The following is a 72,089-nucleotide window of genomic DNA, read 5'->3' as shown; positions in this document are numbered from 1 at the left end:
GGAAAATAGAATTCTTTTTAATTTAAATCGAATGGCTTTTTAGGGAAAATATACCGAAAATTCTGAAACTTGTATTGCTTATGAATCTTTTATTGGAATCCTTATCAAGTTGTATTTTTCAAGATTTTCCTAAATAATCTTCAATGAATTGAAAATATTTTGGGGATTTTATTGAAGGCTATTAACACACAATTTCACTTTGTTAAATATAGTGCTAAAGTTTCAACCAAAACGTTGTGTCTTTTTTTTTTTCCACTACCACATCCTCCATCTACTGACTGGATTCTCTCCCCAACTAGCACATATATACCATTGTCTATATTTAGGATAAGTAAGGGTCATCTTTTATCTTTATTCTACTCGTCGTATGCTTCTGAACTTGTTGAATTTTAATATAGTCACACCATAAGCATCACATATTTGATTCCCCTTTAAGTAGTAAACAGTGCCCAACCAGAGCATACCTTCAAAGCTATCAATATACTTACTCTGATATATTATTTTTGTAATATAGATGTCCATCAACAAATGAATGGTATATATATATATTGTATATATATATATATATATATATATATATATATATATATATATACACACAATGGAATACTATGCAGCCATCAAAAGAAATGAAATCTAGAGGGTATTATGCTTAGCAACATAAGTCAATCAGAGAAAGACACTATCATATGATCTCTCTGATATGAGGAAATGGAGGTGCAATGTGGGGGGTTTGGGGGACAGGAAAAGAGTAAATGAAACAAGATGGGATCGGGAGGGAGACAAACCATAAGAGACTCTTATTCTCATAAAACAAATTGAGAGTTGCCGGGGTGGTGAGGAGGGTAGGGAGAGGGTGGTGGGGTTATGAACATTGAGGAGGGTATGTGCTGTGGTGAGTGCTGTGAAGTGTGTAAACCTGACGATTCACAGACCTGTACCCTTGGGGCTAATAACACATTATATGTTAATTTAAAAAGAAGAAGAAGAAGAAGAAGAAGAAGAAGAAGAAGAAGAAGAAGAAGAAGAAGAAAAGACTACTATAAATCCAATGCTATCGTTTTCAGCGAAGACTGTGTAATCAGGCATATTTTATTAAAGGAACCAAGTAAAATGATGGTCGAAAATTGGAATAACAGAAAACATAAAAATCAGAGATTTAAAAAGAGATATGGGACAGTGTAGAAAATATAGTCAATGATATTATAATAGTGTTATATGGTGACAGATGGTGGCTATATTTGTAGTGATCATAGAATAATATATGGAGATATTGAAAACCTGAAACCAATGTAACACTGAATATAAACTATACTCAAATAAAAAAATAGTAAAAATAAAACATTTTAATTTAAAAAGATAAAAAGAGGGACAAGAATTTGAAAAGTGAATTTCAAAAAGAGTAAAGATGAGTCTAAGACATACTCTGAACCTTGAGGAAAACACCATTTTGAAAATTCTTCCCATTTTGAGAAAACTCAAATGAATCAATACCATAAAAGAACCCATTATAACTGAGAGACGTAATGAATTCTCAAGAAATAATTTTATGACAGGATAATTCTTCCCTATGAAACAGCATACAGAAAACAGGGGAAACACCTGGAAGCAAAATAAACTATACTGAAAATAAGAATTAGGAAAAAGATAAATGATGAAAGATAAGAAAATTAGACCTGTGACAGAGACCAAGTGAAGAGAATTTTTAGCTTGTGGTTTAATGATTTTGAGGATAATCTAGAGTTCATAACTGCCTTTAGACAGGCTGGTTGTAGGCAGTTTAGGCAGACCCCTAAGACAGGCCTACTTTGGGCAGGTGGTGTTGGAGGAGGCCATTGGGCTGGACAAAGACAAATCCAACCATTTGACTAAAGTGTCTGTGAAGATGTTGAAGTCAGATGCAACAGAGAAAGACCTGTCAAACCTAATCTCAGAAATGGAGATGATGAAGATGATTGGGAAGCACAAGGACACCATCAACCTGCTGAGTCCTGCACACAGGATGGTCCTTTGTACATTATCATGGAGTATGCCTCCAAAGACAACATACAGGAGTACCTGGAGGCCCAGAGGCCTCCTGACCTGGAGTACTGTTACAATATCAGCCACAATGCAGCAGAGCAACTCTCCTCCAAGGACCTGGTATCCTGTGCCTATCAGGTAGCCTGAGGCACGGAGTACCTTGCCTCCAAGAAGTGCATACACCAAGACCTGGCCACCAGGGAAGTGCTGGTGACAAAGGACAACATGATGAAGATCTCAGACTTCAGCCTTGCCAGAGATATCACTACATCAATTACTATAAAAAGACAACCAAAAGTGGACTGCCTGTGAAGTGGATGGTCCCTAAGGCCATGTTTGACCAGATCTACATCCACCAGAGTGACTTCTGGTCTTTTGGTGTGATCCTGTGCGAAATATTCACTCTGGAAGCCTCCCATATCCTGGAGTACCTGTGGAGGTGGTTTTCAAGCTGCTGAAGGAGTCATTTGATGGATAAGCCAATAACTGCACCAGAGAGTTATACACAATAATGAGGGGTGGCTGGCATGTGGTACCTTCAAGCTGCTGGTAGAAGACCTGGATCATCCTGTGGCCTTGACCTCCAACCAGGAGTACTCGGACCTGTCCTTGGCCCTGGAACAATACTGTCTATGCTTTCCCAACACCCAAAGCTCCACCTGATCCTCAGGGGAGAATTCCACCTTCTCTCATGAGCCGTTGTCCAGGGAGGCCTATCTGCCCTGACACCCAGCCCAGCTTGCCAATGGTCGACTCAAATGACTAGTATCCCTATTACTCCTGTCCAGATTCCGTCATAAGCCATAACCCTTACCCCCCACCCTCCATGCAAGACTCACTGCCTTCTCATTTGTCCCTTTCCTACTGGCAGGAGCCAGCTGCCTACCTGACGCCTTAACCCCTTGAATTTCACCTCTCTTCCCTTTCCTCTTCCTCCTCCTTACAACCTGCTCATGAAAGAAAGGAACAGAGAGGCAGGTACTTGCTCGTGGCTACTTCCTTCCCTCCCATATGTTGGACCAAGGCCCCTCCCTGTCATCTGGTACTGCCTGGACGTCGAGGGAGTGGGGGTGAGTCATGCCAGTGAACGCTGTTGGAGCTCTCCTGTTTTGGTTTTGTCTGCTTAGCATAACATGTAAGACTGAGTTCTGGTGGCAGGGTCCTAGTCCTTGGGGCTATAGCACTAACGAGGGGAGGTCAACTGCTCTGGGCCTGAGATGGTTGGTAGGCTGAGATGTATTTGTAACCTTTGAGGGAAACATCCTTTGGAATGATCAAAGAGAGCTTCTATGTAATACCATACATCCACAATTAAACCCCAAGGCTTTCTAATTTGGAATTTGGCTGTTTTGTGCTTGGTGGCAACCAAAACCAGCCTAGGGCTTTTCTTTTGTTTTGGCAGAAAAGTAGGAGGCAGAGGACTTGAGCATTTAGACATCTTGCTGCTCTTTGGTTTAATCATACTCTACTGAGTTGCCCGAAACTAATTAAGCTCTTGGCTCTGTAGAGGAGAGATGATGTTCATTACATGTCATTGGCCACAATGTTCCTTTTTAAAATTGTTGTTAACATTTGTGTTATTTTTCAGCATAAGAGACAAGCTTTATCTTAGTTTGGGCTGATGTAACAAGAGCACCATAAACTAGGTGCTTTAAAGACATACTTATTTCTCTCAGTTCTGGAAGCTGGGAAGTCTACGGTCAAGACCCTGGAAGATTCCGTGTCTGTTCAAGTGCCCACTTCCTGGGTCACAGATGACCATCTTCTCCCTATAACCTCCAAGGTGGAGGGGGCGAGGGATCTCTGTGGGGTCTCTCTCATGGAGACACTAATCTCGCCCATGAGGACTCCACCCTCATGACCTAAACATCTCCCAAGGACCCCATCTCCTAGTTATGTCCCTTTGGACATTGAGTTTTCAACTTATGAATCCGGGAGGGATACACTGTCTACAGTGAGCTTCATCAAACATCTTTTATGTTCAAGGCACTGTTTTTTGGCAAAATTAATCATTTCCTACACATCCTTTGAAGCAAGAGTATTTCTGCACTTTGCCTTCCTTTAGAACCTTTCTTTAGAGAGGATCCTAAAATGTTCAGAAAAGACGCAGAAGAAACCTGCTGGTTAGCTCGTTTCTCACAGTAGAGCAGAATTCATTTTGAAGCAGGTTAATCTTAGAAATCCAGGCGAAGACAATTCGCTTGAAAATCATCTCAAATGATCAGTTTTGTTAGTATGAGTAATAGTAACTATAAGATCAATAAAACAACTTTTTGTTCTACTGTGGGCCTACTGTACCTCAGAGCACCTGAGTCGAACCATCTCATGATCCTTTCAACATCCCACTGAGGGTCACAGTGTCTTCTCCTCCACGTTATGGATGAGCATGAAGTCTAGGCCAGAAATGACACAACTTTCCCAAAGCCATATTGCTACTGAGGGGCCAGCTGGGATCTACGCCCACTCTGGTGCCAGAGCCTGTGATTGCAAACGTGGGCTGCACTAGCTGTTCAGAACAAAGGACTATTCATGGGGGTGACACAGCAAACCCGTGAGACCCACCACCCTTTTCCCTAAGGTCATCCCAGTACAGCCTGCAGTGATGGCCCGAGTTAAGCATTCGAACTTGGTACTGCAGAAGGCATGTTTTAGGGACAAGATTGGTGTTAAGGGGGTCTAATGAAGCCCAGAGGGAATGGAAGGAAACAGGACTTGGGGAAATATCTGGGTCCCTGGAGCAGTGATCTCCTTTTATTACTGTGCACCTCTCTTTCACATAAATAAATACATACATACATACATACATACATACAAAAATATTTGCAGACATACCACCAATTTAAGCAAATTTTTGATAAATTATAGACTCTACTACTCTACTAAATTATTATGCACATTATAAATGACATGCAAAAGCTAAACAGTTAAATGGATGACAGGAAATATGAATAAAACTTATAATATTTTCTTCCAGCCCCTTACTGGACTATTTCTCAAACTCCCTTTGGAGAAGACTTTTTAAATTTGTTTATTTATTTATTGAGAGAGGGAGAGAGACAACACGTGTGTGCACATGTGAGTAGGGGGGTGGGGCAAAGGGAAAAGGAGAGAGGCAGACTCCCCATTGAGCGCAGAGGCCTCAGTAGGGCTCAATCCCATGACCCTGAGATCATAACTTGAGGCAAAATCTTGACTCAGACATTTAATCCACTGAGACACCCAGGTTGCCTGGAGAAGACTTTTTAAGAAAGAGATAGGACACTTGGATTTAAAGCAATAATTCCTAGAATTAATCTTTAAAAGTGGGAAGATAGAAATGTTTTTTTTTTTAATTTTTAAAGATTTTCTTTATTTATTCATAAGAGATGGGAGGCAGAGCAGAACCAGGTTTCCCGCAGAGCAGGAAGTCCAGAGTGGGACTTGATACCAGGACCTGGGATCGTGACCCGAGCTGGAGATAGATGCTGGAGATACTGATAAACCAAAATTTAGGGGAAAATACTGAACTTTACTAGGAAGATGAAGCAGAAAAACAGCATATTGCAGCAACATGAGTTTTAGATAGCTGTTGGTAACCCAGAAGGCTTAAGATGGAGAGAAAAACTAAAGGCTGTAGTGACCCAAAATTGTCCGAGTTGTGTAATTTGACCCAGGAACTTCCGGGTGACATAAAGATTTGTTTATTTATTACACGGACAGCGCCATGTGGGGACAGAGCAAGGGGGAATGAGAATTCCATACAAACGTGTGAGTGGCTCTTCTCCCGTCTCCAGGGGGGAAGGAAGAGATTGGGTTTACTCCAGTAAGCATGGTGATGAGTTGGTGAGGTAGGTTGACTAGATGTCTGGACACCTGAAAAAGCCAGCTAAGGGGGCTTCCTGGCCATCTTGTCAGTGTCTTATTGAAAGCTTGTCATGTGCAAGACTTTCTTTTAACAGGTTGCCAGGGGAATTGATGTACAAATCAGACTACCGGCCGCCATGTGTCATTGCTTAGGTAGTCTATGACACAATGTCCTGCAACTAGGGGGATGCACTTAGCATTGCAGAAATCGTTCTGTCTTTGTTATTTTTAAATTTAGAAAATATCTTATTAATTTGTTCACTCCAAAGAGGCAATTTATTGCTTACTATGACCGTCTTTTGGTAGAGGACACAAAATTGCTTTCTTTGTTAGGAGAATCAATGTGTTACACCAATTTTCTGAAAGATGGAAATGAAGTGCCTCCTTCCAGCTGGGTCAGGACATAAGTGTACCCTATGTATTGGTTTTTCAATAGAGTCCATTTACAGAATGTACACGTCTCTCAATACAGAAGACATTTGCTCACATTTATGTGTAGAACATTCCCAAACCTGGTCCAGGTTGCAGATGAAACCGTCACTCTGACTGGCAAGGCATAACGAAGAAGAGTTTTCCTGTAAACAATATGTGGTCATGGAAGGAATCAGCACTGCAATTCGTGGCTGATTCCAAAGGCTCTAAGAGGTGGTAGATGCACAGGCAAAGTGGTGACTTTTGCAGAGGAAGCAGGCTGGGGAGAGATAGCAAAACAGAAGTTTGAGAGGGCCCTAAAATCTCCTCCTGTGGGATTATTGGCCATTGAGCTTGAGAAAGGCTATGGTGAAAACTTGAAAGAGCATCAGATCAAACCCTTGGCCACTGGAGGTTGAAACTGACATGAGCAGCAATATCTCTATTCTTGACCCAAGGCCATAGGATGACAATCTTTGCTTTTTCAATGTGGCCTCATGTCTCTATACTGCCCTATAAAGAAATTAATACACATAAATGCTGAGAGTGTAAAGTGTAAGCAGAGCTCCCCTTGGCCATTTCCTAAGTTTTGTCCACTCCGAAGTGAGTATCACTTTGGTGAGTGCATTGCAGGAAATGGCCTTAATGATCAATGGCAGACCTCCACTCCAGAGTGACATAAAAAGCAATCTGCACCTCCTTCCTGATTTGTCTGTAATGAAACTAACTTTCCTCAGGTCCCAGCATTCGAGGCAGATAAATATGTTCCCTTTCGTTGGCTCTTACTCATACTTCAGCAAGATTTCCCATGTGCTTTCCTGGGCTGGCTGGGAAACTGGACCACAATTTATGGCATCTTAGGGGACAGGCGTGTAGAATTCCAGTGGGATCCTGGAACAGAACCTAATTGGAGATTAGAGACCATTGCGGTGCAAAGCTTTTCTTTGAGATCGAAAGAGGTGCATGTTATGCAAATATTAGCAAGTGTAAGTTCACACTGTCTATTGAAAATATATAGACTCATTATGGTCAAGAAGGCTGGAAGATAAGTAGATTTTGGGAAAGATGCAGGTAAATTCAGGGAGGTGGCAAATTACCCCAGGGAAAGTAGAATTGTGAAAGAATATGGCCCAAACTTTTAAAAAAGATTTTATTCATTTATTTGACACACAGAGAGCCAGAAAGCACAAGTGGGGGGAATGGCAGAGGGAGAAGGAGAAGCAGGCTCCCCGCTGAGCAGGGAGGCAAGTGTGTGGGACTCGATCCCGGGACCCTGGGATCATAACCTGAGCTGAAGGCAGACACTTAACCGACTGAGCCACCCAGGCGCCCCCTGGCTCCAACTTCCAAAGATGGTGTATGAGATACCTTTGGTGGGAAGGAATGAAGATCAGCAACTGTCCTTGATTCTGCTTCTCAGGAAGGCATTGTGATGTGGTGCCCAGGACTTTGGAGACAGACACATGCTTGGTGCCCTCCGGCTCTGCCGCTACAGCAACACCTTCCAGAGGGCAGCTGCAGGCACCGGGTGGCGTCACACAGGGTCAGACCAGGGAGGCACTCAGCCACATACCCCTTCCACCATCCTGCTGGGTTTGAAAGAGCACTATCAAAGTCCCTGCTGCCAAAGGACCATCCAGAGTGACATGTCCCATGGGGCACGCCGGCATTCCTTTACCCCTTCAGGTTATTGGCAGCAACGCTGGAAATTTTTTTAAATTGCCTGGGAAAATGATAGCAAAGGGCTCCAAAAAGGAGTTTCAAAACGCAGACTTCATACTATGTTTTGAGTACATTTCATTCATTTGGCAGGTACTGACAGGGTGCTTAAGTGCCAGGTGCTGCTGCATTAGAAATTGACTTTAGAAGTTAACAGGAGGGGGCTCCAGCCCTCAACCAGCACAAAGTGGATCAATGGACGCATGTGACAGACAGAGCACTGTGACGGGGAGTACTAGGTGCTCTCATAAGAAGGGTGTGCTAGGAGCTAAGGGAACACTCGGGGGGAGCCAGCACCAACACTCGGGGAGAGCTGTGGGAAACATGATGGATGCAGATGGCTCCAGGGGGAACCAGAGAACTGCTCAGATCCCTGCTTCTTAACAGCTCCAAGTGCCCGCCGCTTCAGAGTGGGGGCTGGGCGAGCAGGGAGCTGGGGTGGGCACAGCGATGCCTGAGTTCCGACCTGCAGCTCCTGTGCTGTTTCACCTGTCCCTTTAGGAGTACAATGACATAGGATGTACCAACGGAGGATCTACTCCTGCATCCTGGTACTGGGAAAACACGCGAGGGCTGCGGAGCTGAAAGCAAGAGTTGGTAGTTCCAGGAATGTGTGCAGGGTTTTAAAAAACTATACACGGGAAAATATCCGGTCTTATTTGCATGTGTTTGTATCATGCACAATTTTTAACTGCAGTCCTCCTTTTACCTTCTTCCATGTTGTTAAGACTCTCCTCGCCTCACCGCTGCCTTTGTCCCTATAATACCTGTTGACAGCCTGGTGCTCATCCATGAGCTCATTCGCCTCTATCCACGCATGCATGGGGCTCTGTCACTGTTTAACAAATATGGGCTCATTTTATCTACCTCTTGATCTAGTGCTTCCCGGTTAATAATCCCTCCTGCATATCGTCCTTGTTTTTATCTTCATTTTTTATAAAGAATGGCTGCTCACCTTTTATCAGGTTCCTTTATTTTTTATCAAATGCATTTATTGCTATGGTCTTAAGAGTTTTTTCACAGTTAATTTAGTGATGAGGTAAATCTTATTGATTTTCTGGTCTTGAGCTCCCTTTATTTTCCTGGAATGAATCCAAGTTTGTCTCAGGATATAGTCTTTTGATAGATGCTTGACTTCTGATATTTGCTAACATTAGTTCAGTTTCTGTTAACTAATCTGTCCTAAGCCAGATATGTTAATAGCTTCCCCGTTCCTCCCTCTCAGGTTTGGGTATTAAAATTGTGCTCAGCTTCATCAAGTGAATTGACTTATTATTGCTTAATTGCCTGCTGCCATTTAACAGTAGAATGACAGTTATCCAGCTGCAAACCTGTCTGATCTTGGAACTCCTCTTCTGAATTTTCCATTCTTGAATCATTTGGATGATTTGGTTTTCCTAGGAAATCATCGTTTCTTCTAGGTTATCAAATTGATTAGTATAAAGTGCCTTGCAGTTTAGTGCTTCTTTTATATTATGCATTTGCTTTTATATCTCTGTTCCCAATCCTTATCTGTTTTGCAACTCTCTCTCTCCCTCTCTCTGTCCCCTCCTCCCTGAAACCCCCCTTTCCCCATCCCCCTTCCCTCCCTCCCCACCACCTCCCACACCCCATCTTTCCCCTCTCTTATCCGTAATAGGACATGTGAAGTTTTTTTTATTATTATTTCATTAGTCTTTCATAGAAACAACTTTGAGTTTATTTGCCCCTCATATTTTTTATTACTTTAAAAATTTATCTTTATTATAATTACTTCCTTTCTTTTGATTGAGCTGCCCTTTTCTGATGGGTTTAAATGAGTAGTTTCTTTTATTCAAAAAATGTTTGAAATTGAAGACATTTGACACTGAAGTCTCCTTAGAGTATAACTTCTGGTGTCTTCTGTAAGTTTTGGTATGAAATAGTCTCCTTTCCATTGCTTTCAAGATTTTCTTCAGTCGTCTTATGATTTCTTCTTTGACTGAAGACTGTATTTCTTAACTTGTATGTAGTTTCAATTATATGTTACCAGGTTATCTAATTCTGATTCTACTGGATTGTGATCAAAGAACTGTTCTTTAAATCTTTAATTTGGAAGGCTTGTAAAGGTTTCCTTTGTTGCCTAGTATGCAATTAATCTTTACAAATATGGCTTTTCTTAGGTGTAAGAAAGAAATGTTTTCCGAGAGAAATAAGGATGTCTATTTTCTTTTTTTTTTTTTTTTAAAGATTTTACTTATTGGACGCCTGGGTGGCTCAGTATGTTAAGCCGCTGCCTTCGGCTCAGGTCATGATACCAGGGTCCTGGGATTGAGTGCCACATCAGGCTCTCTGCTCAGCGGGGAGCCTGCTTCCCTCTCTCTCTGCCTGCCTCTCCATCTACTTGTGATTTCTCTCTGTCAAATAAATAAATAAAATCTTTTTTTTTAAAGATTTTATTTATTTATTTGACAGACAGAGATCACAAGTAGGCAGAGAGGCAGGCAGAGAGTGAGAGAGAGGAGGAAGCAGGCTCCCCGCGGAGCAGAGAGCCCTATGTGGGGCTTGATCCTAGGACCCTGGGATCGTGACCTGAGCCGAAGGTAGAGGCTTTAAACCACTGAGCCACCCAGGCGCCCCAGGATGTCTATTTTCTGTGTGTCCTTGTTTTTCCCTCCTTCTAGTAGATACTCCCATTTGAAAAGCTAAAACTTTACCTTGTTATTGCATTTTTAGAGTCTTTAGGTATTATGTTGTTAGATGTATACCTGCTTATACCTTTTACATCTTCTTTCCAAACTCTGCCTTTAAAATGTCCCTCTTCATCTTAGTACCTATAACTTTAGACCCAACTTGTCTGCGATAAATTTTGCCATTCCGGCTTTCTCTTTTGCATGGTATCTCCTCACCTGATACATTCTCAATCCCTTTTGCATTTTAAGTATGTTTCTTGAACAGCGTGGATCTGTAATTCCCTGATAGGCGCTTTAATAGAAAAAGTCAGTCTGTACACATTTAAATTAATGATAAACAGTCATGATCTTATTCCTCCCATCTTATTTTGTTTTTATTTTCCCCATTTTTGATGTTTTTAATCAAGTTCATTCTTTTTCTACTTGATAAATATAGAAGTTCTTTGCAATTTTCGATGACAGCTTAATTGAGATATAATTCACAGGACATACCACTCACCATCTAATGTGGACATTTTAATGGCTTTCACTATAGTTAACTACACTATACTGAACTACCTACACATTTTCATCATCCTCAAAAGAAAACTTTAGCCATCACCACCAGTCTTAGGCAACTGCTAATCTACTTTCGGTCTCTGTAGATTTAGCTATTCTGGAAATTCCATATAAATCAAATTATGCAATATGTGGTCTTCTGTGACTGACTTCTCTCAATCAGCAGAATGTTCTCAAGGCTCCTCTGAGTTGTGGCAAATAGCAAAATTCTATTCCTTTTCAAGGCTGGGTAATATTCCACTGGCTGGATGGATCATATTTTATTTATCTGTTCATCAGTTGATGAACATCTGGGTTGTTCTCACCTTTTTGCTATTACAAATAAACCCTAAACCTTCATGCACAAGTTTTTGTGTGGGCATAGTTTTTTTCTTGGCTCTATACACAGGAGTGATATTGGTGTGTCATATGGCAACTCTGTGTTCAGCATTTTGAGGAGCTACTAAACCGTTTCTAATGTGGCTGCACCATTTTCCAAGCCCACCAGCAATTTACAGGTTCCAGCTCTTCACATCCTTCCAACACCTGCTTTTGGGTTTTTTGATAGTAGCCATCCACGTGGGTGGGAGGTGGTATCTCACCATGGTTGTGATTTGCATTTCCTGAATGATTAGTGATGTTGAGCATATTTTCACGTGCTTATTGTCCCATATATTTTATATATACCTTGTATGTATCTTTAAATATATATTATATATTTCATATTTTATTTATATTTAAATACATATTTAAGAATGTAAATATATTTACATAAATATGTTTATATAAATATATGATAATGTAAAATATATTTATATATACATTTATATATTAATGTATACATTTGAATATTGGAGAAATGTGTATTCAAGTTCTTTGCTCATTTTTTTAAAGATTTTATTTATTTATTTGAGAGAGATTTATTGAGAGAGATCACAAGCAGGCAGAGAGAGAGGAAGCAGGCTCCCTGCTGAGCAGAGAGCCCGATGCGGGACTCGATCCCAGGACTCCGAGTTCATGACCTGAGCCGAAGACAGCAGCTTAACCCGCTGAGCCACCCAGACACCCCTCTTTGCTCATTTCTTAACTGGGTTGTCTTTTTATTTGAGTTGTAAGAATTCTTCACACAGCCTGAATGCATGTTCCTTATATATGACCTGCAAATATTTAATCCCATTTAGTGGCTTGTCTTTTGACTTTGTCAATGGGGTCCTTGGAAACACAAAACTGGGACATTTTGGTTGAGTCCCATTTATTTGTTTACTATTTTTTTTAAGTTGCTTGTACTTTGGTGTTATGGCTGAGGAGCCATTGTTAGATTCAAGACCACTAACATTTACCTTTGTGTTTTCTTCTGAAAACATTATCATTTTATTTTATTTTTATTTTTTAAAAGATTTTATTTATTTATTTGAGAAAGAGACAATGAGAGAGAGCATGAGCGAGGAGAAGGTCAGAGGGAGAAGCAGACTCCCGGTGGAGCTGGGAGCCTGATGCAGGACTCGATCCGGGAACTCCGGGATCATGACCTGAGCAGAAGGCAGCCGTCCAACCAACTGAGCTACCCAGGCATCCCGAACTTTATCATTTTAATGCTTACATTTATGTCTTTGATGCATTTTGGGTTATTTTCTCTGTATGGTGTGAGGCAGGACTCCCGTTTCATTATTTGCATGTGGCTGCTTGGGAGTAAAATACTGTTCTTACCCCCATTGAATTGTTTGGCACCCTTGTCAAACATTAGTTGACTGTAATTTATTTTCCTTTTTTTTTTTCCCCATTCAGGCATTTCATGTGCCATGTATATTATATTTCTACGAAAAAGGAATCCCAGGATTTTCCCTCCTGCCTGGTCTTCCTTCTTCATGGTGCATGATGCCAGAAAAATTTTTCCATGCAGTGAAACCAAACTGAGGGGATGGAAATATTCTGGCACTTTTCTAGATCTTTCAGTTATACAAGTCTAGGGCTGATCATGCCACACTTGTTTAACTTGCCCGTGAGGCTCACAGCAGTTTTCCCAGCTCTGTGGTCAATAATTTCAAATTTGCCAATGTACTCATGCTTCGTCATCACAGTGAGGAAATGGGACGATGACTTTGGTGCAGGGCCTCCTAAGAACCTGGCCTTCGCCTCCCCTTTCAGCAGTGTTAATGTTCTTGAGGGCATCTGTGGGACATTTGTTCACACTGTTACTGCAGCACGAAAAGATGGCAGAAAAGCTTTTTTCCCTTTTATTAATATTTGGTCTTGTTCTCCTTCCCTTTCTCATAACCGAATGCGTATTTCCCCTCCGTCATTTGAAAACTGCATACTGTTCACCAGCTGTTTTCCCCAGAACGAGACCTTGTGTATCAAGAATCCTTATTTCACAGTTATTATACACAATCTTAAAGATTTATGACTGTCCTCTTATTTTACACATGCATACACACGAAGCACTAAATACGGACTTTATCTGAATGGCTAAATGTTGGCCAAGACAGAAGCCAGTTGTAGTGGGAACTTCTAGGATAAAGATATAGTCTGAAGTTTTTGTTCTTTAAATAAAGCCTTCATGGGGCGCCTGGGAGGCTCAGTGGGCTAAAGCCTCTTGCCTTCAGCCCAGGTCATGATCCCAAGGTCCTGGGATCAAGCCCCGCATTGGGTTATCTGTTCAGTGGGGAGCCTGCTTCCCCCTCTCTCTGCCTGCCTCTCTGCCTATTTGTGATCTCTGTCTTTCAAATAAATAAAATCTTAAAAAAAAAAAGGTCTTCATATTTTATTAAAAATTTTAGGTGTCCAAATTCAAAAGGTTAACAATATAGTACAATAATAATAATAATAATAATATCATCTAATAATAATATAATAATTTCTCCTGCATAGTCACTGCTGCACACTAGTAAAATGAGATGTTTCTTTTCTTTTCTTTTTTAAAGATTTAATTTATTTTATATATTTGACAGACAGAGATCACAAGTAGGCAGAGAGGCAGACAGAGAGAGAAGGAGGAAAGTGGGCTCCCCGCTGAGCAAAGAGCCCGACGTGGGGCTTGATCCGAAGAGCCTGAGATGACCCGAGCCAAAGGCAGAAGCTTAACCCACCCAGGCGCCCCGAGATGTTTATTTTCATTTGGGATTATGGAGGGGCAATGTGTTTTTGGCTCTCCTGCTGAAGTAGGGACTCCTATCAGTATTGTCTCCACATTTTTCCCTAATAGTAGCTCTGGAAGATGAAGACGTCCCTCCATCTCCCAGACATGAGGGTTTGACCAGAACATGGGATGGTATAAGCTCATTGACATAGTCTCATGAACTAAGCCCTGGTTTATCAGCCACAGTCATTCTCCAAGTATTTTCAGGAGTAAACTTCAGGTGTTGCCCTTACTCTAATTTTTCTTTCTGAGATTTCTGACTGCAATCGCTACTTCCTGCAGTCACTCGAGGAGAAACGAGGCATGTGGCAGCGCAACAGTGTGTTTTTCTTTCAAGATGAGAGAATCACTCTTGATTTCTATATGCATCTCAGATTTTCATATACGAACATGGATTTTGGTGTCTACCCTGAGGAGATGATACGTACGGTGTGAGGCACACCTGTATTCTCATGACACGTCACCTGGGTTACCCAGAACTTTCTGGGCCCGGCAGAAAGGCAGAAACCCGGGTGAATTCCTCATTGTTCCAGCAGGCTGTCAGCCCTCAAAGGCCTTCTGGATGTGTTTGTGCATCGCAGTGTCTGCTGTGTAAGATACAGAAAGAGCACAGTAGTTCAGGGGGAAAATATTTAGGAACACATTTTCCAGGAGGAACCAGGATTCAGTTTGGGTGACTCTTGATCATTTTTCATCTTCTGACGACTGAAAGTGGTAGTTAGTCTACAGTCATGGTTTTAACATGCATTTCGAATGTAATGTTAGTTTCCATCAACATAAAACTATAAGAACTGTCTTCCTAAAGGGCATTCGTGTAAGGCCCGTTATTTTCCAGCTTGATTAATGAAAACAAAATTTTTCTGTAATGCTTTCTTCCTACTCTGTATTAGTTTTCAGGACTGGATTGAAAGTGATTTATTGTGGATAGGGTTATACCTGCTCGTGGAATTTTTTTCTGTTCCTGGGTTTTTAAAGGCGGCAGAGTTGACTTTCTGATTTTAATTCATCTTCACTAGATGAAGAATTCACAAATAGGACTTTTTCTTGAAATAATCATAGCCTGGGGGCGCTTGGGTGGGTCAGGTCATGATCTCAGGGTCCTGGGATCGAGTCCCACATCGGGCTTCCTGCTCAGTGGGGAGCCTGCTTCACTCTTTGCCTCCCCCTCTGCTTATGCTTTCTCTAATAAGTAAATAAATTAATAACCTAAAAAAAAAGAAGTTGTATTTGACTGGAGCTTCATGTGGAGTGACAGATCAACAGAAAGACAAAGGGATATGAGACAGGAAGCAATGAAGGAAAACACAGAGGCGCACAGTACAGACAGATGTTCCTCAGCTTATGACGGCCTCGGCTTCTAATAAACCCATTGTTCAGCTGGAAATCTCTTTAGTTGAAAATGCATGGAAAACACCTAAGCGACTGAACATCAGAGCTTAGCCCCGCCAACCTTAAATGTGTTGAGAACACTTACAGTATTGCACAGTTGGGCAAAATCCTCTAACACAAAGCCTATTCCACAATAAAGTGTCTGGTATCTCATGTAACTTACTGAACACTGCACTGAAAGCCAGAATAGGACGGTTGACCCTTGTGATCACGTGGTTTGCCTGGGGGCTGTGCTCACTGCCCCTGCCCAGCATTACAAAAGAGGACCCTACTGTAGATCGCCAGCCTGGGAAAAGATCCAAACTAAATGCATATCACTTCTGCACTATTATAAAAAGTCAAAAAACCATAAACTGAACCAAGGTGAAGTCAGGGATCTTCTGTACCAGGTGTGTTAGGGAAGGTCAAGCGCTCCTCTCTGGCCAGGAACCATAGTGGTATGGGGGAAAGTTCCACAGTAGAAAGTTCTACAGCAGAGAACCACTAGGACTCAAGCACCAAGGGTCACAGGTTGCGCCAGGAAGACTGGATGCTCCTCTGTGGGCGATGAGAAGCCATGAGCGACTCAGAAAGGCTGCAGAGCTCTGGGCAGGTGGGACAGCTGAGGGCTGCAATGAAGAGGGACAGGTGGAGCTGGGAGACCAGGTGGGGAGAGCCCGCTACCCTCGAACAAAAGGCGACAAAGGTCTGGACTGGGATGACGGAGATGGTGGAAGGTAATGGGATATTCATGAAACAGAACATGGCTTTCCATGGAAATGAAATAAGAGAGGGAGGGAAAACCGAACATGACTTTAATTGCCATCAGTATAAAACGTGTTGAATTAAAATGAATTGGTATTTCTAGACCGATGATGACATCACAATAATGGAAGGAAACCAATTTTGATTTTGAACCTGGTTAAGGAGAAAGTATAGAAAAGAGAAAAGCAGAGGCTCTGGAGTCACACAAATGTCACCGTTGAGATTCGTCCCCACTCTTCATTCCCTTTCCCTGTAAACCCAGGCAAGCGACACCTGCCTCACAGCACTGGTAACAAATAGGGAAGAGCACACGTTCCCGGGTCAGACAGGACAGCCAGGGATCAGCGGCACATGAGGAGGTGACAGGTGGTCACTAAACTTAGCTCGGGTGCATACACAGCAGTTTACGTCACCTTGAGATGGCTCCTTCTGTGACCTCTCAAAGAAGGCGGCAGTGGTGAGGAACGAACTCCAGGAGCTTATTAGCATACATGATCTTCAGGCCGTCCGGATGAGACTCAACGATCTGCTCTACAATCACCTAGCAGAAGGAAGAGCGTTTTATTTTTATTTATTTATTTATTTGTTTCTTTGTGTTTTTGTTTGTTTTTAAAGCACCTACAAGAGAAGTATGAACTATACACTACAGAGAAAAGAATCGAGTAAACCTTAAAAATGCACTTCGTCCTTCCTCCTCCCCACTCAGTATGCTTTCTAAACAGGAGGTAAGTAACAATGGCACAAAAATCTAGGTCCAGGGATTTGGGAATACTGCTCCAACCCTGGGGGACACAGAGGCTGAGGGACAGAGACAGGCCTGAAGCTAAAACATCACACACACTCATCTGCTTCCCTTCTGAGCTTAAAAGCGAAATACTGTATCTGCAGACAACAGCTCTGTACCATCTTCACTCTGGCCTTATCCTCTACCGTCTCCAGAACAGGGAAAGGGCTGAGATGGAAAGTGATGGAAGAAAACACATCTTATTTTGCTTTAGTATTTTATTTTTTTGGTGAGGCTGAGTTGCAGGAGGTGAATGACAAGCATACAAACTTAAAATACAAACGTGGCCACAGTTCATTTAACGACACGGAAGCATAAAGTACTTCCCTAATTTAGCATATTAGATTCAGTTCAATGAAAAGGGCATAAATTAAATACCTAAAATATTTTCATTTAGTGACAAAGAATAATGTGATCTTTTTCACCCCCACAGAGAGAGCTATGAACTATAATAGGATACATACAAAGAACTGACAGATCATTTTCTTTTAGTAGTCCTAATGAAGCTGAGAAGATTACTGAAATTAATCCTTCAATTTCACTTCTATCACTGGGATACTGTCCCGTTTTAAAACTGGAAGCCTTTCATCCTGAAGTCATGGTGGGTAGCTTTATACTTACCGGACAGAAAGAACACTCGCACTGGCAGGTGACTGGAAGAAAGCCCTCAAACACTGAGACTGGCTTCATGACTTCTGTCAGCCTAAACTAGATGAAACCGACGCTGATTGCTGGCGGCCTCACACGGTGCAGCCCATACTCCGGCCGCTCAGAGGCAAGATACACTGACTCCCTGTATTTAACTGTATCCTCATAGGTCAAGAACACTGGGTAACCAAGTTCTGGACTTAAGGTACTACCCTGCTAACTCGCCCTTAAAAGCCCTTTATCTTTGAATATTCCCTCCCTCCCACCTTCCTAGCCTGGCAAACTCCCCCATGGTCTTCAAGACTTAGGCCACATCAATTCTGCGAAGATGCCTCCCCTCACGGACTTTCCCTGAGCACAGAGCTGTCTTCCACCTCCTCCAGTGGGCATGGGCGCCTTGGTGGGGTCACGCTTTTCGGCAACTTCATTGACGTATAACTTAGGGAAATGGAAATTGACCTGAAAATGTTCTGATCCGTACCTTCTTCCTAGGCAAGTCCCTCACCCCTACTAAATTAAGATGATCCCTGAGCTATGGCATCACTGGAAGAGACCAGAGCGCATGCCTGATTCCTGGCATGCTGATGGGCACCAAGCGGGACCAACCTTTTCTTACAACCAGAAGAGCAGGAACTAGGAGCATCTTCAAGGAAGAGCCCTGAGCTCTCTCGCACCCAGTCAAGAAACGAAGCCAGATTAGATGCTCTGTGTTTGCGGAATGAGGTGCATGGGGCACAAACCTCATCCATGTACGGTTTCACCAGTACTTGACCGACTAACGCCTCTGCATCCCGTGTCTTGTCAATTGTAGCGTAAGTCCGGAGGCAGTGCCATATGATGTCCACATTGGAAGTCTGAAGCCCTTCTAGCAGCAGGCCTCCCAGGGACTGCTGCAGCATGGCCGTAATGTGGGCTATACGCTGCAAGAACAGAGAGACCAGGAAAGAAGGTCCAGGCACAACAGTTTCTAAAAGCTCAAATATATGTGTATAATTCATATACATATGTGTTATACATATAAAGCGAGCCTCTAATTCTACCAGAATATATGTAAGATTAAAATCCCAACATTTCCTAGAGAATAAGAATCAATCTCTTCTCCCCATGATCGCTTTCTTTCTTTCTTTCTTTCTCTCTTTCTTTTTTTTGTTTAAGGTTTTTATTTATTTATTTGTCGAGAGAGAGCACAAGCACACAAGGAGGCACAGGCAGAAAGAGAAGCAGGCTTCCTGCCAAGCAAGGAGCCCAAGGTGGGACTCAATCCCAGGACCCTGGGATCATGACCTAAGCCAGAGGCAGTGGCTTAACGGACTGAGCCACTGAGGCGTCCCCTCCCTATGATTTCTTTGAAAGTAAGTCGGCTTCATCAAAGTGAAGTTTAGACAATTACTGAACGACAAAAAGTTATTTGCCTCTTAAGCTACGGAGTAAATCTGACAAACGTGCATTTAAACCCAGTCAAAGGCTTTGGATAAATGAACTCTGACTACATCATATGATGTGTCAAGTTACATGAAATTCAGAATTAATTTTACTTGCACAGTTTGGAGACTACGCTTGTGTCTTTACACAAAATCTATCTAGCGTGACATAATGGAAGCAGGGTCCCAAGCAAGAGACACTGAAAAAAAATTCAAAGCTAGCTTCAAAATCCTGTAGAGTAGCAATTATCAGGGGGCAATGCTAGGTCAAACCAAAATCATCCAGGAAATTCGCAAACAGCAAATTGAAAATCGAAACCAACACTTACTGGTCTTACTTTGTCCAGAAGAGGCAGGCCTTTGCTCTGAACAGCATGAAACTGTAACTGGTTAAATTCTGTGGCAATTCTCTCCAAAATCTCTCTAGTCCAGAGAGGGCTAGTAGAGACAATTAGAGAAGTGTAATTCCCAAAGTTAAAACCTGCCACCCCCACCGCCCCCCATGCCACCTGCACCTGCATGCCATCAATTTTCAGGACAAACTGTCTGTGCAGCAGGCCCCAGGTGCGAGGGGTGAGGAGCGGGGAGGTCGTAGAAGCCACTGACTCAGCCTGGCCCAGGCCACAGGGCCCAGGCAAGGGGATGGAGCTATTTTAGGTCAGTGTGGGTACAACTGCATGTTTCCACCACGTTCCTCGGGCTCTCCCATTCGTGCCCTTCTTCTCCCTTCTTTTCCCATTCTCTAACCCCTCCTCTCTCTTTCCCTGTCCTACCGTTCATACCCGCATCCCCCTCTTCTTCTCCGCCTGCCTCATTCTCCCTCCCAAGTACCTCCCCAGTACTAACTACTGCTGTCTCCTCAATTAGCTAAAACTGACCGCCTAGCAGCAACCTGGGAAATCGCTCAGAGCAGTGGACTCCAAGTTTACATTTACCCAACGGCAGAAAGAGCAAGCTCGGTGCTCCAGGAGCTGGTGAGAAATCACTCGCAGTGCATCTGCCATCAAGTGGACTGGATACACTTCCCTCTTGCCCCCCACATTAGAAAGCGTCAACCCCATTCAAAAAGAAGCTGAACAGTGAAAGAAAAAAAACAAAACAAAACACAACAAAGGCCCCAAAGCCCCTGCTGGGCTCTATGAGGCATCCCACATCTGAGGATGGGCAGTCAGGTAGTGAGGAAACACACTGTAAGGAAACCCAAAATGTCTGGAGACCTGCCACGGTGTGCCCCGTCCCAGAGCATCAGAACTGGTGTGGAGGGAAGGCAAGCGCTCGGCAGGACCAACGCCGAAGCCTAATCCCAACCTCTACTGATTGATCCCATGCGCATTTCCTATTTATCCTTATCTCAGCATTTCTGGGCCTGGCAGAGCATGATGGATTTACCGTGCGCTGACGCTGCTCTGGCTTTCCTGACTCTAGAGCTCAGAGCTGCTCTTCTGGAGAAAAAAGTCCTCCAAGGTAATTCTGAGCAAGAAAGCGCACAATGTCTGTTTATCAAGGACAGTGTTGCAAAGGGACAGGATTGTAGACACAGAGCTCACCGAGGTGTTTCTATCCGAGGAGCACAGCAGCAACAGCAAAGACGGGAAGAACACTGGAGGGCCAGCTCCCCAGGGGCCGAACGTGGACATGGCTGGAGGGGCTGCAGGCGCTGCCAAGGGCCGCAGCGAAGCAGAGCCGCTGGAGACACATGGGCTGCAGAAGGGCCGCGTACAGACTGTCTGCTAAGTGTGGACGAACGGGGGCAGAAGCACGAGTGCTACGGGCCAGAGACACAAGCACAGTGGAGGCTGACCACTTAGTTGAATGCCTTGATGTGAAAGGGGGCAGACACCTAGGACCAGAGAATCGCTTCCTTTGGGATGTGTCCGTTCTTAATGTCCATCATGAGACATGTGGAGCATATGGTCTCTCAAGTTCCTTCCAAATCTAAAACCTTAATTCCTAAAATTTAGAAACCTAACTCCGCCTGCAGGGGGAGGGACTGTTAGCCTCACACAACAGAGCACGCAGGGCACCAGGCGAACTTGACGCAGGCAGCCCAGCTGGCATGTGCAGGACCAGCCCGGGCTACTCCCACTGCAGCACTGTGCGTCTCACGGTGCTGACAGGACCTAACTACTCATTTTCTGAGTCACTCATCTACCCTGGCTGACTGAAAATTCACACCAGGAAGGGAACAAGACAATCACAGTATAACAAAGAGAGCCATCATCTTTTTCCTATTTCATTAGCTTTTTCTTTCCTGTTTGTAAATTTCAACTGGATGTGTCCTATACTGTTTCATAATAATATAATGCTGGTGCAAAATACATCAATGGTAATACTCTGGGCATGTCTAGGAAAAAAAAAAATGAGATGGAGAAAAACCAAGATGAATGGTAGGTATGCCTTAAAGATCAACAGGACTTTGCTAGTCCTCAGGGAAGGTGATTCCAAATATACTTTTCCACTGCAAGCATAAGGACGTGTTGGAACTGTGGTCTATAACCAAAGGGTTTATAGGAACGTGTTATAGATTTCACCATTTCATGCTCTCCACTCTCCTGGAGCTACATTCTAGCCACAAACCTGGATTTTCTTCTTGTTCATAAATGAATTCTAACTAAGCTGTCCCCACCTAATTAGACTGGATGTGAAGTATTAATTTATGTGCTACTTAGTTAAAAAAAATGCTTACCTGCTTGCTTCTAGTGCAGAGGTTTCTTTAGAACTTTGTGAATTTAAGATTTTTTCAATCTTTTCAACTGATCAAATAACTTGTATAAGCCTCAACACACACATCAATAAAAATAAAAATTAAGCAAACAAAAAACGTCACCATCTTTACTCTTAATCATCTTTATTTCCCATGCTAAATGCAGGAAAATATAAGACCAAAAGTTAACTTCAAATATATAGGGCATGCTATATTTTGAATATTTCTATGAAACACAGAATTCTCAAGAATTCAAATATTAGTTCTAGAATAAGCATACTTCCATATTCTATTGCAAGTTTATAGAGAAAAAAAAAAAAACCTGACTTTGCTTTCTCATATTCTATACTCTTATTTCTTCTTTTCCCCATCCTGAATCTTTCTATGGGCATTTCTTTCCTATTTTTTTTTAAAAAGACTTGTTTATTTGAGAGAGAGAGAAACTGCATGTGCACATGCAGGGGAGGGGCAGAGGGAGAGAGAGAATCTCAAGCAGATATCCTGCTGAGCACAGAGCTCAATGCAGGGCTCAATCTCATGACCCTGAGATCATGACCTGAGCCAAAATCAAGAGTCGGACGTTTAACCAACTGAGCCACCAGGCACCCCTCCATTTGTTTTCTTATGGCCCTTTATTCATGTTTTAACTTTGGCTTCCGATCATACTGACCCTCTCAGTTTACATGTGCATATACCTATATACCCAAGCACCAAATAATTAAAGACCTTTTACACTACAAATATTATCAAAGAGGTTGAGGAACATTATGAAAACTCTCATCCTAAAAGAACAAAAAATACAAAGTCATCCATTCAATAAATAGTTACTGAACACCGCTGGGAGCTCGACATTCATTCCGACGGGGGGTGGGGGAGGAGGGGGGAACACGAGAAAATAAAGCAAGAAATACACCCTGCTCTCATAAAGCTTACTGTTTTGTCTGGAAGCGCATGACAAGCATTCTTTGGATAAAAGCTGTGAGGAGATCCAGAGGCGAATTAAATAGAAGGTCCCTCAAACAGGCTTTCTCCCCACTGAGATTTTAACAAATATGCTAATAATACACATAGAAAACATTGTACAGAGCAGCAGGCGAGAGTCAGAAGCCCAGACTCCCAATGCCCGCTGTGCCCCTACATCGTTATGATCATGAATGACATTGGGGACACTTGAAACTGGAGATAGCACAAAGGGGCACACTCCTGGGGTGAGTCCTCAGATGTACAGAGCCGTTGCCTGTCTCACACACCTGAAACTAAGCCAACACCACATGCTAACTACTGGGAATCGAAAAAATTAAAGTGAACACCAGAACATAAAGAACACAGGATCAGAAAATAACAACAAACCTATGGCAGAATCCTGAGTTTGCTTTGGAAAGCCCACTTCTCCCCTAGTCTCTAATATAGGCCTATTTTCTTTACAGGGCCGCTGACAATTTATACAGTCGTTAACTGTCAAGCGCTGCACCGACAACAGTTATCACTGTTTCTTGTTCTGGAAAAAGTGGGTGATCTTGAGATCGTGTGGGTACCTCTAAAATTCTGTCTTATTATTTCAGGTAGATAAGGTGACATAATGCATAAAATGCACATGCGTGAGAGCTTTGAAAAAAAGCTGAATAGTGCTGACAAGTTCGCAGAGACAAGAGGAGAGGGCTTCAACTGGCATGCAGCATAAGAAAACTACTGGAGGGTACGTTTTTCTTCCTTATGTCCTCTTGTTTACACATTCGTTCATCTACTGCCCGAATTCCTTAACTGAGAGATGACCTGAGACTCTTTAAAAGAATAATAAAGAAAACGTATTACAGACATTGTTTTGTCACATTATCAAGTTCCTACATCTCATTCAATTCCACAGAACTTAATACCTGTGCACCAGTACTATGCAGATATTGACAAAAAAAAAAAAAAGATATACCAGACACAGTTACTGTTGAGGGGACTCATGATCTGGGGGCATAATGACACGAAGGCAGGGTCGCATGGCCAGAAGAAGAATGACACATATACAGTGAAAGTTATGGGGATGAGGGGGCTTAGAATGGAGAACAGATAATATGAAGCAAAGTACAGGAGAGTCTGGAAATGCGACGGGGCTCGAATTGGACTCTGAAAGCCATGTGTACACAGATGCCATGTGGGGAGGGGATGGGGAGCAGATATAAGTGCAGACACACTCAGGGGCAGGGGCAGACAGGCACACAGCCATGTGCACTGCAGGCTTCCTTCTGGAGAGAAGCAGAAATAGGAATGGAGGGCCAACTTCACTGAGATGAGGTCTTTAGATTCTGCATATTTTGGAGAACGGGAGAATGTCAAAGCACTGATGCATGATGATGAAATGTGGGTATGGAAATACCAGGAATCAAGAATGAAGAACAGAAGACCAGAAAAAGGCAGAGCGCAGAGGTGGAGAAACATGTCCAGAAGCTAATGAATAAAGAGATAATTAGGAAATAGGGCCAAAACAAAGGTTAACAGAAACAACTAGAATGAAGTAGGCATATCACAAAAATTCCACAGGAAGGTGAATTAATTCACTCCATCAACATTATGAAACACCTCCTGGACGTCAGTATTGTGGCACCTCACAGGGATACAATGAAGACAGATATAGTCGTATCCCTCAGTGGTCTGAGAATCTCACAGAACAGCTTCAGAGTTGGGACCACAAAGGCAGGTCAGGCCTGTGGCTGAGCAGGACCAAAGTGGCCATAAAGACAGGCCATGGAAAAGGGAGGGGATACGGTGATGGCAGGGGGTGAGGCGGGACGGGAGCCTGTGTGAGTAGAGCAAATCTGCCTCCGGGGAGGGGGTTCTAGAGAAGAGTGGGAGGCCAAAGGAAGGCTAGGCTTGGGAAACAACACCACTATGAGGCCCTGGGAGGAAGAGGCACACCAAGGAGGCAGTGGGAGAGCCCCACAGCGGCTGGTGTGGAATCCAACAGCGGACCACGAAAATCCCTTCCATTCCAAGGAAAAGTACCTTTAACAAGATTTTGTAAAATTCAAATGAGACATAAACCATGGAAAGTATTGGCTACCTCAAGGCACAACTCAAGATTTTTACCTCTTTCACGAACTCTTTCCTGCCTGCCCCTCCCCTAGGCTTCTCAGCACTGATATTTCCGTTACTCTGCATTTTTCTTGGTTCTAACCATGTATTGTGTCTTCCCTTAAATTATGGTCTCCTTATATTCTCTCTAGGATGCAGGCACTGTCTTAGGGGAGGGATGCACGAGGCCACTCAAGCTAGAGGAGACACACAAGGAAGGATGGTGTCGTTTATGACAAGTTTACGACAGGGCATCAGAACGGACAGAGGCCGGAAGTCAGGGCACCAGACACAGACGGGGGGGGGGGGGGGGGGAGACAGGGCAGCACAGATTTCTGTTAGAAGTGATGCCACAACTCCTCCTCCACTGTTCACCCAGGTGGAGTTCCTATTCCCAATGGCTTAGAGGTGGGGAGTCCCATTCCCACAACAGAGATTTTTCAGAGAGAACATGCAAATGTAACATTTATTAAGTATTACATTTTATTTATATTATCCTTCAGTTCCATTAGGGATTACACAGTTTTTGTAGATCAGCCCAGGAACCTAACCACATGTAGATTACGTGGGGGGGGGGATATTTACAAGATTACAAACTGTTAAAATACAAGTCATTCGTAAGTTAGAAACCACTTACATATGACCAAAGTGGCATTAATACGTTGAATTTGGAAATATGCTTCCTCTCCCCTGACATTTTAAGGTTGTCTAATCTGAGAATATGTCTTCTTCAAATCGAACATGTTTTTTTAGGTTTTTAGCATATGCAAAAACAAAATCATTTACAACTCTTCTGAAGGTGAATATTATAATCATGAACCGTTAAAATACAACCACCAGTACCACCAAACTAACAGATGAAAAGAATTCTTAGAGAAAAGCCGGCGAGGACAACAGGCGTCACAGCAGACTGTTTTCATTAATTTGGGACTTACCAGAACTTCTCATAACTGTCCCAAAGGCACAGAAAGTTGATTGAGGGCTTTGTCCGTGCCAACCTAAAGGCAAAACCAGGTTGGCACAAACACATCACGATAACGAGTAATAGTGACATATCTATTTAACAAGCAAAGCAGTACCAGATTTTAATTATTTTTTTGCCACAACCGTATTTTGCTACATAACTAGCTAAACAACAGAAGTGTTATTTGGCCATTAATGTTGTTCATAGAATATGAAAAAAATCTGTTGAAATACATGAAACTATAAAAATAAGGGAAGTCATGAGAAACGAAAGTTTCCTTAAGAACAATTTGCCTTTAGATGACATTTTAAATGAATGTGAAAAATTTTCACAGAAGGTGATGATACTCAGCCAGCTGATGTGAAAGTCTGACGGGCTACGTTTCTCTTAAACATTATTATAAGCCTTGAGAAAAATAGAAATTAAACAGAAGTAAAATTTTCTAGGTTTTTAATCCTATTGGGATATTTATCTTAGTGGTATATTTCCCAAAAGCAAATGTGCATCATTAATTTTAATGCTTCTTGAAATTCCCACGGAGCTGCAACTTTCTGTGCTTCTCTGGACAAACAGATTTAAAACAAAATGAAGCATCAACAAGGAGACTTTTCTGCCAAATAACAAAATCCAACATTTCTAAACGGCTTTTACAAACAATTGATAAGCTCACTGCAAATCATTCTTATATTGTTATAAAACCAAACTTTTAAAATATCAATATTGGCCAATGTTCCCTCAACCTAGCTCTGGCTAACATATACCTGGGAGTAAATTAAACATTGCAAGAGTGGTGGACATTTGCTCCTAAAAATTAGTCTAAATCAAGGAAGACTTCAGGGTAATCACTTAGCAACTAATAAAACAACCCCTTGGGTATTATCATCCTTTACTTTTCACTGTTGACTAATGAATTTGAAACATAATCTAACTAGAGCAACCTTAAATGAATAAAAACTAAAACAAACAAAAAAATGTATTCCAAAAAGTTTAGTTCTTTTATTAATGAAATTGGTAATTTCTTCAAGTTTCTGGTGGGGTTGGTGGGGTAATCAACTGAAAGGTTTCTAAAAACTCTGCCCTTTTAATAAATATGAAGGAGAGAGAAAGTGTGTGTGTGTGTGTGTGTAGGACTTGTGAATTTCAGGTTTACCAAGTTTGTGGAAAGGTTGACAAAATCTGCATAATCCTTGTTGATGAGCTCCACCATGGCTATTTTAAGAAGTTTATAGTAGAGTTCCAGATCTCCTCTTAGTTCCTCCAGCTGGACATGCTTCCTATAGTCAGACACAATGTGATCGACGTCAAAATCTTCCTGAAAATCAAACCAGAAAGAAAAAAATGATTGCAATGATACCACATTTTACATAGAAAAATAAGATCAGAGAAAGAATAAGAGGACGTTTACTGCAGGGGAACACACACAGGGACATCAGGGGGTCTGCTCACTTCCTAAGATTATGGGAAAGGGGGCCCCTCACCAAGACCATTCTCTCCTGTTGCCTAACTCTACAGGTATTTTATTTCTTTTAATTATACATTTCAAAGAGGCTCTTCTTAAAATAGAAACAGCTTTTTCTTCTTAATTTTAAAAGTAACAAATGTTCACTGTCAAACTTTCAACCAACCAAGAAATACTTATGTAAGAGAGAAAAAAAAAATCACCCACTCTCTAATGCTCTGCAGTTAAGCACTGTTAATGTTTATTTTTCTTCACTATTTAGCACAGCGATTCACATTCTTCCAGACTTTGTTTTGGTCTTTCCCTTTACTTTTTTTTTTTTTAAGATTTTATTTATTTGAGAGAGAGAGACTGAGAGAACAAGTGGGAGAAGGGGCAGAGGGAGAAGCCGGCTCTCTGCTGAGCTGGGAGCCTGATGCCAGGGTTCATTCCAAGACCCTGAAATCAAGACCTCAACCGAAGGCAGACGCTTAACTGACTGAGCCACCCAGGTGCCCTAGTCTTTCTCTTTAAAACATAAATTACTTTTGGGGTGCCTGTCTGGTTCAGTGGGTTAAGGCCTCTGTCTTTAGCTCAGGTCATGATCCCAGGGTTATGGGTTCAAACCCCGCATTGGGCTTTCTACTCAGCAGGGAGCCTGCTTCCCTGTCTCTCTCTCTGCCTGCCTCTCTGCCTACTTGTGATCTCTGACAAATAAGTAAATAATTTTAAAAAAAATAAATATCAATTACTTTTTAAAGAAACTGACATATAATGGACACATGTTAGTTTCAGGCGTACAACATAAAAATTCCATATTTTTATCTGTTGTGAAATGATCACCCTAAGACTAGTTAACATCCATCACCAAACATACACATTTTTTTCTTGTGCTAAGAACTCTTAAGCTTTAGCAACTTTAAATATATAATAATATAGGGCACCTGGGTAGCTCAGTGAGTTAAGGCCTCTGCCTTTGGCTCAGGTCATGATTCCAGGGTCCTGGGATCGAGCCCCACATCAGGTTCTCTCCTCAGCAGGGAGCCTGTTTCCTCCTCTCTCTCTGCCTGCCTCTCTTCCTACTTGTGATCTCTGTCAAATAAATAAATAAAATCTTAAAATATACATATATATATATATATATATATATATATATATATATATATAATATACTATGCAGCCATCAAAAGAAATGAAATCTTGCCATGTGCAGTGATGTGGATGGAACTAGAGAGTATGCTGAGTGAAATAATCAGAGAAAGATAATTATCATACCATCTCCCTGATATGAGGAATTTGAGAGGCACAGTGGGAGGTGTGGGGGTAGGGAAGGAAAAAAAATGAAACAAGATTGGATTGGGAGGGGGGCACCTGGGTGGCTCAGTGGGTTAAAGCCTCTGCCTTTGGCTCAGGTCATGATCCCAGGGTCCTGGGATGGAGCCCCACATCAGGCTCTCTGCTCAGCGGGGAGCCTGCTTCCTCCTCTCTCTCTGCCTGCCTCTATGCCTACTTGTGATCTCTGTCTGTCCAATAAATAAATAAAATCTTTAAAAAAAAAGATTGGATTTGGAGGGAGACAAACCATAAGAGACTCTTAATCTCACAAAACAAAGTGAGGGTTGCTGGGGGGAGGGGTGTAGGGAGAGCGTGGTGGGGTTGTGGACATTGGGGAAGGTATGTAATATGGTGAGTGCTGGGAAGTGTGTAAGCCTGACAATCCACAGACCTGTAACCCTGGGGCTAATAATACATATTTCTAATAAAAAATAATAAAATAAATATACAATAATACACAGTATTATTTACTACAGTCACTATGATGTACATTACATCCCCAGGGCTTATATTATGAACTGGAAGTTTATACCACTGGACCCTTCATCTATTTCCTCCACAACCTCGCCTCTGGCAACCACCAATCTGTTCTCTATGACTTCATTTTGTTTTGTTTTTTAGATTCCACATGTGAGGGAGATCATACAGTATTTCTCTTTCTCTGTCTGACTTATTTCACTCAGCACAATATCCTCAAGGTCCATCCATGTTGTTGCAAATGGCAAGACTTCCTTCTTTTTATGGTTGAGTAATATTCCATCGTATACACACACATTTTCTTTATCCATTCACCCCGTTGGTGGACACTTTAGTTATTTCCAAGTCTTGGTTGTTGTAAATACTGTGATACTCACTACTGTGAGTGTGAGTCTTGCTGGCCGCTAGAGCCAGGTGATCTAGAGGTATACCCTGGGTAGCAACTGCAAACCTCGGGGCATCATACGAGCATTCAAGCTCCTTTCCAGGAGATACCAGAAAGCAGAAGCGAGGCAGAGGGACAGCGCAAAGATGGTACCCATCAGCTCCATCTTTGGAGAATACCTTACTAGGCTCCTAGATCCATGTTAAATGAGATGCCTGCCCCTCAGGGCTTTAAGATAAGCAAATGGGCCTCTTTCACAGAAATCTGAACGCATTTCAGTCTGCTGCTTCTGTGCTGAGTTCCAGGGTGGGTCAGTCTACTCGCGCGACTGCTTTAAGAACTCTTTCTCAGTTTGCTATAGCCTTGTGGGTCTCATGGGTGCAAGCTCTGATGGCTTTCAAAGCTGGATGTTTTGGAGTCTTGTCTCTTAGATGTACATCTTGAAAGTTGGGGTGCCAGAAGTGGGGCTCAAAGCCTTTACTCCTCAGGGAGAAGCCTGGGGTTGTGAGTACCCTCTCAATTCCAGGTCGCTGTACCAGGGGTGGGGTTTATGGCAAGAGTGATTCTTACTTCAACATAGGTTTTTTTCCTTACTCACCTAATGTGTAGGAGTCACTCAGCTAGTTGTAGGGTTTTTTCCACAGGAAATTTTTCCATATGGAGCTATAGATTCAGTGTGTATTTCATAGAAGAGATGAGTTCAAGATCCTCCTATGCCACCATCTTGAATGGAAACCCCAGACCTTCTCTATGTATGTGTGTAAACATACACACACACACACAAATATTCATGCTCTTCTAAACTATTTCCCATCTACGGGCACCTGGGTGGCTCAGTGGGTTAAGCCTCTGCCTTCGGCTCAGGTCATATCTCAGGGCCCTGAGATTAAGCCTCACATCAGGCTCTCTGCTCCGCCGGGAGCCTACTTTTCCCCTACTTTTCCCCCTCTCTCTGCCTGACCTCTCTCTCTCTCTGTCAAATAAATAAATAAAATCTTAAAAAAAATTAAAAAATAAAAAATAAAAAACCATTCTATTAAAAAAAATTTCCCATCTAAAAATATAACTTGAATGTCTTTACGTAAAACACATACATTTCTATTAATATTTTATGTGCATGCTGAGTGTCCCATTGAACAGATGTTCCAAATCTTTCATAACCTATTTCCAAGTATTGGTCTCACAGGATTAGCTATCCTGTGTTTCCCCTTTACAATACTGTGATACCCCGGTAGGCTTATATGCTTAGAGGCAATAAATTACTATCTACTTCCCCTGTGACTCTGCTACTCCATGACCTGTTTAGTCAGCAAGAATCAAATGTGATGATTCCCAAACTAGTTAAGGACACCTACACTTACTTCGTAATTATATAGCTTCATTAAACACTATGTAAACCAACAAAATATGACTGCAAAAAAAAATCACTATTCTTTTGAAAACTAACAGAGCTATTTTGGAAAGATTTGATACAAAGAAATCAATAAGAAAATTTTTGCTAAGTTAGGTATGGGTGAGATGACCACGTACCAGGCAGGAAGGGAGTGATCACAGGATTCTCACTCAATTCAGTTAAAGAAACTGAAACTGAATGCAAAAAAAGACAACATAGAAAGCTTTTTTAAAAAAGATTCTTTTTATTTATTTGAGACACAGACAGACAGTATGAGCAGGGAAAGGGGCAATGGGAGAAGGAGATTCCCTGCTGAACAGGGAGCCCAATGCGGGACTCTATCCCAGGACCCTGAGGTCATGACCTGAACCGAAGGTAGATGCCTAACCTATTAAGCGACCCAAGTGCTGTGATAACTCAGAAATCTAATCTGCAGGCCAGTTTCCAAAGAAAAGATCTGGCACTGTTTCAATGGAGAATAAATGTACATATATTTTTTCCAAATAAAATGCTAAAAACTGTATATACCATTCCCTAAGAGTACTTGTTTAAACTGACTTTATTAGTTAATCAACCAAAGACTGACCCTGCTAGTGTCAGAGAGAAGGACTTCATACCAAACCGTAATTTCACAGTCATCTACAGAAAGCCACCTGCTTCTTACACTGGTGACCAAATTAGCCTGGACCTTTCTCTCCTGAGACCATCTCAGACCTTACATCATAGTTAGGTAGTACATCACGGAAGGGGGTCTTGGTTCATAATCCTGGCCATCCTACTCACCAACTGTATACCTTTAGGTCGATCACTTTCCCTGCCTCAGTTACACATTGTTGAAGTTCTTGAACTTCATGATGGCATTCTAAATTGTATAACTGGGGTGCCTATGTGGCTCAGTTGGTTAAGCATCTGCCTTTGGCTCAGGTCATGATCCCAGTCTCTTGGGTTTGAGTTCCACATCAGGCGCTCTGCTGAGCAAGGAGCCTGCTTCTCCCTCTGTCCCTTCCTCCTGCTCCCGCACTCTCTCACTCTCAAATAAAATCTTAAATAAATAAATAAATAAATAAATCATATAACTTAGCCTCAGTGAACAAATGCTATTAGGTAATATTAGTACTCAACTCACCATTTATGCATTTGTTCTCAGATAAACAAAAGTTGCATAACACATGACTAAATAACTCAGAACATCTGTGAATACTGGGTTAGGCAGCGTTTGCTGTGAAAAGCAAACCCAAACTCACAGTGCCATAATAGAGACCCATTTCACTTAACCAAGAATGGTTTTACTACTTTAGGAATGGTTTTACTTTATAGTGTAGATTTCCCAAGTATTCAAAAAGAAAGTATTTACAACCCATACATTTATGGTCAACTGATTTTTCACAAGGATGCCAAGACCATTTAATGGGGGGAAAAACAGTCTTTTTGAGTGCCTACTACTGGGACAAATGAATATCTACATGCAAAAGGATGAACTTGGAACAGCAACGTCACACATACACAAAAATATAACTCAAAATGGATCAAAGATTTAAATGTAAGAGTAAAAACTGTAACACTCAGAGAAAACAGGTGAAAATCTGTATGACTTGGGATCGGGCAAAGCTTTTTTAGACATGATACACAAAGCAATAAGAAATATTAGATAAGCTGAACTTGATCAAAATAAAAACTTTCGTGTGTCAAAGGACACTACGGAGAACGTGAAAAGACAACCCACAGAATGGGAGAGAGTATCTGCAAATCATTTGTCTGACAAGGACCTAATAACCAGAATATGCAAATATACTCTTAGAACTCAACAACAAAAAGACAAATAACCTAATTTAAAAACAAGCCAAAGACTTTTGAATAGACATTTCTCCAAAGATGATACACAGACGGTCAAGAGCACATGTCGGGATGTTCGACATCCTTAGTCATTGGGGAAATGCGAACCAAAAGCACATGCAGATGCCACGTCACACCCACTAGGACAACTATGGTAAAATAAGAAAAAGAAAAAGAAAAAAAAAGAAGAAGAAAAGTGCTGGCAAGAAGGCGGAGAAGCTGGAACCCTCCTGTATTGTCGGTGAGAATGTAAAATAGTGTGGCTAAGGCAGCAAACAGCTCGGTAGCTCCTCAAGAAGTTACACACGTACAATTACCCAGCAGTTCTACGTCTAGGGGTATGACACCGACAGAACTGACAACAGATGTTCCTGCCACAACCTGTACATGAATGTGCACAGCAGCGCTGCTCGTAACAGCCAAATGAGTATATACCCAACGTCCATCAACTGATGAATGGATACATAAAATGTGGAAGAGCCTCTTACACAACCATAAAAAGGAATAAACTGTTACATGCTACAACACGAGTGAAGTCTGAAAACATTCTACTCTCAGGTTAAAGGAAGCCAGACACAAAAGGTCACGTGTTATACAATTCCACTGATAGGAGATGTTCCAGAAAAGGCAAATCCATAAAAACAGAAAGTAGATTCATGATTGCCAGGGAATAAGGGGAGGGGAGAATTGGAACCAAGAGGTTTATTTTTCGGGTGATGGAAGCATTCTGGAATTAGACAGAAGTGACGTATGTACCATATACACAGTAAATATACTAAAAACCAGAGAAGAGTACACTTTCAAATGGCAACTATTATGCTTTGTGAATTATATTTTGATGAAAAATGAAACAACTTAAATATCAACAAGTTAAATGCTAGAATACATTAAAAAAAATCCAAAGTAACACTAATCACAGGAACAATGGAGTAGCTACATGAATTTCAGACAAAGCAGATTTCAGAGAAGGAAAATTATCAGGCATAAAGAGCAGCATTACATAATGATAAAGAAATCGACTGACCAAGAAGACACAATTATCCTTAACGTATGTGTGCCTGATCAACACAGGTGAGACACAACCTAACAGAACTGCAGGGAGAAATAAACAATTGCATTATCACAGCTGGTGACTTCAACACTTCTCCATCAGTAATGGGCCGATCCAGCAGCAGGGCAACAAGGATCTGACAGATGTGGACATTCAGTCCAGACATGGCACACTCAACACCACCATCAATTACCGTACAACAGACGTACACAGACAATTTCGCCCAGTAATAGTGCAACACACATTCTTCTTAAGCTCATATGGAACACTCATCAAGACAGAATAATTCTGGGCCACAAAAGACAACAAATTTTTAAAAATAAAAATTATGCCAAGTATGTTCTCAGACCACAATGGAATTAAAAATCAGTAACAGAAGATAGCTGAAGAAGTCCAAAATACATGGAGATTAAATGACACACTTCTAAATGACAGGAGACCAGTCTCAACAAAATACAATGTAGCAAAATGTGTGGAATGCTGCTTAAAGGGAAAATATAGTACTGAATGCAAATATTAGAAAAAAAAAGATTAAAGACAATAATCTAAGCTTCCATTTTAGGCAACAACAACAAAATCAAATCTAAAGTAAGGAGGGGCTCCTGGGTGGTTCAGTTGGTTAATCATCTGCCTTTGGCTCAGGACATGGTCCTAGGGTCCTGGGACAGAGCCCTGCATCAGAGCTTCCTGCTCAGGGAGGCTGCTTCTCCCTCTCCCATTCCTCCTGCCTTTATTCCCTCTCTCACTGACTCTCTCTGTGTCAAATAAAATCATAAAAAAAACCCTAAAGGAAGTAGAAAAAAATAAAAATTAGAGCAGAAATCAATGTAATTAAAACCAGGAATTTTTTTTTTTAATCAATAAACCCCAAGTCTGTTTCTTTGAAAACATCAATAAAACAGATACACCCTTAGCCAGGCAAACAAAGAAAAAAAGGTAGAAGACATAAATTACTAATATCAGATGAAAGAAGGGAGGGCTACTGCTAACAATCCCAATCACTGTAAATTCAACCAAACATTTATGGAATACTACACAATTCTCTAAAATCTCTTCCAGAAAGTAAAACTACAAGGAATACTTTCTAAATCATTCTAGGAGATCATTATTACCCTGACACCAAAACCAATACTACAAGAAAAGAAACTACAAACTAGTATCTCTCATGAACACAGACACAAAAATCTTCAACAAAAATTAGCAAATAAAAGCAAACACTATATTAAAAAATTATACACCAGGATCATGTAGGATTTATTCTAGGTATGCAACATTAGAAAATGTTCAACATTAGAAAATCAATGTGATCCATCATATCAACAGAAAAAAAATCACATGATCATATCAATGAAGGGAGGAAAAAAAGCATTTAACAAAATCCACACCTCTTCATTATTAACCCTCAGGGAACTAGGAATAGGAGGACTTCCTCAACTTGATAAGAATGTCTCCAAAAATCCACAGCTAACATGATATTAATACTGAGAAAATAGAAGACAGGGAATCAAGGCAAGGATGTCCCTCCTACTACTACTATTCAATACTATACTGGAAGGCAAAACTAATGAAATAAGGTAAGAAAAGGAAACAAAAGGTATACAACCTGGGAAAGAATAAAACTTTGTTCACAGATGACATGACTGTCCACAGAAATTACAAAGACTTCACACCCCACACCCATACCCTCCTGAAACTAGTCAAGTGATTATAGCAAGATTGAATGATACACAGTTAAAATACAGAAGTCAATTGCTTTCCAATGATGTATCAGACAAAGGGCCAGTATTCAAAATTTATAAAGAATTTATTAAACTCAACATCCAAAAAACAAAAAAATCCAGTCAAGAAATGGACAGAAGATATGAACAGACCAAAGAAGACATCCAAATGGCCAACAGACACATGAAAAAGGGCTCCACATCACTCAGCATCAGGGAAATACAAATCAAAACCACAATGAGGGGTGCCTGGGTGGCTCAGTGGGTTAGGCCGCTGCCTTCAGCTCGGGTTATGATCTCAGGGTCCTGGGATCGAGTCCCGCATCGGGCTCTCTGCTCGGCAGGGAGCCTGCTTCCCTCTCTCTCTCTCTCTGCCTGCCTCTCCATCTACCTGTGATTTCTTTCTGTCAAATAAATAAATAAATAAATAAAACCACAATGAGACACCACCTTACATCAGTCAAAATGGCTAAAATTAACAAGTCAGGAAACAACAGATGTTGGCAAGGATGTGAAGAAAGGGGAATCCTCCTACACTGTTGGTGGGAACGCAACTCTGGAAAACAGTATGGATGCTCCTCAAAAAGTTAAAAATGTAACAACCAAACGACTTAGCAATTGCCCTATTAGATGTTTATCCAAAGTACACAAAGTGATTTGAAGGGGCAAAAGCACCCCAATGTTTATAGTCAAACTATAAGAGCCCAGATGTCCATCAACAGATGAATGTATAAAGAAGATGTGGTGTACACACACACACACATTACTCAGCCATCAAAAAGAACAAAATCTTGCCATTTGCAAGGAAATGGATGGAACTAGGGGAAGACAAATACCATATAGTTTCAGTCACATGTGGAACTTAAGAAACAACAGATGAATATAGGGGAAGAGAAGGAAAAATAGAAACAGACAGGGAGGCAAATCACAAGAAAGTTAACTACAGGAAACAAACTGAGGGTTACTGGAGAGGGGAAAGTTGGGGTAACTGGGTGAGGGGTATTAAAGAGGGCACTTGTTGCGATGAGTTCTGGGTGTTGTATGCAACCAATGAATCACGAAATTCTAACCATGAAACTAAAAGTACACTATATGTTAACGAGATTGAATTTTAATTAAAAAATTTAAAAAGTCAATTGCTTTCGTATATACCAGCAATGTACAAGTGGAATTTGAAGTTAAAAACACAAGACCATTTACATTAGCATACCAAAAAAAAATTAATACTTAGGTGCAAATCTAATGAAATATGCACAAGATCTATGTGAGAAAAAGTATAAAATTCTGATGAAAGACAACAAGCAAGGTAAGATGTGAAGTGGAAAGAAAGTCCATAATCTTGAGGAAGAACATTCAATACTGTTAAGAGGTCAGTTCTTCCCAAACTGATCGACAGACTCAATGCAATCCCAATCAAAATGCCAGGAAGTTATTCTGTGGATACCAACATGTTGACTCTAAAATTTGGATGGAAAACTGGAAAACCAAGAGTCCCAGAGTAGTCAACAAAATATTAAAGAGCGGGGAAAAAAAGGAAATTGAGGATTGCCACCACCCATCTCTAGACTTATTATTCAAGCTATAGTGATTAAGACAGAAGGTGCCTGGCAAAAGAGACAGGTGCTTGGAACAGAGTGGAGAGCCCAGAAAAACATCCACACACACAGGCAAAGGCAACTCAATGGCAAGGACAGTCTTCAACAAATGGAACCGAACAATGGCACATTGATAAGAAAAAACAAACAAATGAAAAGAATAAAAACAAACTTTTCACACCTTTCACAAAACCTAAACGTAAAATGCAAAACTTCTTAAAGATGACATAAGAAAAATGTAGGGATCCTTGGATTTGGCAATGATTTTTCAGATATAAAACCAAAAGCATGATCTACGAAAGAAAAAATTGATGAGAGGGACTTTGCTAAAATTAAACTTCTCTGTAAGACACTGTTAAGAGAATGAAAAGACGGGACACCTGGGTGGCTCAGTTGGTTAAGCAGCTGCCTTCGGCTCAGGTCATGATCCCAGCGTCCTGGGATCGAGTCCCACATCGGGATCCTTGCTCCGCAGGGAGCCTGCTTCTCCCTCTGACTCTGCCTTACACTCTGACTGCCTGTGCTCGCTCTCGCTCGCTCGCTCTCTGACAAATAAATAAATAAAATCTTAAAAAAAAAATAGAGAGAGAGAATGAAAAGACCAGTCACAGAGTAAATATCTGCAAAACACATCCATGGTAAAGGACTTAAAATAAGAAATATAATATAAAGAAGAACTAATTCCTATTCTCCTGAAACTGTTCCAAAAAATAGAAATGGAAGGAAAACTTCCAAACTCATTTTATGAGGCCAGCATCACCTTGATCCCAAAACCAGACAAGGATCCCACCAAAAAAGAGAGCTATAGACCGATATCCTTGATGAACACAGATGCGAAAATACTCAACAAAATACTAGCCAATAGGATTCAACAGTACATTAAAAAGATCATTCACCACGACCAAGTGGGATTTATTCCAGGGCTGCAAGGTTGGTTCAACATCCGCAAATCAGTCAATGTGATACAACACATCAATAAAAGAAAGAACCAGAACCATATGATACTCTCAATAGATGCTGAAAAAGCATTTGACAAAGTACAGCATCCCTTCCTGATCAAAACTCTTCAAAGTGTAGGGATAGAGGGCACATACCTCAATATCATCAAAGCCATCTATGAAAAACCCACCGCAAATATCATTCTCAATGGAGAAAAACTGAAAGCTTTTCCGCTAAGGTCAGGAACACGGCAGGGATGTCCATTATCACCACTGCTATTCAACATAGTACTAGAGGTCCTAGCCTCAGCAATCAGACAACAAAAGGAAATTAAAGGCATCCAAATCGGCAAAGAAGAAGTCAAATTATCACTCTTCGCAGATGATATGATACTCTATGTGGAAAACCCAAAAGACTCCACTCCAAAACTGCTAGAACTTATACAGGAATTCAGTAAAGTGTCAGGATATAAAATCAATGCACAGAAATCAGTTGCATTTCTCTACACCAACAGCAAGACAGAAGAAAGAGATATTAAGGAGTCAATCCCATTTACAATTGCATCCAAAACCATAAGATACCTAGGAATAAACCTAACCAAAGAGACACAGAATCTATACTCAGAAAACTATAAAGTACTCATGAAAGAAATTGAGGAAGACACAAAGAAATGGAAAAATGTTCCATGCTCCTGGATTGGAAGAATAAATATTGTGAAAATGTCTATGCTACCTAAAGCAATCTACACATTTAATGCAATTCCTATCAAAGTACCATCCATCTTTTTCAAAGAAATGGAACAAATAATGCTAAAATTTATATGGAACCAGAAAAGACCTCGAATAGCCAAAGGGATATTGAAAAAGAAAGCCAACGTTGGTGGCATCACAATTCCGGATTTCAAGCTCTATTACAAAGCTGTCATCATCAAGACAGCATGGTACTGGCACAAAAACAGACACATAGATCAATGGAACAGAATAGAGAGCCCAGAAATAGACCCTCAAATCTATGGTCAACTAATCTTCGACAAAGCAGGAAAGAATGTCCAATGGAAAAAAGACAGCCTCTTCAATAAATGGTGCTGGGAAAATTGGACAGCCACATGCAGAAAAATGAAATTGGACCATTTCCTTACACCACACACAAAAATAGACTCAAAATGGATGAAGGACCTCAATGTGCGAAAGGAATCCATCAAAATCCTTGAGGAGAACACGGGCAGCAACCTCTTCGACCTCTGCCGCAGCAACATCTTCCTAGGAACAACGCAAAAGGCAAGGGAAGCAAAGGAAAAAATGAACTATTGGGATTTCATCAAGATCAAAAGCTTTTGCACAGCAAAGGAAACAGTTAACAAAATCAAAAGACAACTGACAGAATGGGAGAAGATATTTGCAAACGACATATCAGATAAAGGACTAGTGTCCAGAATCTATAAAGAACTTAGCAAACTCAACACCCAAAGAATAAATAATCCAATCAAGAAATGGGCAGAGGACATGAACAGACATTTCTGCAAAGAAGACATCCAGATGGCCAACAGACACATGAAAAAGTGCTCCATATCACTCGGCATCAGGGAAATACAAATCAAAACCACAATGAGATATCACCTCACACCAGTCAGAATGGCTAAAATCAACAAGTCAGGAAATGACAGATGCTGGCGAGGATGTGGAGAAAGGGGAACCCTCCTACACTGTTGGTGGGAATGCAAGCTGGTGCAGCCACTCTGGAAAACAGTATGGAGGTTCCTCAAAATGTTGAAAATAGAACTGCCGTATGACCCAGCAATTGCACTATTGGGTATTTACCCTAAAGATACAAACGTAGTGATCCAAAGGGGCACGTGCACCCGAATGTTTATAGCAGCAATGTCCACAATAGCCAAACTATGGAAAGAACCTAGATGGCCATCAACAGATGAATGGATCAAGAAGATGTGGTATATATACACAATGGAATACTATGCAGCCATCAAAAGAAATGAAATCTTGCCATTTGCGACAACATGGATGGAACTAGAGCATATCATGCTTAGCGAAATAAGTCAAGCAGAGAAAGACAACTATCATATGATCTCCCTGATATGAGGAAGTGGTGATGCAACATGGGGGCTTAAGTGGGTAGGAGAAGAATCAATGAAACAAGATGGGATTGGGAGGGAGACAAACCATAAGTGACTCTTAATCTCACAAAACAAACTGAGGGTTGCTGGGGGGAGGGGGTTAGGGAGAAGGGGGTGGGACTATGGACATTGGGGAGGGTATGTGCTTTGGTGAGTGCTGTGAAGTGTGTAAACCTGGTGATTCACAGACCTGTACCCCTGGGGATAAACATATATGTTTATAAAAAATAAAAAATTTATAAAAAAAAAAGAAATATAATATAAAGATGTCTTAGTAGCAACAAGAAATCAAACCTAATTTAAAAATGTGAAAAGAGCGGTGGCTTGGAAACCCAGTCAGTTAAGCATCTGCCTTTAGCTCAGATCCTGGGACTGAACCCCACATTGGGCCCCCGGCTCAGCGAGGAGCCTGCTTTTTTCCCTCTCCCGCTGCCTGCTGTTACCTCTTCCTGTGCTTGTGCTGTTAATAAATAAATACAATCTTTAAAAAAGAAAAAAAAGGATCTGAAAAGATGCTCAACTTTGTATGTCACTAAGAAATTGCAAATTTAAACAAGGTACTATTACATATCACGTAGAATATAAAAAATCCAAAGCACTAGTAATACCAAATGCTAGCAAGGATGTGGGACAACTGAACTCTCATTCACTGTTTGGTCAGAATGCAAAATAGGAGGCACTGTGTGAGACAGCTTGGCAGTTTCTCACAGAACTACACACATTCTCACTGTAAGATCAGTAATTGTGCTCCTTTGTATTTACCCAAAAGAGCTTAAAACTAGTGTCCACACAAAAACCTGCACACGGATGTTTACAGCAGCTTTATTCTCTGAAGTGCCAAAACTTGGAAGCAATCCAAATCTCCTTCAGTAGGTGAACAGGTACACTGTGCCACACCCACACAATGGATTATTCGACAATTAAAAGATGAATTATTAAGCCACAAGACTTCGAAGAACCTTAAATGCATATTGCTAAGTGAAAGACCAGTCTCAAAGGCTAAATACTATATGATTCCAACTCTATGGCATTCTGGAAAAGGTAAAAATTAACCAACATTTTAATTTTTATTTATTTTTTAGGTCATCTCTATACCCAATGTGGTGGCTAGAACTCACAACCCCGAGATCAAGAGTCAGATGCCCTAGCAACTAAGCCAGCCAGGTGCAAATGAAAGACCCGCGGATCCCCTTACCCAAGAATTCAACACTGCCACAGGATGCAAACAGCAAGAGGTTCTTTATTGTTACGCAGGCACCTGCGGGTGGTCAGCGCGCACCTGTGGGTGGTCAGCAGCTCCTGCTAGCTGAGCACACCTGGCTGGGGTGGTGCAGGATTTTTATAGACAGGTACAAACAAGTCCCGGATGGGACGGGGCCGATTGGCTGACAATTTGAACATTTGAAAAAAGGCATACTTGGTGTTAGCGGATTGGCCTTGGAAGACCCCCTCGCGCGAAGAGAAAGGCTGGAAGGGGAAACAAAGAGGGGAAGTTTGACCTTATTACTCAGCAGAAAGACATCCTGTCTACGTGACTATGCAGCCCCCCCCCCCCGTCTACGTGACCTACGTGACCATGCAGCCCCCTTGCCTATGTGACCATGCCTCGGCTATTAGGAGAAGGTATCTTGTTCAAACAGGAGACAAGTGTCATGCCCCCAAAGCCAAGCAGCCACAGAAAGGCAAAAGAGCAGCCACACTGAATTCAACCCTGGGGGAAGGGTCCCTTCACTGCAAGGGGAGGAGGGGCACTTCCACACAACAAAAGAGCAGTTAATTAGTTAACGACGGGGGGGGGGGTGTCTTTCAACTCTGAAAAGGTAAAAGCCTAGACAGTAAAAAGATCCTGGGCTGAGGGGTGAGGGAGGAGGGTGCAGAGAGAGGAGAAGAAACAAAAAGATGAGGAACAGGGGTTTTCAAGGCAATGAAACTAGGCTGTAAGATACCAACAGTAGGTAAATAACATTATACATTTTTCAAAACCCACAGAACTATAGAAAGAGGAGTGAACCTTAATGTAAACCATGGATTTTAATTAATACTGTATCAATGCTGGTGGTTCATCAGTTGTAACACATGTACCACAACAATGTAATACATTAATAATAGGGGATAGTGAAGTTAGAAGAAAAATAACTTCTCTTTGTACTCAGGGGTATTTCCTATCTGAACCCAGTTAAAGTACAAATCCCCCAAAAGGCCAGAAGTTGGGAGATCACAAGAGGTGTTGGAACACAGGAAAATAAATGAGCAAACCAGACAAGCTGCAGGTAATTAAGAACCATTAACCATAAGAGAAGCAGTGACATCACTCAAAATTAAAACCAAGTAGAGTTTAAAAGTTTAGCTACTTTACTAACTAGCTGCAATCAGGGATGGCAAACAAAGACTAATTCAAAGTAACCTGGGAATTAATCATTTAAAACTTACCAATAATCTGAAATTAGTAGCTTTAATGCTATGAAAATTACATGGAATGTGGAAAGATTGAAGTTCTCTAAGCTGCCAAGAAGTAAAACACTCCTTCCCAGATACATGGACTTATAAAATCACTATATACTATCTCCACGAGAAGCAGAATCCCCCAGAACCATCACTCTGTAATGATGAGAAGTACTAAGAGGGCATATGAAATTTATGAGCTCTGCCCTGAAACATGTCCCATTTCATCGAGACAAAAAACCAAAATAGTTAAGCACTAATCTGCACACTACATAGGGGTTGAAAGACATAGAAAGTTTGTGTGAGCTCACGTATGTGTGTATTTCCAACCATTCTTGAAAACAATGGACAACAGAGATGAATAAATGTCCCTGTATATCCCATAAATATTCCTCAAATATTTATCATGCAACTCCAGCTCTGCTCTAAGACCTGGGGACACAGTCATGAAAAGAAAAGACAAGGTCTCTGCTTTTAAGGAGCAGATATTCTAATGCAGAAATGAGAAAATAAATATGTAAACAAACATTATATTAATGAACAGTGATCAAATAGTGATTAATGAATAGTGATCACAGCTAAAAAGAAATGAGGACACAGTAAAGGTCTGAGTGACAAATGGGATGTATTTAAACTTGGATGAACCCGGAAATATAGAACAATGAGTTGAGATCCAAATGACACAAAGGAGCTAGCCACAGGAAGTGTGGGAAGAGTGTTCCCGCCCAAGGTATCAGCATGTATACAAAAATGTCCTTGGAGCTCCTCCCTCCAGCCCCTGCTCTCAAATCTCTGCCCCAGCTAGGTGGGGACATAATCTAGGACTTGTGTCTCCCAAAACTCATTCTAAATGTTTGTTCAGTGACTAAATTATTCAAGCTTGAGAAATTAAAAACATATGCTAACAAGATCTTCCCACCATCTACAGAGAGATCATCTTAAAAGCATCATGAAATAGTAACACTAAAATTCTAAAAAACTTCTGTTCTAACATTTTAATCAATTTTATATCAAACTCCTTTGTTGAATTTATATACCCATTTGACATATTTATGAAGAGACAAAAAAAAAAAAACCCTACATTCCGTAAATGTATTTATCCATCTAACAAATATTTGAGTACCTAATTACACTCTGTTCCAGCTGATTTCTTCTCTTTATCTCTTTTTTCCCCTCAATTTAACACCAATCATAAATTATGTAGGCTTTTAGTTCGCTTTTCAAAATTAATTTCTTGAGCTATTTAAAGGAATTATCCAGTGCTAGAGTTCTCAACACTGGTCACACATTACAATCACTTAAGGAACTTTTTTTTTTTAAGATTTTATTTATTTATTTGACACAGAGAGAGAGATCACAAGTAGGCAGAGAGGGAGGGAATCATGCTCCATGCTGAGCAGAGTGTCCCATGCAGGGCTCGATCCCAGGACCCTGAGACCATGACCTGAGCTGAAGGCAGAAGCTTAACTCTCTGAGCCACTAAGGCACCCCCTCACCTGAGGAACTTAAAAACAAAAAGCCCAAAGGGCACCTGGCTCGTTCAGTCACTGGAGCGTGCAGGTCTTGATCTCAGGGTTGTGGGTTCAAGTCCCCTGTTGGGTGTAGAGATTACTTTAAAAAAAAAAAAAAGAAAAAGCCCAAGCCCAAGTTTGTGATTAATTTGTTTAAATGTTTCAAGAAATTTGATGCTAAATGTTGTAAAACTAGTTAAATAACAAAAAGATATATTTACATAATACTTCTTGCTCTCAAATTTTGAACAAAGAACTTACTAATAATCAATAACTTAGTAGGCCAACATTTTATTTAAATAAGTTTTATGGTACTACAAAGAATGAATTATAAAATCAAAAGCAAGGAGAAATGGGCATGGTGTGAACATGGGGAAGCAAGAGAAAGCAAGCAAGTATGCTTAGCTTTGAGAATGCTTAGCTGTGAGATCCTTCTCTGAGAGAAGGACAGATTAAAACCTAAAAAGAAAGAAAAGAAGGATCCCATGCACTCAAGGAAAGAGAAGTCCCCCAACACCCCTCCTGCTTTTTCCAATATAAACACACAGCTGGGCCGACTTACCACATCCTGGTTGGTACCGACTTTATCAACTTTTCTATTTAGGCCAAACTTGACCGGTCAATGATGGACGGGCTGTGTGCCAAGTGTACCAGTTGTACAACTGACTGTGTAATGGCTGAAACCGGGGTGAAAGTATCAAGAGGCTCTAAGGATTGCGAAAGAGCCAAGATTCAAACAATTACCACGTACACACAAGACAAACTATGCAGATGACTGCTCAGTACGGAAGCAATTCAGAGTGTTACACTGTGGCATCAGCTGACCCAGACCCAGAAGATTGCTGGAGTTCCCATCATGGACATCTCTAACCATATAGACGACACTGAGCGAATGTCAGATGATGACAGAGCCCCTCACTCCTATGTCTTAATAGAGTTCCTCAGCTCTCCTTTACCAACTTTTCCTGTTGCCAGTTCATACAAGCAATTCTCCTTACCCAGTTCCTCTGTTCTGAGCTATGGCTGAAGACACTCACTTTTTTATGTTTTGAAACTGATTATCTTGTACCATTTTACTTTTTGTTGCATCTTTTTATAAATCAGATGACCGCTCACAAGACAAAAAAAAAATAATAATAATAATAATGGAAAGGAAAGATCAAAAGGGAGGACAACAACAACAGAAAAAACAGTTCTTTTTTGCCGGGAACCCTTCTTACAAGTGCCAATCAGATAAACTTTATCTGATGTTACATCGTCACAACTCCTCTATCATCAGGGAAAGTAGTTCACATAAGAAAATTTCTCTATAAAATGAGTTGCAGGCTTACATTCCATATTTGGCTAATTAGAATTTCATTAAGATATCTGTCTCAAACTGATGCGGAAGAGAATGGAATCTTGTCATCAAGCCGTGACATCGAACTAAGAACCCACAGGGTAAGGACTCAGCTCCTGTGATACGAAGACGGCTCCTGGGGATGGGCGAGCCTGGGCAACAGTGGCTGACCTGCGGGCCTGCGGCTATCTGCTGTCTGTCACTCTTCCCTCTTCCTCCTCTGTCAGCTGCTATCCCCAGCCACCTCAAAGTCCACCTCAAACAGCCATCACTTCCCTCTGGTCCCGTTTACCGTAGCTAAGCTCCAGGCCAGGCATCCAGATCACCAGCCCTGTGGGAACTTCTTCTAAGGTAAGAGGTGGCCCTATTGGTGAAATGCAGGTGCCAAGGCATGCGGACATTGTGCCATCTTCTGCGCTATTCTTAATGTTCTGATTGTCCCACTTCCCTCAGTTCCCACCTGTGGCCTCTGGAAAGGAACATATTACAGTAGGATTTCCAAGGACTGATGTGTGGGGGTCAGGAGATCTGGCCTGTGATTGGCCCCAACTAGCTGTGTGGCTTTAAAGGAAGTCATCACACCTCAGGCCTCAGTTTCCTTATCTGCAAGCCAGGTTGGACGAGTCTTTTCAGAGGATCTGGCAAAGATCAAATAGATAAGCACCACCTCATTATACTAACAAGCAAACAGAAGGCCGGAGGCGAGTGATTTGCCCCAAGTCAGACATAAGCAGGCAGAGAGCAGAGCCGAGGATGGGACCCACATCTGCAGGTCACAGCTAATCAGCCAGCACAGTAAAAACAGATCTGAGCAGCTGCTCATTCTTCCCCTTTTCCGTTTTGTCCATCAGAATGCATGCTCCCTGCAAACAAGGACACACATGACCTGCTTCCTGTCTCAAAATTCCCAGTTCACCCAATTAGAATGGGGAGGAGCCTCAAGGACTTATCCCCCCCACCCACATACACGGTTCTTTTACCTATGGAACATGAGGGTACATACATTCACCATCCAGAGGGCTCCTGCCTTTACTTCTCATGGAAAAGGTCATCATCTGCCTACCCGGGGTGCCAACGAAGCCACAGGTTCCATAGAGGAACTGACACAGAGAAGTTCGAAGGAGGCAGACTGGCACAGCGCAGAAACAAACTGTCTACCAAGGAAAACTACCCCATGGGGGACTGATTCTCTTTGAAATACGTTCGAGTGCGTGGGAAAATGGTTTTTCAAGAGCCGGTGGACTGACCAGTCACCTGGTACATACAAGATCACATCCGCATTCTGACAAGAGTGGCTAGCCTGCAGTGTAGACCAGGGGTCAGAAAGACAAGGAAGGCGCATGGAGACTGGGTGAGAAGCTTCTACGGTGTGATGGCAAGGGCGCACTGCAAAGGTATGAGAAGAGATGGAAAGAAGTATATGGGTTCAAGAGGTTTAGGAAGCGAAATCCACAGGACTTGGTGTGACAGACTAGATTTTGGAAAGGTGACAGAGTAGGAGTTGACTTCTGGTTTCCCGACTCCAGGCTAAACGGATGAAGTGTTTACCGAGAGAGGCAATAGAATAAGAAAGGTGGCTTTTAGTGGAGGAGGTGCTCATGAATTCCGTCTTGAACCTGATGAGTCTGAGGGGCCACAGACACATCCGAGAAGAAAGGTCAGCAAGTCCGATACACAGAACTGGTGCTCAGGAGGCGTGTGGGCCAGAGACAGGAATCTACCTTACCTGCTGATAGGTGGTCATGAAGCTGCACAAAAGGTCATCTAGGGAAAGAAAGCAACACGGGGCTGAGCCCATAATGAGCATTCAGTGGCTACCAGGAGCATGACTTTGCACAGGAGACACATAAGAGAGGTCGAAGAAAGACAGGAAGCAATGCAGAGCATTTGGTCTACTGCGATGTCGAGTAAGGAGACAGAGAAAGGTCAGGTGCGCTGACTTAGAAACAGTTTTGGTAAGAACTCTTTAGTGGAATGACAGGGCCTGAAGGGTGGAAGGTGGGAAAGTCAAGTCAACCCCTGAGCACTGGCTGTGATGTGCGACACTGACAGGGCAATACCTAGAGGTGGGGCATTCAAGTGGGAGAGGATCAAACAGGAGCACGTGATGGGAAGGAGTGCAGGGGAGAGGATCCTCGCAGGCTCCTGGAAGGGCGGGAGGGCATGGACTCCGAGCCAGAGTGGAGACTGAACCCGAGGAGGAAGGAGAGCCCCTTCCCGTACCAGGCGAGGAGGAGAAGGGGACAAATACAAGAATGGGATCATGATCAGCAGGATGGAGGAGGTCCCGTGGGATGGCTGCTAATTTTTCTGTACGACTGGAGATGAAGTCATATGTTGAGATGGAAGAGGAAGGCTACATGTGATGTCAATAGCACACCCATGTAAATGGTCTAATTTATCTGTTATGCCACTTTCTCCCCCTACTACCAATACCTTATGTCCTGCTCATCTATTAGTTGGCTGTCAACCCAAAGGATTTTCGTATTTCTAAGCCGACAAAGTATGATGTTGCCAGTGCCTCTGCCCCAGGTGACCCTTCCCCATCTGCCATTCCTGCACTTTGATCACCTACCTCTTTTGCATACCTTTCCCGTTCTATTTCTCATTAGATCTCATAAACATGACTTTTTTTTAAAGATTTTATTTATTTATTTGACAGAGAGAAATCACAAGTAGATGGAGAGGCAGGCAGAGAGAGAGAGAGAGAGAGAGAGAGGGAAGCAGGCTCCCTGCTGAGCAGAGAGCCCGATGCGGAACTCGATCCCAGGACCCTGAGATCATGACCTGAGCCGAAGGCAGCGGCTTAACCCACTGAGCCACCCAGGCGCCCCTAAACATGACTTTTTAAGTAGTCTCCTGCCACCAGTCCACTCGAACTCAACAGATATGACCATGCAACTTCCTGCTGTAAACCTGACTGCAGCTCTACCGTGAAGACTGCATCAATGTGGACCCCTCAATGTATGCAGTGTCCAAGGTGCAACCCGCAGCCCCACCCCATCTCCCTTTCTACCATCCCAGTCTCATTCCAAAATGTGCCAAACAAGACACCTATGTAGAAATACAACCCCGACAGCAAGCTCTCCACTCATTTCTGCCTCGGAACTGTAACTTAACAAAACATCTCTCTGACGGAAACACAGATTGCAAATAACCTTTATCTCCAGCTCCCACATAGAAGATCAATACCACTTTACACAGAACAGCTGTTCCATGTATTTTTCTTCTATGTATGAAGGGGTCACGTTCATTAACACTACAAATTGTACATTATATTCAGAAATTTCAGAGCCTTGAAAGAATATGGAATTGCTGGCATTCTAGCCACTTTCCCAGTTTGCTCTCTCCCTACCTCTAAGTCCTACTTTAGAACTGCTATTTTGAGATTTCTATTTTCCGAAGCTGCTTTGACCAAAGGCATTCTGTCAGCTCAGAGTGAGAAAGATGGCGGGGCGAGGAAGTGTGAGAAAATGCTAGTGTTAGGCCCAAAGAAAGCCTGACGAAGTCCAAAGACAGACAAGCTAAAGAGACTTCCGTGCTTTGAGATTCTTTAAGTCTGTGTGTGTGCTTTTCTTCTTCCAATGACCTCTCTCCTCATCACGTGTCCTTCGTTAAAAAAAGGTTTCTGGATCAGAGAATTCACTCTGTGCTCTCCTTCAGACACTCCATTCAATTTACACCTTTTATTACAGTGGCTTAACATCACCATACAAGAACAAGAGTACAATATACCTTCATCTAGACATCCCTACATATTAAAAATGATATGGCCACACCGCAGAGGATCCAGACATAAGCACTTTTAAAACCAGAGTTTGGGAGATGTGATCTGAATGCAAGTATCAAAAAGGAACTAGCTGGTTAACCCAAAAAAGAAAAAAACATATTATGACTTGAAGCCATAAAAAAGTAAGAAATTCAAACTCTTTTCAGAATTTTAGGTACCGGCAGAGCCAAAACTTTTTAACACTGAACCCAGCTACTAAATCCCAATCCTTAGAAATTAAACATATACGTTTTGATAGTTTAAGTACAGACCCAGAGGGATACAGAAAACAGATAAAGCTCCTCCTGGCTCTGATTCAAACCTTGGGACATTTTCAAGGCTATGTCTGATGAACCTTTCCTGTCAGTAAAGTCTTTTCAGTTTAAATTTCTATTCTGTAAGTTTATGTCCTACAGTTATCTGCTGCCAGCTTCAGGCTGACCTCACCAAGAGAAGTAGGGCAACTTTAGAAAAGGAGCTTGGTATGCTTTGTAGTACTGGACCAGAACCAGTAAGGACAGTACAGTCTTTCAGATTTCTCATTCCGGGAGCTTAAGACGAAAGTCAGGCATAAACGTTAGGTTAAGTGCCTTTTTGACCCGATTTCTGGTAAGTACGTGCGTTCAGAGATGTGTTCAACGCACAGTCGCTGAGCTTCTAGGCACAAGGCACTGGGAGACTTCTGTCAGGCCGGGGGAGCGGCGGTCTGACTGTGCCGCACGGTACCAGAGGCGGATCCTACGGGTCCGGGGCTTTTACGTTTAGCTCAAAACCACTTGCCCTGAACGTTCAGGCCTTTTCATTCAATGTGTACGATTTCACAGGAGTGCTTTCTTCAGGCTGCACCTAGCCCACCCGAGGCCAAGAGACTCACTGCGAAGTGCAGTGAGGTCCCGGCCGAGGACCCCTCCGGGGCGGGGACGGCCCAGGAAGCCCGCAGGAGAAGCCCGAGGAGAGGCCCCGGAGGGCCAAGGAGGGCAGGCCACACACGGCCCGGCTCCGGGGAGCAGAGACCAGGCGCGCACCTTCATGAACTCGTCCTTGTCGAAGCAGAGCGTGTCCGGCCCCTTGGGCAGGTTCATCCTACTTCTCTCCATCCCGCCGGCCGCCGCCTCTCAGCACCAACACTCCAGCGAGAAGGAAAGGTAGGAGGCTGCGCTCCCCAACGCTATGGGTGAAGCCACGGCGTTTCCACCTCACAGAAGGCACCGCTTCCTCCAACATGGCAGCGCCCTCGCCGCGGCCAATGAAAGAGGACGCCGCAGGCGCGCCTCCGCCTGCCTCCACCAAGAGAGGAGCCCGGACCGATGCCGCCGAGCCAGCAGGTGATCCAGCCCCGTGTGGCGGAGGGCGACACTACAACCCCGAGTACGTTTCTTCGGAACAGTCCTGTCGCCTGTGCGGCCGGGTGAGCGGGAGAGGGGAGGGCGGGGAGGGTCATGGGCGCTCCCTCCCCACCTCGCCGTTTCCCTCGGAAAACCGGCCTGCGAGCCTCTTCCAGGACCTTCTCCCGAGATTGTCCCGCGGGAAGCATAGCTGTGGCGGGATGCTGGCCCTTTACTTCTGCGGCCGGTTGTCCAGAGTGGGGGGCGCATCCCGGTGTCAGGCCTCCGGTCCCCCGGCGCCGCCGCTGCAGCCGCCTGGGCGCGGAGGCCTCTGTGGGAACCCGGCTTCCGCCCTTAGCCCCGGCACCCACCCGCGAGCGTGGCTTCTCCCCCGCTGAGCTTGGCTCCAGCGATCTGTAGGGAGGAAGGTGGTCAGCTGGCAGCCTCAGGTCGTCTGGGCAGCTCCCAGCTCCACTTCGGCTCAGCTGCGGGGCGGCCACAAGTTTGGGTTCTCAGAGCTCTTAAAGAATCACCTCGCTACCGGCAGACAAAACGCAGCCGACAAGTAGATGTGCGAGCATGTTTATGTCCAGTCCACTCTAGAATGGGCGGAATCGTGTGTTTGTGACTAGCGTTGGTTCGATCGCCACACCTGTCCCCAATTTCCGAGACCCCCTCCTCCTCCTGCCATCCACCCCATATTTATTTTGAGATTTTTCTTTCCTCTTCCCTTGCTCTTTCTCCCACTGTCCTCCCCTTTAGTGGGAATGTCATGGTCAAATGATGATTCATTTCTCTTTTTTTTTCTCCGTGAGACTCTGACAGCTCAAACCACAGATCTCACGCGCGCCCTTCAGGCTGCAGCTTAGCTGTAATAGCCCAGGCCTGGGCTGCCCCTCCCAATGCTGTGATCTCACAGAGATAGCACAAGCAGTCCTTAGAAAGGGGTGGGACACAGCAAGACAAGGGCTTAGAGTGAGTCTTGCATTCGAGTCACTCCAAACGGAAAACTGGTCACTTTTTTTTTTTTTAGGACGTGAGTACAGGGACGCCTGGGTGGCTCACTTGGTTAAGCAGCTGCCTTCTGCTCAGGTCATGATACCAGCGTCCTCGGATCGAGTCCCACATCGGGCTCCTTGCTCAGCAGGGAGCCTGTTTCTTCCTCTGCCTCTGCCTGCCATTCTGTCTGCCTGTGCTCGCTCTCTCCCCCTCTCTCTCTCTGATAAATAAATTAAAAAGAATCTTTAAAACGTGAGTACAGAATCTGAAACAATACATTCCCTAGCAGTGGGCCTGGCAAGGCCTTGTTGAGGAAAACGTTGCCAGTCAATATCCAGAGACTATGACAGGTAGGACGAGAGTTGGAATCTTATTTGGAGAATCAGAATAAATTGCCAGGGGAGCAACTATGAAAGTGCATTCTATGCCCTGTTGTGGTCATTTGGATATAGGGAATGAAAGCCTCATTATTTGGTCTTTGTTTGTTTACTCTTATTATGAAAATTCTCAAGCATACACCAAAGTGTGTAGAGCAGAAGGATCGCAGCCCTTCCCAGTACTTATCACTCTGCTTCCCCAACTGTTTCTTAGGCCCTCCTCCTTCTACTGCCCCCGAAGTGCCTGTATTTTTGTTTTGGGGGGAGGGGGGAGGTCTGGAATATATTTTAAAGTAAATCCCAAACATCACATCATTCCCTGCTCCCCAAATACCTTGGTTTACACATCAAAGAAGGAGGAGGAAGAGGTGGAGGAGGGGAAGACTGAGAAGGAGGAGGGATGAAGAAGAGAGATTTCTGCACAGGCCCACTATGTCAGAATCAATAGTTCTAATAAGCTATTCCGATTGGCTCTGAGAGGCATGACTTTTAGCCCAGGGCCACAGTGCTAATAAGCAACAAGGGCAAATTCAAGCAGCACAAACAGCAAGGCCCACACTCATCACCAAGGCACCGAGAGGGGGGGCAAGGGTGCCAGACCGACGGAACAAAGTTGTCTGGGAACCCCACCTGCCCTAGAAGTCCAGATGAGCGAGTAGTTGAACTGTTTTTTACCTTCATTGTCATTCCTTTCTGAAATTATTGCCGGCCTTTGGTAAAGACATGAACCTGAGCTTGTGCAGCCTGGGGTACTGATCTTGGGGTTGCTGAAGAGAGTAGGTGCCAACAAAGAATGAAAATCCCTGCTGCCTGCTCTCCTTCCGAGAGTCAGGAGGGAACAGTCAAGACCCCATACAGTGCACTGCCACTTGGAGCCCTGGCTGTGGCAGTGGCGTGGCCCACCAAAGCCAGGAGCAACAGGCAAGACCCCAGACCCCAAATGCTAATGGAACACCCTGGGGAAGACGAAGGAAAGGCAGAGAGTCAGCGGAAACCTTCCCAAAGGACATTTCCCTCAGTTTCATCTGGGAGCTGACATTCAGCTGGTACACACACCCCTTCAGCCACACAAAGTTTGGTGACTAGCCTCTGGCCAGAACCTGCTGTATGTCTCCCTACCCTGAACCCTTCCCAAGATCCCTACCATGGCCTCGCGATCCAGGCACTGGGCGTGTAACACTTGACTCTGCAGGGGTCCCCGGGCCAGGTTTTGGTTAGTTAGTTGTCCGCGCTGTTAAAGATTTGACTACTGTTACATGTTTGACTCTCGTCTTTGGTGATGGTACCTATTTCATAGGAAATAGAAGCTGGAATCCAGGAAACAGGCTGCAAGATGAAATGAAAAAGTGGATACAAATCAGAGCCAGACACAATTGGCGATCAACTATATCCCAGTCTCTCCCCTCTTCTCTGATCTGTACTTTCCTTAATGAGGAATGAGACTTTAAGTTGACTTCTTTTTATCTTCAAGTCTCTCTCTCTCTCTCGATTCCCTATCTTGCCTCTCTTTCCTTCATTTCATCCTAGAGCTTGTGCCCATGACTTCTTTTCTAAGTAAATATTAAACCCTTTGACTCTGAATCTCTGGAAGTTTCTCAGTTCCCTATTTTCGCTGACACTGTGACAGGTCCTCATTTCTCCTTCCTACTCCTCTATATTTATAGTTTTCACATTTTTTTGGCAGGTTGGCTACAGAAAACTCAAAAATTGCAAAGAGAAATATTGTGTTCTGGAAATTCGTCCGAGCATTTTTTCCCAATATCGTTCTTATGCTCTTCTGATCCTCTCTTGAACTGTTGGACTAAAGCAGCTGACGCTTCCACCAGAAACCAGAGTCATCCTGTTCACCACTGTGGGAACAGAGGGTTTCCATTTGGAACTGCAGACTGAGCCTAAAGTGTGGTGCCCCTGTGGTGCCAGGATAGCAGGTATGGGACGGGTGGGACATAGAGGACAAGCATCATGGTAGAGGTCTCCATTCAACCAGGAAAGCTCACAATGAGCCAACAGGTCCATTTCAACATCTTCTGTATTTTCCTTATAACCCGTTTCATTCCAGAGTGGATTTGAGATCATTTAGTTTGATTCTTAAATGTTTCCCATTCCAACCAGAAACAGACTCATCCTAGGGGCTCCCAAATTCTGCCTCATCTTCCTAATCAGTTAGTACCCCAAATTGGGTATGATAGTGCCAGAACATTCTTCCATGTGTATTTTATAACAGACTAGTATTTTATTAGTTTTTTTCAAACTAATAAGAATGATAAGGGTAACTTTTTTTTCTTTTAAAGCATAGGCAAAATCACGAAAGACATTGAAATGAACCTAAAAGATTATAGTGTCTTCCAAGGGAAAACAGGTGTTGTCTCATGTACCCTTCTGGGCTGACCAATTCTATGGGATATTCTGTGCCTTTCTTGTCTTTGAGCTATTTTGTAATTCTATAGACTGTACATAATTGATGTGGATGCAGATGATCTTGTCTAGCTATATGTAAATGAATTTTGTCCACTGGAAGTACAGTTGACCCCCTTTCTTTTGGTAGAAGGCAGTTTTGCATCCATTTGCATTCTACTTGCATATCTATTTGCATCTATCAAAGCAAATTCGTTTAAGTATTACTGATTGTATATGTGTCTGCCTTGAGATTCTTGCTTGAAGTGGTGGTAACCTCTTAGTGGTTCTCGAGCTAATGAATGAATTAAACAAAATCCCTCAGGCGTTCATCTCATATTTGTAAAATGGTCCTTATTTAATCTTTTCGAGAAAATGATACACTAGCAAACCATGACAAGATTCTGGTAAATGAAAAGTGCAATGAAATCAAATCGGAATGAATTTTAAAATTACCATCAATGTGGCCCAGGCTATGCCAGAGGCAGAGAATGAATGAATCTCAAAGACATGGCTTCTGGCCCCCAGGAGTTACAATAATCTGTGTCAACATTGGCATGCCTGAGAAATGCATGTGACTTTCCCATCAGGGTTTCCCCAGGGGTTCAGTTAACCTTTCTCTTCCAAGCTACCCGCTCTTGTAGTGATATCAACTGTGCCCTTGGTTTCAGCTCCCATTCCCTAGCCAACATCTCTCCCACTGATACACGACCATCTGTTTCTTTCCTACCCACCAGGCCCGTGTAACTGACTACCTACTCATGCTATTTCACTGATGTCCCACCTGTGCCTCAAAACCCAGCATGTTCAAAACTTGATTCATCATCGTTTCTGAAAGAACGGCTTATCCTCTTTTGTTTTGTTTCTTTAGAAATGATTCTACCAATGCCAGCGGCATGCACCAGAAACCAGGAAGGAATCATACAGCTGAGCCAACCTGCTGTCCTTTAAAACACTTGACCACAATTCTCCAGTGGATACTCAACTCTGGCTTCAAACTCCCTTGTCTCTCCGGTGAGTTTGCTTTCCCTCTAATGGATGACCGTTTCACACCTTCAAGACTTGCCTCAACAATCCCTACCCCCACCTCTTCTGAACTATGTCACCTCACTCTCAGCTCCTGTCCTATGGATGAGGGAGCAGAAGGCAAACTGAGGACAAAGCAGAAACTGGCAGCCTACACCCTCTCCCCATGCCATATGTGTAACATTCCTCATGCACTCCCGGCTGCCCTAAAGGAAAAACGATGCTTAACTGATAGAGATCCCAGTCCTGCAGGACAGGAGTCTCTCTCCATCTACAAATGTCCTAGCGACTTACAAGGAAGGAAGAAGCTTTCTCATCAATAGCCTGACTTCCAGAGACGCATACCTCAGTTTCCAGAAGCCCTAACATCACCCTCCCCTCCATAAAATTGAGGGAGGCTAAGGGGAAGGGAAGTGTAATAAAACTGAATTTCTTCTAAGCCCAAAGCCCACTGACAAGGATGTGTGATAGGAGGAATGTAACATATCTCCAGGAAACTCTCAACTGTCTTCATGCTTTCCCTCATTGGAGGCAAAAACAGCCTTGACTTGACAATAACCAGGTCTCACTCATCCTGAAATTCTTCTTTAGCATATGACAGTCCTTCTGGACACCCACTTTGTCCTCACCTTCCTCAGCTCCCAGTCAACCATGCCTCTGTCTGAGCAGCTCTTTCTGCCCCTGGGTCCTGTCCCTGTGTTTTAATAAAACCACCATTTGCACCTAAGACGTCTCAAGAATCCTTTCTTGGTCATCGGCTCTGGACCTCACCCCACCAAACCTCACCTGTGTTCCAAAACTTCATCACTAGTGTCACACTTCAAGAAAATAAAAGCCCCTTGTGCAGGAATTCCCTTATCTTACCACCACCCAATCAAATCTATACCTACATTTGTATCCATTTTTAATTTTTTTTAGACATTTACTCAACAAATATTTAGTCAGTACCTACTGTGTGCTACACACTGCCCTGAGTGTTTGTAAATCTGTGGTGAACGACACAGAAAAGTCCCTGGCATCATGGAATTTACATGGTAATTGGAGAAGTGTACAAGAAACACAGAAAGAGTTGAAGACAGCGCAGGTTTATTGAGAAGAGCAGACATCCCCAGCTGGGGTTTGTTCTTCCTTATGCCTGGGATTTGTTCCCTCCAGCCCTCTCCAGGACTTCACTCCAGGGTCAATATCAAGTTCTTGTTCCAATGGATCCTTCCAGTCAGAAGACAAATGACCTTTTTCTTAAAAACAAAAGGAAAAAACGCAAAACAAAGACTTCCTTTAACCTTCTATCTTCCTATAACAACCTCCATATTTCTCTCCCCACCTCATTCCCAGCATAGCTTGTAAAATATTTGTCTACACCTGTGGGTGTAGGGTACCATGTCCCCAAGGGTAGTTGAAAAATCTCTATAAAGAATCCTTATGTGCAGATCATTTTAAGGGAGTCCATTTCCAGATCCAAACTCCATGTATGCTCTGTAGGATAGGTGATATGCCCATTCTTGGGTCTGATATCAGGATACTCCTCTCCTTCCTGGAAGATCAAGACACTCCTCTCAGATCTTATTAGAGTGTAGGACTTGGGCTGATACCAAAGTTGAAATACCAGTTTTGTTTCAAATAATGCCCTTCTGTGGGCAGTCCTGGGGCTCTGCCTTTAGGGCTTCCTCTCCTTATTAGGGTAAAGGTTAACATCGGAAAGGGGATTTGGGCAGATGTTGGAAGTGCTCTGACATCAGAATAACAATCAGTTTTGGTTAATGACACTCATTCCTTCATATTTAAATTAAACAACATATTTTTAGGGACATAATAGGAAAAAGCACAAGTAAGGATTTTAATGGTTTCATTCCATTCCAGTGTGGTTTGGGAAATAAAAAAACAGAAAATGAGACTGTTCTGCTTTAAAAAAAAAAAATCAACTTGGAGCAGCAAATGTTATTCCAATGAAGTCGATCCTTTCCTATCTCATTTTCTTTTTCAAGATTTATTTATTTATTTGGTAGAGACACACACACACACAGAACACAAGTAGGGAGAGCAGGGGAGGGAGAAGGAGGCTTCCTGCTGATCAGGAATGTGGGCCTTTGCCCCTGGGATCATGACCTGAGCCAAAGGCAGCTGCTTAGTGACTGAGCCACCCAGGTTCCCTCTATCTCATTTTTTAAATGTTTAATATTTTCAACACCGAGTTAATAAAATATACATATATTGTGATGAAAATTTTATGATTAAAAAGTTTCAGATGTCCACTTAAAAATGTGCAAGGTGTGTGAATTCTCATAGGCGGTCCATGCACCATACACGCCTATTACTAGCAAACGTGGATGTACTCAGTGTCTCCAGGTTCCCGCTTCCTTAGTGCCCTCTTAATCACATGGTTTCTCTTCCTACCATCCTGGATCTGTATTCTCAATTTGCTTTTCTGTTTCATCTCCGCCCCTTTGAAGAGCTTGATTCTGGGTCTTCTGTAGCTATGAGTTCACTCTCTCTCTCTCTCTCTCTCTCCCTCGATCAGGCTTTCTCAACCTAGCACTATTGATACCTGGTGGGTGATTCTCTGCTGTGGGGCTGTCCTGTGCCCTGCAGGACAGTTAGCAGCATCTGTGGTCTCTAGCTACTAGATGCCAGCAGCACCCCCCCGCCAAGTGGTGACCACCAAAAATGTCGCCAGATATTGTTCAATCGGCCCTGGGAGCAAAACTCCTTGCCTCCCAGCCCCAGTTTAAAAACCACTGCTTTAGCCGATTCCATTTAACATCATTGATTTAAGTTCTTTGTAGAAGCTGAAGGCTCTGAAGTTAACGTCTTTAATTCTAACCCGCCCTTGGAGCTGAGAATCACATGGCCAGCTGCCTGCAGCATATTTCTCCATGAATATGTAACAGGAGTCTTATTTTCACCATGATTTCTATCCTGCTCCCTCCTCAACCTGCTCCTGTCCCAGTCTCCCCATCTTAGTAAACAGCATCCCCACCACCTACTGGCTAAAGCCTCAGCCCCTGGGATAAATTCCCCCTTTCCCTTTTCTCGTATCTAATCCATCAGCAAAACCAACTGATTTGACCTCCAAAACAGAAGTCAGACTTGCTCACTGCTCTTTATATCCACTGCTCCCATTTGAATCCAAACCCTGAAATTTTTTTTGCACTTCAGACACTGTTAACAGTCATTGGTCCCACGACTACACCTACACAGATATTTTACAAGATAGCTAATCACCACCAAGTTGCCAAACCCAATGGTTAACCCTCAGATCCAAATGACTCAACCTGTCAGTCCTATAGACATAGAAGTCCCTCCACTTCTCTGGAAATATTCTATCTTTTTCATCGTGATGTTGGCTCTCCCTTCCTCTTCCACACTGGTCAGTGATGATGGCTCCTTTCCTGGCTGGGTTTTTTTGAGCTTCCTGACCTTTAGACATCAGTCCTGTGCTCTGGGACTCGGACCTTCTGCTTGAGTTTTCTGTTGTGTTAAAAAAAAATAAAAATTCAGCTGATTACATTTTAAAGAACCTATTGCCTTTATTCAATGATTCACGAAATGGGCAGCATCCTGCTTGCAGACTGAAAGGAGCTCGGAGGAGCAGTACAAAATGAAATACTTTTATAGGCAGAAGAGAGGAGGAGCAAGGAATTCACATCAGGCAAACAAGGCAGGTTGGTTATGGCCAGGTGACTTGGCTTCTGGGGATGGCAGGGGTCCGAGGGAGTAGGGATCAGGTGGTGTCTGCTTGCCTGGGCTCAGATTCCATTTCTGGGACAGCTGAAATCATAATTAAGTCTGGTTTGGGGGACATGGGGCTTAGCATAAGCAACTCCATTTTGGGCCTCTTGTTTTGTTTTTAATAGTTACTTCATAACAAATAATAACAAGTTTAGTAACTTTAAACAGCTCAGTTTACTATCCTACCATCTCTAGCTGTCAGGAGGCCAGACACAGCTTAACCAGGGTCCTCGGCTCTGCGTCTCACTCAAAGGAGGAGAGAAGGCGCCCACCAAGCTGTGTTCTCACGTGCAGGTTCCACTAGGGAAGGCTCTGCTTCCAAACTCACTCGGGTTGTTGGCAGAACTCATTTCCTTGTAGCTGTGTGATTTGGGGGGCAACCCATGCTGGGGCGGGCCAGGGAGATTCTCCAGGCTGTTAACTGGAAACCATCCTCAGCCCCCAGAGGCTGCTTGCGGTTTCCTGCCATATAACTCTCTCCACAGGTGATTCTGAACTTGGCTCTTTGCTTCTTCAAGTCCAGGACAGCCTCTCACTCCAATCAGTAAAACAGTCTGATTTAATATAATGAGATTATAATAGTGACATCTTCTTTCCTTGCCAAATTCTATTGGTTAAAAGCAAGTCCCACGTCCCATACACACTCCAATCCATACTCACAGGACAAATACCAGGGGACAGATATCATGAAGCTGCCTTATCATGTTGCCAAACACACCTCTGTCCATACTCACTGCATAGGTAAGCCCACTTCTTCTCAGAGCTTGAACCCTATGTCCTAACGGTGCTCATATTTGTGCCTCAAGCCTAGACCTCACCCATGAATGCCAGACTCGTGTGTTCAGCTGCTGGTTGGGCATGCCCATGTGGATTCAGCCACCATCTCCAGAACCAAACACCTGTTGCCTATCAAACTTGCTTCTCCCGTCGTCTTTCCCATCTTAGCAAGTGGGAACGTCACTGTTCCAGGGCCTCAGGCTCCCAAAATTGTAAAATCATCCCAACTCTTGTCTTTTCCGCACACTCCACACTTAATATATTTATAAATCCTGCGTGTTTTGTCTTCAATATACACCCAGAATCTCCCCCCTTCTCCCCACCCCTGCATCTACTGCTCTGGTCTGGGCCAATACCCCCTCTCACCCAGATCAGTGGTCCTCAACCAGGAGAGTTTTGTGCACCTGCTCCCCCCCCCCAGGGGATTTTGACAGGGTCTGGACACACTTTTCGTTGTCACAACTTGGGAGTTGGGAAAGGGCGCTCCTGTGATCTAGTGGTCAGTGCACAGGACAGCTCCCCATAGCAAAAATTAATATGGCCCCAAATGCCAGCAGTATAGAAATCTCAGTCTACATTAATGCAAGTAGCATCCCCACTTCACAACCCCGCAAGTCCGTTCTGCACACAGCAGCCTGAGTGATTCTTTTCTTTTCTCTTTAAGATTTTATTTATTTATTTGACAGAGTGCGAGAGAGACCCATGTAGGCAGAGAGGCAGGCAGTGGGAAAGGGAGAATCAGGCTCCCTGATGATCAGAGAGCCTAATGCGGGGCTCGATGCCAGGACCCCGAGACAATGACCTGAGCTGAAGGCAGAGGCTTAACCCACTGAGCCACCCAGGCGCCCTGATCCTTTTCTAATCTAAATCAAGTCAAGCCTCTGAAAGACCCTCGATCCGCACCCAAGAAGCAGACACCAAGCCTCCACTGGATGCAAGTTGCAAGAGGTTTATTGGTTACACAGGCGCCTGCGGACGCATCAGCCTTTGTGGGCTGAGCGCGCCGGGCTAAGTTGGGGAGCAGATTATAAAGGGCAAGGTTGGGGTGGTGGGAAGCGTGCTTACAGAAGCAGATGCTTGGTTACAGGGATCTGATTGGTTAACTTAAATCAAGCATTGTCAGGCACTGGGTTTAAGGCAAGGACACAACGGTTTGCTCTGGTGGGCCTTGGCTCAGCACTCTGGAAAGTCCCAGGTATACTCTATTCCTCATCTGTCTTTTCTTTTGACAGACCGGGTGATCACAGACAATAGACATCCTGGTATGTGTTGCCATCCGGCTATGGGAACAATCAAGCCTTCAGCAAGGGGATAGGGGGTGCTTTGGGGACATCAGGTTACTTAAACAAGCCTTTAGCAAGGGGAGAGGGGTCTTTCACCTCTTCAAAACCATCCAAGCTCTTCTCATCTGGCACAAAGTTAAAGGCAAATCTTTACAATGGCCTTCAAGACTTTATGTGATCTGACCCCACTACCTTACTTACCTACCTCCTACCACTTGCCATCTTGCTCATTTTTTGCCCAGCATTATTGGTCGCTGTGTCATTCTTTTAACACACCAGATGTGCTCCCACTTTGGGCTTACTGTTTGCTTTGTGTGGGATGCTCTTCTCCAAACAGCACAACTGCTCGTTCCTTAATTTCCTCCAGGTCTTTCCTCAAATGAGGGAGACTTCCCTGACACAGTCCCATAGAAAATACCAACCTGCTCCCCTAAACCCCCACACCCCATGTCCACTCATTCAGCTTAGTTTCCTTCCTACCCCACATCAACCCCTGATATGTATGTATATTTATTTGCTTCATTTCTCACTCAACAACTAAAATGAAAACTCCAAGAGGACATCAAATTTATTTTGTCTCTTGTTAACCATTCTGTCTTTAGGGTTTAGAACAGTACCTGACACATAGTAGATGTTCCGTAAACATTGGAGAATGATTTGTTTCTATTTTTGCCTTTTCTATATCCATTCTTTACACAGCAGCCAAAAATGACATTTTAAAAATGCAAAAGGAATCCCATGACCACCCTCCACCCGCCAGTGTAAAACCCTTCAATGGCTTTTCGTTGTGCTCAAGCCACAGCTGACATTCTACAGCCCAGGCCAGATTAAGATTTCAGAGTTCTTAATCACTGGAAAGACGATGGTGTTGTTACCACCAGAGATATTTAAATATTTTTGAAGATTAGGTCCCAAAGTAAGTGTGCTAAAAGCCTAGCAATATCCGATTTCACAAACTCAGATTTCATAAAGTCTCATTAGTCTTCTCACCTTGTGTAAGTTTAATCTTTCCTCAGCCCCCTTTTCTCTTCTGTTTCAGGCACTCACCATACTTTGCCAGAATGACCATAACGGCCTTCCAACCTGTCTTCTCATCTTCAGGAATATGCCCCTTTCCCTCCCCTCCTCACACCAATTCATCCTCTAAACTTATTCTAAGATGATCACTCTAAAATGTGCATCTCATTGTGTCCTTCCCCCTACAGGAACTTACTCAATAGCTCCTAAGGATGTGTGAATTTCCTTGGTGTGGTATTTTTACAAGACCCTTTGCTTGCAAGTGGCAGCAATCCAAAGAAAACTGGAGGAACCAAAAGGGAAAAGCAAGCAGACAAACAAAAAACAAAGGAATGTCCAGGTTCCTGTAGGGGTGGATACCACAGAAGTTCATACAAATCCAAAAGAAGACGGGGCACCTGGGTGGCTCAGTGGGTTAAGCCTCTGCCTTCGGCTCAGGTCATGATCCCAGGGTCCTGGGATCAAGCCCCACATCGGGCTTTCTGCTCTGCAGGTAGCCTGCTTCCTCCTCTCTCTCTGCCTGCCTCTCTGCCTACTTGTGATCTCTGTCAGATAAATAAAGAAAAAATCTTTTTAAAAAGTCAAAAGAAGAGCTGCAGAACTAAAATTTCAGAATCAAGAACTAGGGACTGGAAACCGGCAAAACACTTTTCTCTTTGTCCATGTCTCATGTTTACTTGTCTCCATATGGCTGCTTTCTTCTCTGGTCGGACTCTTCAAGTGTCCAGGAAGATTGCCATTGCCAGCTCCTGAATCCCATCCAGCAAGGCCAGTCACTCGCCTAAAGAGAGAACCTTGTCTTCCTGTCATTTACATATCAATCCCAGGGAGACTCAGATTGGTCCTATTGGTGTCAGGTGGACCAATCACTATATGGGTTTATATGTGTGCCCATCCTCCCTCAGACTGCATAAAGCACAGGTGAAATTTTTTTAAATTAACTTATAATGTATTATTTGCCCCCAAGGGTACAGGTCCGTGATTCATCTGTGTTACACATTTCACAGAACTCATCATATCATATACCCTGCCCAATGTTCATAACCTAGCCACCCTCTCCATACCCCCTCCATCCCCGCAAACCTCAGTTTGTTTTGTGAGATTAAGTCTGTTATGGTTTGTCTCTCTCCCCATCCCATCTTGTTTCATTTTTTCCTTCCCTACCTCCCATGATCCCCTACCCTGCATTTCAAATTCCTCATATCAGAGAGATCATATGATAATTGCCTTTCTCTGATTGACTTACTTCACTTAGCATAATACCCTCTAGTTCCATCCAAGTCATTGAAAATGGCAAGATTTCATTTTTGATGGCTGCATAGTATTCCTGTGTGTGTGTGTGTGTGTGTGTGTGTGTGTGTGTGTGTGTGTGTGTATTACATCTTCTTTATCCATTCCTCTGTTGATGAACATCTAGGTTCTTTCCATAGTTTGGCTATTGTGGACATTGCTGCTGTAAACATTCAGGTTCACATGCCCCTTTGGATCACTACATTTGTATCTTTAGGTAAATACCCACTAGTGGGATTGCTGGGTCCTAGGGTAATTCTATTTACCTCTTTGAGGAACCTTCATACTGTGAAGCACAGGGGAAATTATCCAGAGTGAACGGCGTTGTGTACCCAGAAAGAGGAAGATGAGAAAGTACAGCGGTCAGGCACAACAAATAGCCCACAGTTTCCACCATTTACATGATCTCCTCGATTCCACTTTTCCCTGCTCCTTCCGCAGGTTCTGTGCTTGAACCACAGTGAGCCCCTGTGAATTCGTGGATGGCTTTGGCTCTCTCTTACCTGCATCTGGCCACACCTGCTGCTCTCTGTGCCTAAAACCCTGTTTTCTGGCTTGTTATACAAAGATAATACTTCCAGACATTCTTCACACATCGTACACCTCATACATCACCTCCTCCAGGAAGTCTTTGTTTGGACTTAGGGGTTTTATTGTCATTTAGGGATAGCAAGGCCAACAGACCAGGAGATCACTGCTGTTGAAAAGACAATTGGTTACTCACAGATCCCAGAAGGAGGGGGCTGGCGCAGCCACCAGGGAGGGGTGGGGGAGGACAAAGGGGAGCACCGGGTTCCGTCAGGATGGGACTGAGGATAAGAGCCTTTATTGTGGTTTCTGTAGGAAGGAATGGGGGAAGTAGGGATGGTAGGTTGGGACTGGCTGATTTGGACACTTTCAGCAGGAGCTGGGGTATAACGGCTGTCCCTGGTTGTCTGGTACTTGGCCCTGGGGTGATTCGGACCCTGAGTAACAGTTCCACAGAGAAGGTGGTCAGGAATTCAGACTCTAGATTCATTGCTTTGCATTTAAAAACCTCACTCCCAGCTGAGGGGTAACTCTCTCTAGGAGCTGACCAACCCTGGAGGGGCAGTCCTTCCAGCTTCAGCAAGCACTCATGATGGTCAAAGTATCAAAATATGGAAAATAAAGGACGGTTACTCATCTTCCCTGATTTTTTTTTCTTTTTAAACTTCTTTTATTTAAATTCAATGAGTTAACGTAGACTGTATCAATAGTTTCTAATGCAGAGTTCAATTATTCTTCCCTGATATTTTTTTCACCCTCTTCCCCTAAATCAGGTTTCTGTGACTCTTCCTTCTGATCCCATAATAACCAGTGCATATTTCTGTCCTTGCAAGGTGACAGCGCCAACAATGGCATCCCAAGTGACAGCATAGCAATGTTCAACCTTCAGATTCCTTTGAGGGAAGAGGGTGAGAACTTGAAGCCATTTTAATTTCGATGTAATGGATGTGTGACCTCATTTGATGTGGGTAGCCTGTAAGGACTGCACTTCTAGTCTTTACTCACGTGTCTTAAAAATATTTTTATTCATATTTTTTTATTAAAATGATGACAGCAAAACTCGAGGTGTGCTATATATCCTGAATTTCCACCATCACATTCACTTATAAAGCCATTGTTCATTCATCCTCATACTGATTATTGAATACGTTTTTTTCTCTGCATTATTGTGCCTATCTTCGACCTTCCAAATACGCAATTAACCAGGAAAATTTAAACTCTGACTGCTCTTTTAAGAAATTCAGGCTTGTAAATATCCGTGCATAGAAAATCAAAACAATATGCCTGATTACACAAGGACCCCTCCCACTGCTGAATGTATGGTGTCTTATTATCTTTGTATGGTGCTTGGGTGTGGATTAGGAAAAGAAGCACCTTCCTTTGCATGGTTGCAGCTGTGTGCTGTGGAGACTGCTTGGGGAGCAAAGCACAGGTTGGTTTTTAGCCCAAAGTGTCTCCTTCTGGTAACCCTTAAAACGTCAGGCGAAGATGCTGAATGTGCACTATTTTGCCCCAATGGGCGTAGCTCAATTCATGTTCCTCCCTGGAATTTCCTCCGGGACCGGATAGTGTTATACAATAGCAAGTGAGGGACTAACCCATCACTGTGTAAATTTCTGCTGCCATAATAAAATGTGCATGTTTCTGTTTAGGAATCTGAACACGTATTTGACCTTCTTAGTGATTCAACTTTGAAGCAAAGGCTTTTTTCATCTTTTCTTCAAGACTTTGGGTTAAATTAAGGGGTGCTCTGAGATTTTAAGGCAAATTGTCACGAGCCAGCCTTTATCTACAGTTACTTATCTCTGTAATCAGATTATTCTCAAGACACAAAATACACGTACACACAAAATAAAACACAGATACAGTTTAGATGCCAACTCAAATTGTCAGGCAGGGCTGTTGAATCCACATTTTTTAATCATCCCAGGTGATTGATTATATTAAGTGAATATTAGCAGTTACAAAATAAATCTACAGTAATAGAATGTACTTTTATCATTTTTTTTACATTAATGGTTTTTGGTTAATTATTCCTGTTTCTTAAAAAATAATTTAAAAAATATAGCTCCTCTATAGTCCGAATGTTTGTGTCCCCTCTCAAAAGTCGTATGTTGGAGGGACGCCTGGGTTGCTCAGTGGGCTAAGCCTCTGCCTTTGGCTCAGGTCATGATCCCAGGGTCCTGGGATCGAGCACTGTATCAGGCTTTTTGCTCAGCAGGGAGCCTGCTTCCCTCCCTCTATCTGCTTGCCTCTCTCCCTACTTGTGATCTCTGTCTGTCAAATAAATAAATAAAATATTAAAAAAAAAAAGTCATATGTTGGAACCCTAATCCAAGTGTAATGACATTTACAGATAAGGCCTTTAAGAGATTATTAGGTCATGGTGGTGGGGCCCTAACAATGGGATTAGTGCCCTTATGGGAAGAGACGGGAGAGAGCCAATGATATGATATACTACATATAATATATGAAATATTATCATAATGTTATATTATTATATCAATAAATGAAATGCAATAAATAAATAAAATTGCGATGCAATAAATAAATAAATTACAATGGAAGATTATTCAGCTTAACAAAGGAAGGAGTGTGGGTGATGTCCCTGGTGGGCCACGCTGTCTCTTGGCTGGGACCTAAGCCAGGACTGGACTGAAAACCTGCATCGTCCAACCAACTTGGTGCTTCCTGATATCTGCCCCCCAAAGGACAAGTGTCCAGTGTCAGAGCGTGGGGACAGAAATAGCCTCAGTTAGTTCCTACTCTAAGAGTAGCTTTGGAAACTTCTGAAAACCCAACTCATCATCCATCTGGCTATGAAGGGACGTCTACAACATTAATCCCATGACCCATGTTTTACTTTGTAGAATTCCAAACATTCAACAAGCTTGTGAGTGGCCTATTTATTTGCAAGCTTAGGTTGCTGCTTCTTGCCTTTAAAAGCCAAGCACTGTAGTTGCTACCATAGATTGGTACAGTCTTTTACAGTTTTCAAAGCACTTATGAGTTCTTCCCCTATTCTTTACTTCTGAAAAGCAAAATGTGTATCAGTCAATGATGTAATTAGTTTGAACAGAAAAGAACTTTATTGAACATTATCAAGGGCCTTGAAGATGCCCGGAGTGCCAATGCCAGGTTCCGGGGCTGTACCACCGTAGGACTGCCCAGGGGAGATAGTGCAGTGATACCCCAACAGTTGACCCCTGGATGGAATCGTGGGCATGGCTGCTCAGAGAACTCCAGTCTTTTGCATACATCCTTAGAAACAGATCCTACCTACTTGGTGCTTGCTTCTTCTTCTCCCATCAGAGCCTCCTGTGGGTGCATCTGATGGGCAGACCTTGTATCATTTGCAAAGTAATTTCTGGCTTCTCTTGGGGTAGAAAGTCAACATGGGAAAATTCCTCAGAGGTAGGAAGAGTGTCCAAAGGATGCTGGCTGTTGCAAATTACAACAAACATGACAAACAATACCACTGCCCATCAGAAGTGGGGTTTTCATGTCTTGAAACAGTTATTATTGGGTTTTAATGTTACTGGGAATCATTTACTGTAGGTTCATATGATATCTCATAAGAGAGCACCTTTTAGATTTCTCTAACCAATAATGTCTGCATTCTGATCCTGCAGAAAAAAGGTCTCTGAAAGTGCTGGCCAGTTTTGATTGCAATACAATTTCTCAGCTGATTCTTTTCATATCCTATTTGAAGCAGAGCTCAAAGCTCTGTACTCAGTGGGTGGTTGTATAATTGTTTTAATTCATTTGTTAAACATAATTATCTTTCCTCACTTCTGTCCTATTCCTTTGATATATGCTCAGCAACTAGGTCCCTAATGGATGTGATTAGAGCTTCCCATGGTGTGCAGCATGTGAGGGAAGGGGTGTTACATCGTTAAGGTGGGGACACATCTTCATTTTATGTTTCAGGGACTTAAGCTGTTTCTTTTGACACCTGGGGGCTAAGTTAATGAGAGAGTTCTTTGATAGCTTTATGTGAGCTAATTCTGCTTGTCACATGCTATAGGGATCCTGGAGAAGAGGGAGGAAGTCAGAGAGCAGAAGATAGGTGGGGTGCCTTTGTTCAGTGACCATCCCCTCATGCCAACCACCAACCCAATCATTAACTGTGCGTTTAAACACAGACATCCTGAGACAGATCAAAGACAGGTTCCTGACAACAGGTCAGTCCTCCTTTTGCTGTTCTCATCAATAGGATTTTCAAGCTTTGTTTGTATGTCCCAGGAGTGCATTGAATTTTCCTGAATTTTTAACTTCTATCTGATGACGTGGAGGAATTTACTTCCTGATTCTCATACTTTGTCCATTCTCTTAGAATATGTTTCTATACACATTTCACTCTTTGTTTTTTATCCAGTTGTTGTACCTTCAGTGTTTCCCCCGTCCCTGCTTATACTCGCTATGATGTCCCCTTCTCGGTTGGTAGAAATCTTGTTCAATTTTAGGTTTTCAGTACTTCCGAATTTTGTTTCTGCCTTCGTGAGCTGATTCTGTCCCTCCTCGAAGCAGCACAGCGTTCTGTGTGGATGTGGGTATTGATGCAATCTAACCAAGTTCATCTTTTCATTAGAGTAGAAAAACCATTGACATTTCATGAAACGACTGAGCCCCTCAAATGATGCCCATGGTCTCGCATTTTCTTTGCTTCATCCCTTCGTACATCCCCATTTATTTATTTATTATTTTATTTCAATTATTTTTTTAAATAAATATAGATTATATTTTTATCTCCAGGGGTACAGGTCTGTGATTCACCAGGTTTACACAACTTAAAGCCCTCATAGATCTTTTTTTAAAAATCTGTTTTTTTCTTTAAATGTTTTTATATATGTTTTTTTTTCATTTTTCTCTTTTGTTTTTAATTTTTATTTCAGCATACCAGTATTCCTTGGTTTACACCAAATCCAGTGCTCCATGATGCAATCTGGGCCTTTTCTAATAACCACACCTGGTTCCCCCTACCTCCCACCCCTCGCCCCATCAAAGCCCTCATGTTGATTTTCAGAGTCCTTAGTCTCTCAGAGGTCTTAGTCTCACCTCCCCTTCCAATGCATTTAATTTATATTTTTAATTGTAAATTTTCATTTGTATTTTCAAGTTTCAATTGAATTAAATATATTTAATTTAACTTCATTTAAATTAAATTTAATTTTTTTAAAGGCTGATACATGCTGTCAGCTGCCAAATCTGTGGTCTCATAAAGTACACAGAAAATGGGGAAAGGGAATGTAGACTTACAAAGAAGAACCATTTCACTTTTCTAGGTCCTTCTTTTTAAAGAGTAGAAAATATACTTTCCCAGAAAAAAACAAACTCAGAAGGAAAGAGTAGGATGAAAGTTACCTTTATCAGCCTATAAACAGATACTGAAACCAAAAACACTGGAAACTGCAAAAAGATGCCAACTGTTTTTAAAGAAATGGCGGAAGACTTTAGGTAAGAATAACTTTCATGCAAATTGAAGTTGTAGACGTGGTCGAATTGTTCAGGAGGCACCAAAAGAATGAGAATAACATTCTACTGGAAGGAAGGAAGACTGAGGAAGGAAGACTGAGATTCTGAACAAAAATGTTTTATTAGGTAAAAGAATGGATAATATATATATATATTATATATATTATAAATATTATATATACATATATACATATATACATATATACATATATATTATGTATATATTATGTATATATATACATATATACATATATGTAATATATATATTATATATATTACAAATATATATAATATATTATATATATTATAAATATTATATATACATATATACATATATATTATGTATATATTATGTATATATTATATATTATGTATATATTATATATATATTATGTATATATTATGTATATATATACATATATACATATATGTAAATATATATATTATATATATTATAAATATATATAAATATATATAATATATATTATATATACTATAAATATTATATATACATATATACATATATATACACATATATACATATATACATATACATATATATACATACATACATATATATACATACATACATACATATACATATATATATACATATACATATATATGTATATATGTATATATAATATATATAATATATATAATATATATATATATTATACATTCTTTTACCTAATATTATTCTTATTCTAATATTACCTAATATACATTCTTTTACCTATATATATATAATGGTTTTTCTATGGCTGCTATTACAAGATACCAGAAGCCTGGAGGCTGAAACCACAGAAGTGGACAGTGTTACATTTCTAGAGGCTACAATGTTGGTAGGACATGCTACTTTTGTAAGTATTGTGGATGGATCTGTTCCAGGCCCCTTTTCCAGCTTGAAGTATTGCTCTGGCTTTGGACGTCTTCACTGGGCCTTCTCCCTCAGTGCATATCTGTGTATCCACACTCTCTCTTCTTAGTAGCACACAAGTCCTCCTGAATTAGGGGCCCAGTCTACTCAAATATGACCTCATCCTAGATAGTTACATCTTCAGGGACCCTGTTTCCAAAAAAGGACATGTTCCCAGGTGCTGGAGTTTAGGACTGGGATAGTTTATATGCATAAACACACACACACACACACACACATACACACACACACACACGTGTGTGTGTGTGTATATGTATTACTATATATATCTATGTGTATAGATAGAAAGGTAGGAAGGAATAGATAGGAAAAAGAAAATACGCCTAGCGAGTTAGTAGACTTCACCTTTAACTTTTCAACAATGACCTGCAGAATGAAGGACTGAAATTCTATTGAAAGAAAAGACCTGGATAGGTCAGTGAAAAATAAACTCTACATAGGCGGATGCAGAGGGTAGTATAGATTTTGTGGAAAGAGAAAAGATGAAAAGGGCTAGACCGTACCCAAAGGAATCCTCAAAGGCTGATTTTCTGAGGTCTTGAGAAGAGACAATGGAAAGACACCCGATCCGTGAACAGAGAAAGAAACCATGGCAGAACAACAAGGGATCCTTTTAGAAAGACATGGCTATCCTCAAGGTGTCTGCATGCGATGAGAAAACTCACTGAGATCCACCACATTCAAGCCCATCCAACAAGGCTCCAGACACTTTTTGGAAAGCTTGTCTTTCTTTCATGGAGCGAGAATGAGTGAGAGAGAGCATGAGAGAGGAGAAGGTCAGTGGGAGAAGCCGACTCCCCCAGGAGCTGGGAGCCCGAGGCGGGACAAGATCCTGCCAGTCCGGGGTCATGACCTGAGCCCAAGGCAGTCGCTGAACTAACCGAGCCACACAGGCGCCCGTCTCCAGAAACGGGTCAACAACAGCTGAGGAGCACCTGGGCGGCACCCTCAGTGAAGTGCCCAACTCTGGGTTCTGGCTCATGTGGTGACCTCAGGCTATTGAGATTGATCCCTGAGGCTAGCTCTGGGCTCAGGGAAGAGTCCACAAGTCTCTCTTCAGGTCATGCCCTTTCCCCTTTCCCCATGAAGAGTGCTCTTGCCCTGAAACAAACTAGGAAATGCCTTCACAGAAATAAACAATGGTTGAGAGGGGAGGGGTGGGGAGAAAAGCGACTGGCCTGGTCCCCTAAAAATTAATGGCACTAGAGAAGATGAGCTTTGGGAACTATAGCTTAATGGATACAACGTGTAAAAAGCTTCAGTGAGTCATGGTGGGAACAAGCCATGAGGGCAGCAAATACAATCTTAGATGATGTTATTAGTAGCACTACAGGCTCTAGATTTCCTGTGGTGGTGTTCTTGGCACGACCGGCCCCACCAAAGTGCATATGGACAACCTGGAACAGAGGGTCTTGGAGATCCCAGCACGTGAGGTATGATGAGAGGGTAAAATGATAGGAGGTGTCCTTTGGAAGGACTGTCTCCTTGACTTTAAAAGGGAGAACCCAAATCTGTAGGTGAAATCTTTTTGGCTACAAAG

The 72,089-nt window shown here is 42.5% G+C and overlaps 2 protein-coding genes across 6 annotated transcripts; both read right to left on the bottom strand.

The window, feature by feature from the left end:
* Positions 1 to 16,852: 16,852 nt before the first annotated feature.
* On the bottom strand, positions 16,853 to 22,098 carry LOC131821777 (conserved oligomeric Golgi complex subunit 2-like). Of its 4 annotated transcripts, none has more exons than XM_059158084.1 (3): positions 19,635 to 20,049; positions 18,625 to 18,804; positions 16,853 to 16,993 (listed from the first exon to the last, which is right to left on the bottom strand). In XM_059158084.1, the coding sequence occupies exons 1-3, from the start codon at positions 19,824 to 19,826 to the stop codon at positions 16,892 to 16,894; spliced, it is 474 nt and encodes a 157-aa protein (XP_059014067.1). In that variant the 5' UTR covers positions 19,827 to 20,049; the 3' UTR covers positions 16,853 to 16,891. The 4 variants fall into 4 exon arrangements, 3 of the variants coding, with proteins under 3 accessions (XP_059014067.1, XP_059014066.1, XP_059014065.1); XM_059158083.1 differs by having other exon boundaries at positions 16,855 to 16,993; positions 18,491 to 18,804; XR_009349978.1 differs by lacking the exon at positions 16,853 to 16,993 and adding an exon at positions 21,992 to 22,098 and having other exon boundaries at positions 17,507 to 18,804; positions 19,635 to 19,743.
* A 4,907-nt stretch (positions 22,099 to 27,005) lies between these two features.
* LOC131821807 (conserved oligomeric Golgi complex subunit 2-like) lies at positions 27,006 to 51,429 on the bottom strand. 2 transcript variants are annotated; one of them, XM_059158134.1, is made up of 2 exons: positions 50,415 to 51,242; positions 27,006 to 27,345 (listed from the first exon to the last, which is right to left on the bottom strand). In XM_059158134.1, exons 1-2 carry the CDS (start codon positions 50,484 to 50,486, stop codon positions 27,115 to 27,117), a joined length of 303 nt encoding a protein of 100 aa, XP_059014117.1. In that variant the 5' UTR covers positions 50,487 to 51,242; the 3' UTR covers positions 27,006 to 27,114. The 2 variants fall into 2 exon arrangements, 1 of the variants encoding a protein (XP_059014117.1); XR_009349990.1 differs by lacking the exon at positions 27,006 to 27,345 and adding an exon at positions 28,421 to 28,563 and having other exon boundaries at positions 50,415 to 51,429.
* Positions 51,430 to 72,089: the final 20,660 nt, after the last annotated feature.

The sequence above is a fragment of the Mustela lutreola genome, chromosome X (genome assembly GCF_030435805.1).
Source record: "Mustela lutreola isolate mMusLut2 chromosome X, mMusLut2.pri, whole genome shotgun sequence".
Lineage (NCBI taxonomy): Eukaryota > Metazoa > Chordata > Mammalia > Carnivora > Mustelidae > Mustela > Mustela lutreola.
Note: the sequence above shows the minus strand (reverse complement) of the source record. Positions and strands in the feature narration are given on the sequence as shown.

Excerpts from the sequence above, each read along its gene's own strand:
- LOC131821777 (XM_059158082.1), bottom strand. The coding sequence starts at position 19,826 with ATGCAGGTGCAGGTGGCATGGGGGGCGGTGGGGGTGGCAGGTTTTAAC. Across the intron at positions 18,805-19,634 it reads TTCTGGACAAAGTAAGACCA|CGTATAGCCCACATTACGGC; the intron begins GTAAGTGTTGGT and ends CTGTTCTTGCAG.
- LOC131821807 (XM_059158134.1), bottom strand. The coding sequence starts at position 50,486 with ATGGAGAGAAGTAGGATGAACCTGCCCAAGGGGCCGGACACGCTCTGC. Across the intron at positions 27,346-50,414 it reads ACAAGGACGAGTTCATGAAG|GAAGATTTTGACGTCGATCA; the intron begins GTGCGCGCCTGG and ends TTTGATTTTCAG.